Genomic DNA, 69,690 nt, shown 5'->3' on the forward strand with positions numbered 1-69,690 from the left:
CGTCTTCGTGCTAACAAAAGTGATGTCACGCAGAGCCACGTGGTACTGCTTTTCGTGGGAAAAGCACGGGTGTGATGTACTACGAGCGATGTCATCGGCGACGTCAATTCGAAGCACATTTCTCTCAGATTGTCTAAAAATTCAATATCTAAGCCTCCTTTTTTTGGACTGTTCATATTAATAGCATGTTATCAATGTTACATGCGCAGTGACATATTATCAATGTTACATGCGCAGTAACATATTATCAATGTTACATGTGCAGTAACATATTATCAATGTTACATGTGCAGTGACATTATCAATGTTACATGCACAGTAACATATTATCAATTAGAGATGCGTTTGTACTGTATTAAGTGAGTTAATGATGCGCTGTTAATATTGAAACTGCACGTGGTCTGCAAGTACTCTACACTCTTGAGCACTCTGCCTCGTCGAAAGTTCCTTGGCTGCTACCTCGTCAATCCTCCTCTGTTCTCTGACCTCATTTCCTTCAGCTCCTCCAACATCCCCAATCCTCGGCCTCCCTCTCATTCTTTTCCCTTCCATTCTTCCTTCGGATAATGCCCTCATTCATCAAACCCTTTCCCTCGCCGGAGTGTGTCCGAACCTCTCCTTCTTTCTCCTTCCGATGACTGCCATTACCATTCTTCCATCGTTGGTGCCATTCGTTATGTCTCCGTTTGTCTTCTTCTCTGTCCAGCTACTCTCTCTGTACCTTCCATATCCAAGCTTAATTTGGAGCTTCTCTCTATGTATCTCTGTGATATCTGTCTGCTTATATGTCTGTCTATATGTCTCTGGTTCTGTGTTTTATCTCTCTCTCAAACTTAGCATTCTCAGGAAGAACGTAATCAACCAGGTAGGGTGTTGACTGTTATGTTATCCGACTCTCTGTTGTATTACATTACATTTCTAAGTATACTAGATTTGTGTTTCTATTTCATTTATACCTGATGATGATTGCTTGTGTTGCAATTGAAACGTCGTATGCTAGTATTTAATTTATTATCTTCCATATCCACATTGCCGAATGCGTCTAATCAGCGTTATCCTCTCTCAGTGTCCACGTCACCGATCCAAAGGATATGCTTCACACCATTCCCTTGATTCACACGCAGATTAAAAGCCTGCGTATCCTGGACAAAATGCGAGGTAGAGTGCTTTAGCGAGCGCCTATTTGGACCAGGCCCTCATTCAGCATTGGTTTGACAAAAGGGTTGTACATGTACACATTGTACGACTGTCCAAATTGAGAGATGGTGCATACGTCTGCACAATGAATATCCATCATTGATCATTTTCATCCCAAAGACGGTGGCGAGATTATCACTTACCTCGCCTGGTATGCAGGAGGTCGTGAGTTTGGTCCCGACGACGCCTGAATATTTGGAGTTTGCACGTTCTCCCCGTGGACTCGTGCATTTTTCTCCGGGTCCTCCGGTTTTACCCTCCGCATTTAGATACACGTGTTTAGAGTATTTGGCCGCGATAAATGTCCACATGATAAGCCACTTCGCTGAGCTATCATTTGTTGGCCAGTTCGCTTTTGACAAAAAAGCGCTACAACTCAGTAGGCGTTACTTAGTAAAATAAAAAAATAGTTTATAGATGGGTCCGTAATGAATATCCACCATCGCTCATCTCCATCCCTATTATTGATTTATACACAGAGCTATGAAGATGGAATTTCAAAATATCCCAACCGAACATTGCTAACTTGTAATATCTCACTTTGGAAACATTCTGATCTCCCTTTATATTCAACATGCAATTGTATGACCGCGTGCATCATCATTCACCGTTGGTGTCCATGACGCTTTGCCTCGATATTTGCTCGCCTCGTGAGCATTGTTGGTCGCCACCTCTCCCATGTATCAAATTGACCTCAAATCAAGTGCTCACTTGCTCTGTCATTGTATCCATTAGCGGGAATAGGCGGCGCAGTAAGCCACTACGCTGCCCTTCACCTTTAACCTAATATCTCATCTCTAGCAATATCAATTCTAAAAGCATATCCACCGCACACACAAAAAAAAACAGCACACAAGCGGCGGGCCTCATGCAATGTTCGTCCCTCACTTTGCATCAATTGTTTCTGCTCATTCGGGCTGCCAATTGATATCGCTGGCAGCTAACGCCTTTCTAGGTTTCGTCAGGAAGGCCTGCTGCTACTTACTACATAAACCACCGCGCGAGCTGCAGTCATCCTTGCAGCGGCTTCTTGTCTAGCCATGGAACAAAGCCAGTCACTGCATCGCGTGCTTTCAGATGTACTTCTGCGGCCGTCTGGAACGCTCATCCTTCCGATATTGGGAAGCCACTGGAGCTTTGCACTTTGAAATCATAGATTTAAAGTTCATTTATATATAACTGCTGGTTGTGTCTAGTTTGTTGTCTTTACCCCACACCTCCAATTAGCACGGTTGGCTACGTAAGATGCGAAATAAGTTGCTGGAAAGCATGATGATTGGCGGTTAAAGACAAACAATGCATTGGGAGAAAACGGATAGAAAACCCCTTAAGAATAACCTACAAAGATGAAGCAATGCAATCTGCTCATGTACATGTGCTGGATGGATAATGACATTGCAGGATCCTTGAGACGTGGCGATGGCTTGAGGGGAGGTCTTCATCAAACAGAATCGGAATATGTATGTACACTGAAAGAATCCAATGAGCTATAAAGATCATTTTCACAGATGTCCAGTAGGGGCGGCTTAGAACGCTACAACAACAAACAGTATAAAGACTCGTTAGGAGTGCAACGTATAGGAAAGGTAAACAAATAACTTCAAAAAAATATAAATATAAAACTAAACTATTTTTAATCTTACCAGGTAAAGCCCACTCAGCTATTCGCTGCTTTTGCAGAAGCGACGTGCCCACAAATGCAAGCTCAACGAAGTGGCTTATCATGGGGAAATTTGTATCGGTCCAACGTTGGATAGCGCATGATGATTGTGATTATGGAATATAATATATGTGTGTGTGATATAAGATCCTGCTGTGGGAGAAACCACAAAGCTAATGAATATTTCGTTGCTGACGCACGGTCGAGGCCATCACTCCTGGAAGGTGACACAGTTATTTAAAGACACTGTCATCATGGGAGCATCGCAGTCTTGGCAATGGAAAGGTGATTAACCTGATTTTTCACCATTGATTGCCCGAGTCTATTACAAGGACAATATTCTACGCAAGGAGAGAAGCGTGGTTATTTGTTGATATTTAAACGGAAATGGCAGCGTAGTGACGAACAATGACCAATTTCGATTTAAAGCTTTCGTGACTGCAGGGATTCATCTTCTTGGTTCTTTCGGTAAAGTCACGTAGAAGGGAAATAATAAAATAATAATAATAAAACATAATAAAATGCAATTCTCACGACATTTCGGCCACAACGCAAGCAGCCGTCCTCAGGTGAAGAACAGGTCTGTCGGAAAGACAGCATCTGAAAGACAGACCTGTTCTTCACCTGATGTGAATTGCAGAGAGGGTCGTCCATGGAGCTATTGAATAAGCTCATGTGTAGCAGCTGGAGAGATCGTTGCATTACAAGACCATCGCAGATGATGATGATGATGGTTATAACGACTATGATGATGCTGATGATAAAGGTACAAGATAAAGACCGTTTTTGTTTAGGCCAAAAAGTCAGTGTCTCCATGATCAAATCCACAAAAGGAAGTGCTTATTTTTTGTACCTGCTAGCCATCTTCAATTAAATATAAATAAGAACTGTAGATATGCAATCAGTCTAACCCCTGTTGATTCCCACAGCGAGGGACTTGTTTCGCAACCCTGGTATGAATGCTGGGTCGGGTTGACCCCGACACGGATGCAGACACACACACTCGAGTTGGCCACGCTGCTACAGCGCCACTGAGCCACACGGTAGTGTAAGGTCGAATGCATGATTAAACAATTGTTCTTCACCTTGACACCAATTCCAAAAGTTTCACATTTTTTTAAAAAGCCCATCCACGTAACGAGTTTACGTACTTATAACAGAATCTAACAGAGAATTGGCTTGGCGGCATAATACAGGTAGGAACCTCTGGTTACACCAGCCCACAGGGGATTATTGTGTCCGTCCGTCCGTCGTGCAGGGAGGGGCTGGGTGGGGAGGGAGGGGCTGGGTGGGGAGGGGAGGGTGTGGAGAGGCTGGGTGGGGAGGGTGGGGCTGGGTGGGGAGGGGAGGGTGGGGAGGGGCTGGGTGGGGAGGGTGGAGAGGGGCTGGGTGGGGAGGGTGGGGAGGGGCTGGTCATCCCGTGGTGCCCTTATAAAACTCAACGTTTAACCTACTCACGCCGGCTTGTGCCCGCCCTCACAGTCGGGCATATTTGCGGAATAAACCACGCCACCGTTGACCCTGGCCATTGACCGAGCAACCCAACGTTCCTACCAGCTCCCTCCGCAGGAATGTGTTTTATTGGTGCCAGAAAGAAGTGGCGCTACTTGAGCATGTTGGCACAACGGCGCAGGTAAAGTCGAAACCAATGTCTAAATGTCCAGTACACCTACGGGCTATCTGAACATGGACCGTGCCGACGATGGCAACAGAATCTACCCGTATTGATGTTTCTTCATTATAAGTTACATTTAAAAGAATAAACCGAGAAAATGTGTTAAAATAGGTGGGTGGTGGGCGGGGCGGAGGTGGAAACTGCGATTGCCAGATAAGAAAAACAAAACTTCGTACATTACTAAGATAAAAACCTCAAAACTGACAGCTTCTCTTCACATGCATCGACGACAAATGCGCAATTTGTGTTCGGAGTGCACATTCTCCACTACCACGTACCCCCCCCCGTACCCCTGCATGAAATGAAAAAAACCCTATATTTTGTCTCTGTAAGCAGGAGCAGAGAGGCAGGAGCGGTGTCAGCGTTTGACACATGTAGGGGTGGCATGTCGGCCGCATTCATTACAGGGATTTTGCGTTTAAGGCGCTAAACGATTTCCCCACCACCCCTCCGCCTTCCTTTCTCGCCTCTCCCTCCCTCCCTACCTCCCGCCTCCTCCTCCTCCGCAAAAAAAAAAACACGGACTGACAGCGACGCGGCTGCCGGGGAGATGCAACCGGGCCGCTCTGTCGGGGCGTGCGCCGACGATGATGCGCCGACGATGCACTAGACGACTCGGTGGCAGAGGTCGCAAACGGGTTTTGATTCCTTACCCGTACCCGTACCCGGCCGCACCAGGGTCGCAAACGGGTACCCGTACCCGTACCCGGCCGTAACCGTACCCTACCCGCACCCGGCCGGGTACGGGTAGGGTACGGGTATCGGGTACCTGATTGCGACCTCTGGGATGAAGCCATGTTGCAGGCGCGGGTGGGTTGATTCTAGGAACTTGAATTGTGAGAAGAGACAAGACGTTGGGAAATTAGTGACAAACAGTTACTCACCAGTGACTCACGGTCTACCTGTACCCGTACCCGGCCGCACCAGGGTCGCAAACGGTAGCCGGGTATCGGGTAGGGTACGGGTATCGGGTACCCGGTTGCGACCTCTGGCACACGCCGGTGGGGGGGGGGGGGGGCCGGGAGCTGTCGTCGCGCGGCGAGGAGAGATCGTTGCTGACTTGCAGGTCGTTCGCCGTTCCGCGGCATGCTCCATGCCCACCGCCGATCGATAAGCTCACCACCCCCCCCTCGCCGCCACCTCCACGCTTAGCGAAGTCGCAAGAAAATTTCACGCGGAGAAAATCGTGAGCGGATTCGAACGAGTTCGCTTAGGCAACAGCGGTGGTCACTGTGTGTGTGGGGGGGGCGGGCGGTGTTATTCCGTTGTCGGTTACAACAATTGCATTGTTTGTTCCGACAATGAAAGGTAGCGGGGCGGATGTGAGTGGCATCTGCGTCGTAATGGCCGTGCTTTGGATGACAGCGCGTGCCGTGCATCGGTCTGGCTGCGTTCGTGTCGCTTCTGCACAGAAACGGTGTCTTTTTAAAAAACACACAGCCCAATCGCCGTTCGATGTAAACAACAACAACAACAAAATACTAAAACACTTGAACAACACTGCTTGGTTAAGTTATACATTCACGATAAAGTAGTCTTTACCAAAATTATGATTTATTGTTTAGGATAAAGACTACTTACGCATGAATGTATAACCTACACCTAGTAGTGTTGTAAGGGCCGGATTAAGATTGTGTAGGCCCCTGGGCTACAGGTACTGTGAGCCCCCCACTAATATTTAAAAAAGGAAAACAAAGTTTAAGAAAAAATACAATGTATTTTTACAAGGCTAACAACAAATAAAATGCAGCATTCACAAATGAAGCAACTTTTCACTTCATCTCTGGAGGCCCCTGGGCTGCAGCCCATGCAGCTCTCGTGCTTTAATCCGGCCCTGAGTGTTGTTCAAGCGTAAGAAGTCTTCACCCGAATTCCGATGAGAACAATTACGTGCAGGGGCACCAACGCAGATTTAAATAATCATAAAAACAACAGTTGTGCTGTATAACGGCTTCAGGGCTCGATGCTGCTTGAGCATGATATTAATGAAGGTGAGACCAACATCAGCTATCACCTTTTGCATATCAAAGTTGGCGGTAATCGTTGTCAAGCACAGCAGCGGATACATCGCACCTACGATTAGTTGACTACGTACGGTGCGAAGGAAATTCAACATACGTTAATCGTATTGGAAATCAAGGTGCTTGGGCACACATACACCAAACGTATTGTCGCAAGGTTATCAAGCACAAAACAAAATATTTTTAAAACGGCCGCTTCGCTGGATAGTCTAGAATGATAAGCATATGGAGGTAGAATCAGAAAACATGTGCTACTTATATTGCACGTTTAGCTTGCACGAAACAGCATGTTAATTCATACATTAAAATAAACAATTGAATACTAATATAAGCCAAGAATGTGTGTCCCGTGCGTGACGTCACTCCACATGAGCCCCCCCCCCCCCCTCATTAATAAGCATGAGCGGGTAACGTCACGCCACATGCTGCACCCCTCCCCAATAACCATGAGGGGGTGACGTCACTCCACATGCCGCACCCCTCCCCAATGACCATGAGCGGGTGATGTCACTCCACACATGGGGCAACCTCCCCCCCCCCCCCTCTCATTAATAATCATGAGCTGAACATCTTTTGTTATTGAATATAAAAAATATACACCCGTCCTTGAAAGGGGTAAACAAGCTAGTTTGTATTAATGATGCAAATGGCATGCAACCGTCACGTGTACGGCACCGGTGTGAATGCACGCGTACAAATGAGACTGGAAGACAAAGAGAAGGACAAAATAAAGAAACAAATATTGTTCAAGATCGCGTCTCTGGATTGCGATAATTCATCGAATCGCTGGTGGGAGTGGGTAGGTAGTAAGGCGTCAGTTGTCTAATGCGTGTTTAATGGCGTATCCCCTGCGTACAACCAGTGTTCGTATTATTCTCTATTTTATGGCAAGCAATACAGCACCTTATGAAGCACGACCATTGATTATTGTGATGACAAAACAAAGAAATGCCATCATTGTAACCTCATTTGCCAGTAAAAAATATGATCATTGGTTTTTTACCCTTCTATCTGGCAACAAAACTGACACCTTTTTTTTTACAAGGAGTCATGGTCCAACCCATGTGAGACTAGGCTCTAAGGAAAGCTGTCGCGGGTGTGGACCAATCAACTTCAAGGACAGTGCACATTATCAGAGTTATGTTTTTTGTTTGCATTATGACTGCAGGTATTGTGGTCTATGCAAACATGACTCCTTGTAAAAAAAGGCGTCAGTTTTGTTGTCAGATAGAAGGGTAAAAAAACAATTATCAAGAAATGCCATGTTAATGCTTAACGTCATCATGACGATGTTTTTTTTATTTTGTATTGTATGGTATTTGTTAAATGGATTTTTCAAGACCAGCCAGAGCTGAATTTCAGTTTAACAAGTGTAGCCATAGCTAGGGCCAGAAATAACGTGGTAAAAAGCAGTAAATTCCCTTTACATGTCCCAAACGAATGTAAATCTTTGATAAGATTGTGTCCTCCATACAATGGTTGTTCTTCAAACAAGCTGTCACAAATAAAGATACGAGTTTAAACATTTCATCATTGTGAGTCAGTGGGACCGTGCTGAATTCAACTAAAATACCACGCTTTTATGCTCGCAGTTCAAAGGTCGCGTGGTGCCTGAACCCAGATTTCACCTTGACCCCACGCACAATAGCTACATAGACAGTGTGATTTAATGCAAGACAGGAGAAGCTGTCACTCAGAGAACTGGAGATTTACTTGCGTAAACAAACATGGAATGGATGGAATTTTCCAAAAAATCTTGCAAGATGTGCCCTCTTTTGTGCGTTCGTGGTGACAGAAGCGACTCGAGAAATGTTTTTTTTTCTCAACAGAAGCTGTCAAAATTTATTATATAAGGAAACAGATGCGTGCAAGCGGCACAGGCATAGCTGATTAACACGGCTGCCTCCGATAATGCGACTGTGGCTGTTAAACATTACAACTGTTACAACGGCAACGCGGTGCAACTAGACATGCCAAACGTGAACGTCAATTTCCCCCCGTGTTCATTTCACAAAACAAATACATGGGTAAATCGTGAGATTAGACTCTGGCCATACCTGCGTGGAGGTCAGATCCATATGCCGATTCATCAAAGGAGCAAATACAGGATTAAAGAAATGCACTTGCCCTTTCTGCTCCCATGTGCCCAGCATTACAACTGCCTCTTGGTTGCAGAATATTTTTCCCTGGGCATGCTTTTGGCGTGCACACGAATGTTCGTCATTATTGCAAGAGATTTCATTTCAACCACGTCGTCCACTGTTACTTATTCAGATTGATTTTATATAGCCGTGGAGTGTTGTGGCCCAACATTTGATGTTATTTTCTTTCGAAAAAATGGGCTGTATGCGCATAAAATGAAATATCACTTTGACATATATGACATGAATGCGTGGTACATTAACAGGGATAGTCCTATGCAGAGATCTGTGCTCACCAGAGCAATGTGATGACTCAGTGACATGACATGTACCTTCCATACAATTTTTGGCAAAATTTGGTGACATATCTCATAAGACCCATTCATAATGTGCTCCTTAAAAAAATCATTAAATGAAGAGAGATATATTCACCAGCTAATTTGAAAATCCAACAAGACTGCTAATTATTACATATCCAGAATTTGATTGCTCAATTAAAAGAATGTGAGTCCAAATTGCAGTCTATCATCTCTCTGGGTTAAGGATAACCAGTACCTCGTCATGAGAGAATGATACCTGGCATAGGAATGTAGAATTTATGCTATTGGCTCTGAGCCACGAACCAAGATCACCACTGCCCGATGTTCATTTGAAAATAGAGACAGTTTGACTTCTTGGCTTGTACTTGCACAACTATAAATACACATTGCTGTGTGCAGTCCTCTGCAAAAAAAAGATTCTCAGCTTAAATTATCTTAAATTAATTGTATCCAATTGCTTTTTCATTGCAATCTACACACAGACAAAACAAAAAACCACGTCAATGTTGTATCCAATTAAAATTGTCCCTAGCTAGGGCAAGGCAGCGTAATACAAAAGGCTGCAACGCCTTGGCATCAAGATTGGCCCAACCAGTTGACCCTCGTTCGCTCGCAACGCTTTGCCACCGACCGTTTCACCACGGTCAGGGAGAGAGGCCACTAAAAGACGCAGTAAACACGATCGAGTTTACATCCTCCTATCGAGTCGAGAAACGTGGGGCTGCGGCGTCTATTCCCCAACAACGGAATAGCAAACCGGTGGATGGTTAATAACTGCAGATGCCTCCTTCTGGGCAGCAGGAGGCAACATTAACACTTATATGGAGACCATTCTGTCAAAACCTAACCACGGCCTGTTTGGAAGTTAATACGGAATGCGTTCACAGGCACTGTTGCCATGGTAGTTTTTTTTTTACAAACTGGCTGCATAGAGAATGGGGTGGGTGGATCGCCTGTGGATGGGCGTATTGTACACCTATTACTCATGTCTCGGTGTCTCCCTGCTCAAGATAAATGTGGCTTCCAGTTTAGTACTTACATTAAATCTGGTTTTCATTACTGGTCACCTACATTCTCCGCGTGCTCATCCCTGTTGCTCATCGCTGTTCGTATGGAAACTCCACACCCCTATGGTAGTGACGAGTATCGCAAAAAAAAACGACTCCTGTTGGCTTTTCCGCAAGGCGGATCTATCTCTGAACACCAGAGGGAGGAGAGGCAGCGTTGAGCGCTCTGCCACTGTGAACATGGTGTGTGTAAGACAAGACAATCATAGAACCAATTTCAGGGAAATGTCATTATATTCATATAATAGCTGTATTATAAAAAATAATATAATTGGACGAGTTGCAACGGTGCAGTGGTTAGCGCACTGCACGTTGAACGTGGTGACCCGCTCTCGGCTGTTCCTGGCCATGGTTAACAGTCGTTCGTGCCATCTCACTCCCTCCTGGACGTCCCCCACCATCATCAACCCATAGTGCCCAGCCTGATGAAGTATGGTCAAACAACACCCGTGATTGACGTGGCGTGGGGAGGTATTCATCCAGCAGCGAGTTGAATAAGGACCGAATTATGATTACAATTAGTGGGTCATTTGCCCTGTTTGTATGTAGTATGACAAGCACGTAGTGCACGGTGCATGTGCCTTTGTATCCACAGTCGGATGGTCATGCATTGCACTAGTTGCTCATTTATGACTCACTCAAGCAGGAGAATTAGAGAGATCAAGGCCAGGTTTAGTTACTATTTGCCACCGATATTGAACAGGCCTATGAATCAAACTCAAGTTGTGAGGATTGCAGTGCAGCGTGCTAACAACTCTGTCATACTCACACGCACACGATAACAATAGCAATAATTTACAACCCTTTGTCAATCCACTGCTGGGTTAAAGTCTCCCCATGTCGTGTCAGTCGTAGGGGTTATTTGACCATACTTCACCATGCCGGTCAGTGCGGAGTTGAAGAAGGTAGATGCCAGGGATGGTTCAGATATCGTGCACCACAATTGCTAACTGGGTCCAGGAATAAAATTCAGGTCACTGTTCATACCTCCTCAACATGCGCTCACACATACACAAACATATACCTGTGCACACACACACACACCTGAATGCAGCAATATAGGTTTGGATAATGCGATGCTGATAGCGTGGGAAAGAGTATAATATCACAGTGCAATGATGTTCACTGTGTTTCTTCAGAGACAAATAATATAAAATAACAAGCATGACCCTGCATAGGCTCTTTGCGTTTCCACTGCAAAATGGGGGTCCAACCACTCATTGTGAGAACACATTTCACGTGCGCAAATCTCCTGCCGGTTTTCCGAAAAAACAAATGGAAATTAATGGACAATGAATGGAAAGATCCATCGCGAGTCAAAACTGTGGCAAGACGAATGGTCCCCCTGGCGAGAGATGTACATAGCGGGGCATAATATTGGCTTTGTGTAAATGATTCGAGAGCGTGGCTGTGTGTGTCCGTTGCCACCCCTTTGTTGCGGGAGATGGCATGTAAATTAATGTAAATGTTTCCTCGGACCAGCCCACTGCAGATCATTGCAGATGATGGGGTGGGGGGGCGGTAAGAGGGAGGGGAAGGGAGCGCTGCTGTTTGTGCCATGCCAATTCAGAAGCAATCAATCATCGACGCGGGACATTTGAAAGTCAGATTTATATCCAACATTGTTCCCCACCTATTTATACCTACCTCCCGCGCGCAATTATATATTTATTTGTAAAGCGTAACAATAATGCCGACGGTGTGATGTTCGTTTATTGCGGTGAACAGAATAATGGTCGGTGGTTTGGGTGAATGAAAATGAAAGTAAAGTCAGGAGGGAGCAAAATTGAAATGTGCCTTTTTCAACATCACATGTATAATTCATGTATCCTAAGTGAAAGAAGCTATGCATAGCATTACATGCACAATTTGTCGACTTTGCAAGTCATAAAGTAGGCAAAGGTCAGCTTCGCAAATAGCGCAAATGACACTGCAGACAAACGGACACCTTCCTTTGCAAGGCAGTAGACTATATTATAATACTGTACATCAATGCTGACCACGTGTTTTGGAAGGATTAGGGCTTCCCACACTTTCCCCCCACTGTCAACGCGGTTCATCGCTCAACCAACACACCTCATTGTATGGATTGTCAGAAGCGACAGTGGATAATTAAGCTTGCCCAACGTTCCAATGCACCTTGAATACGATTTAACCCCTTCTACATTGGGACCGCAGGCTTGGCTGTCTTCACTTCTGTAATGCGGGAATCCTGATTGAGTACCGTACAGCGTCGATTATAATACTTTCTGTGGACTAGGGAATGTGTGTTGAATTTCTTTCACGCCGTATGTAGCCAAACGTGCTAATCGGAGGTGCGGGGAAGGACAACGAATTAAACACAAAAAAGGAGTTGTAAAGAAATGAGTTAATGGGGGATATGTCAAAAGTTCAGATATGTGAACATCCGTGGCAAATGACAGTTACACTCAACGTGCACAAATACCGTACTGGGTGTGAGCGGTTAGTGGGTCCTGGTGGATATGTAACGTTGTGCTGTACGCTCAACATAATCCACGTGTCTTCCAACTTTGAAGGAGCATGGGGAATGTTCGCGGTGGTCCGCTTTCCTCACCAGACGGGCGATCGCAGCCCACGCACCTTTCCCAAGGGAACCGGTCTGCTAGGAGCCCGGCATTGATGCATCATTAGCACCACCAAACGCTGCCTGGGTGTTCCATGCTCAGGTTTATCGAACGCTTGCAGGTGGACTATTTACGCATGTTTATCAATTAGTCCCCCCTAAAACTAAACTGCGTTTTGTTTTCACCAGGTAAAGGCCCACTGAGCGATATATCCCTCAAGGAAGTGGTTTATCGCGTGGAAATGTTTTTCAGCCAAATGCTCTCAATGCATGTTTCTAAATGTGGAGGGGAAACCCGGAGAACCCAGAAAAGAAAATCCGTGCCACCACGGAGAGAGAGAGAGATATGCAATTTCCACATATACAGGCGTCAGGTGCAGGATTAAATCCACGACCTCCTGTATATCCGGCGAGGTAGTTAACATCCGGTCACCGTGGCGCCCTGCACGCGTTATCACCTGAGCCCGGAGAAAGAAGGCTTTGTTGCCACACCTCCACCTGGAGCCAAGAACTCTGCTATCGCTGGGAAGGTGTTCATCACTGCTGGCGGGCAGAATCAAACGGCATAAATTCCACATTCCAATCACAGGGCCAGTCTCATCTTATAACGACCTCTGATAACCTTCATAAAGTGGTGTCGAGTGGAATTTTGAGCATGAAATAAAAATCAGCTCTGTAGCAATCCACTTGATGCCACTTTTGTGTGTGTGTAGTTTGTTGTCCTTCCCCCACACCTCCAATTAGCACGTTTGGTTGATGACGCTGCAAAATTAGTGCAACATACGTACATACACTGGTGGATGATGGCCTCCCCGTGCTTTGTCCTGGAGGGTGTTTGACTATACTTCATCATGCTGGTCAGTGCAGGCTGGTAAAAGGGTTGGGTGGAGGGCACGTTCAGTCTAGATGTCACGACGGATGTTCGTCATGGCCTGGGCTCGAACTTGTACTGCTAACCAGTGTGGCCACCTCCGCTGCCACTGATCGGGCGAACACGTCGTGTTCTTCTGAAACGACAATCGCCAAGTGCTGCTCGTAGCTTTCTCGGTTGCTCGGTGAACGTTGCCGCCTCCTTCTACCGTCCATTAACCTTTCAAATTTGCATCGGCTGCAAGCGGCAAAATATATGGACCAATTCACCTCGTGCTATCACCCTCATTATTTGTCCTCCCACCTTTCACCTTTGCGTGGCAACAGCACTCAGTTTGTCAACAATTAAGCCCTAATCATGACAGATTTGACTCGTTGAAATATGGCGCAATTAGAGCGCATTAAAGATATGGCAGCAAACTATAAGCACACGCGCGCGCGCTGCTTACCGCCCGCTAAGCCACGATGCTCGCGCCCTTGTATGCAATGTAGATGACGCTGAGAGTGAGATTAATTCTATAGTTATGTCGGGCAAATAGGCCAATCGTGTTGATCCTTTATGCACCGTGATGCGTTCCGAGTTGTTATTCTGTCATATTTAATGCAGACTACAAATCTAAACAACGAGCAAAGACAACGTGCATGGTATTTGGAGGTTCACTATTTTCGAGCAAATCCATCATCACTTATGGAATTATAAAGCCAAACTCAATGATGGTGGTTTTAAATTTTTGTCATCTGCACACACCATGCACAGGCACATCAGCTGGATGGCTTTTTGAAATATCTGCAAATGCAATTTATAAGGATGCATTTCATTGCAAAATGAAGCCACGCATAATGGAAATCAATTAAAATTGAGTTAAGCATTTTCTTCATTGCTATCACGCAGTGAAATTGCAACTGTTTCCCGAATCTGGTGGCACACCTGTGTTTGAAATGGACTAAGGTACATTGACTAAAAATGCAATCTCAATTTCCACTACGCTTTCTTGAAACCGTTCGCTTACTTTTTTTTCCTGAAGTCAAGGAGAAAGAAAAAGCCTTACACGAGGCTTGGAATTCCTCTCCAGAGGGCCTGGCTTTGGGGATGTTGGACAACATTTTGTTTTAAAAGCAAAAAAAGATTGTCCGGGGGCTTGTTTGGCAGCGAGGCACAGTCCCTACTCAAAAAACAATGGCAGGATTAATCATTAGCAATGCCTGAGAACAGAAAAACATCCAGTGGGGCTGATGTTCTTCAGAGCTCATTCGCTGCTCTCCATACATGCTGAAGAAGTGCTGTTGCAAGAAACTCGCGCCTACTCCCGACTAGATGATTTTCCGTAACGCAGGCGGTTTTAATGTTGAACGTGGCGAGGGCATTTTTTGAGTTGTGCCATTTTAAGAAATGCTTTTGCATGTGTGAGGAAGTAGTGCATACTCAGCGAAGATCCACACATGGGAGCGGATACAACTCAAAGCTCCACATGGACAGCTTCACTACGAAACATTTAGTCGATTGCCATCGTTGCAGACCAACACATTGTCTGCCTCGTTCCCATTACGGCTTCACCAGAATTTGTGTGAATTGTGCTTGTGCACCACTTGCAATGCGGTATCACGAAAAAAAAAACATGTTACGGTGCCTTTGACTGTTTCCCAAACACGTGGTCATTCGAGTAGTTTTTTCATACCCACTTTTCATGGATAAAAGATAATTATTATTCACTAAAGACACTTTCTCTGTGCTCGGTCTGATTATTAACACTCCCTCCTCTTACTGCTTTAAATCATCAATTACCCCATATTATTAATGCATATCCCCCGTTGCCTCCATGTCCATACTCAACTTGAAAATGTCATTTTTTGCAAAGACTGTTACTTCAAAAAAGGAAATGCGATTGTAATTGTGACTCTTATAAATGTCAGTTTAAATGCCAGAAGTGAGTTCCCTTCACTCGTCTCATGCATAATTTTACTTTGGATTGGTTACTGGATGTCCTTTCTACATAGTTTTAGCTGTTTATAATTGTATTAATATTATTATTGTAATGATTCCAATATTTCCCTGCTTTTGTTCTATGCAGCCCCTGTAAACCCTCCCCTCCCAAGTCACGTGCTTGCTGCCATCATATCAGTCTAGATTTGAAGCTTTCGTGAATGCAAGGATTCATACTCTTAGGTTTTTTCGGTAAAGTCACGAAGGTAAAAAAATAATGATAGAAAAATAATAAATGAAAATAACTAAATGAAATCACGACGTTTCGGAGGCAACATAAGCTTCCTTCATCAGGTGTAAAAAAGGCACAGCAAAATAACTGTGCACAGCAAAATAACTGTGCCTTTTTTACACCTGATGAAGGAAGCTTGTGTTGCCTCCGAAACGTCGTGATTAAATTAGTCATTTTCATTTATTATTATTCCATCATTATTTTTTTACCTACGTGACTTTACCGAAAAAACCTACGATCATATCAGCCGTTCTATGCCAGCCCCTGTAAACCCTTCCCTCCCAAGTCACGTGCTTGCTGCCGTCATATCAGCCATTCTATGCAGGCCCTTGCAAATCTTCCCTTCCCAAGTCACGTGCTCGCTGCTTTGGCCAGGTCGCCATCGATAAAGAGCGTCTTAGCTCAATGGCCTTACCCAAAATGAACTGATTGACAATGGCTTTCAACAGAAATCTGTTGGCGAAGCAGAGATTAAATACACTTATCCGCAACGCTAGTAACACATTTTGCAGTTGTGGGTGAACATTTTCCATTATCTTCTACGTGATAGGCACGCGTTGGAAATACAATTGCAACTATTAAAACATTTTACTTTTTCGATATGGTGCCTATTATGTATAATTTTTATTAACCGTGTCTTTTCGTATTTTATTTTGTAGTTCACAGACTAAAATGTTTTAAGAATTGTTGACAGAATGTAAGAATGATTTTCCAGATAACGTACGATTATCAATCGTGTACGATAATCAGCATTCCAACCGTATAGGCAAATAAGGGTAACTAATCGTAAATGTCATGAAATTAAATAGAAACCTCATCATATCCAAAACATATTTTTGCAACATTTTATGCCTTTTGTTACATTTTATTTGTCATTATCTGTGTTTTTCATTTACATCACAAGCTGGCAATATGCACTGATTGAAACCTTTATTCTCAAGAATATTTGTATTCTTGTTTTCATCATTGTGCATTGTTTAGTTTATATCCTGGATCAGCACGAGTGAACTTGAGTGCTCGTCATTCCTCGTTTGAGCACAGAGCTACCCCCCAGGTGTTTGGCTCTCAGTTATAAAATGCGGTTTAGGTGCACGGAGAAGATATAATGAACTGTGCGGTGTGATAAGTTGCAGGAAGCTCTGAGTGGATTTATAGGAATAGGATGTTGTGATGCGTAGGAGAGCGTGTTCAAGATGGATGAGGGCAGGTTACTGAAGGATGCTGCGGAGTTCACAGCCAAAGGTCGATGACCTGGGAGAAGACCTACAGCTTAACGGTGGGATACCGTGAGATCAGACTTTGGGAGGTCATCTGTTGACTGCAACAAGTTGCGGGATCTAGCATACGACAGCGAGCGACAGCGAGCTATGGTGACCCGAACAACGCTGACCTTTGTGACCTCCCCATCTTAAACGCACGCCCATCCCTGCACGAAATAAGTCCTTCAGCTCATTTGTTACCGTGCACTAATGGATGAGCAGGGGGCAAAATCTTAAGCGCCGTTACCCTTAACAAACTACCCCGGGCTTTACTGCAGCACCCCTCGAGGTGTCTGCTAATGAGCTGTCACTCGGATAGGACTGGGCATCGTGGATTAGTGTCACAGATGGCTTGTCAACACACGCGTACACACACACACACGCGCACACGTGCGTACACACACACGCGCGCGCGTACACACACACACACGCGTACACACACACACACACGCGCGTGTACACACACACGCGTACACGCGCACGCGCGCGTACACACACACACACACGCGTACACACACACACGCGTACACACACACACACACGCGCGTGTACACACACACGCGTACACACACACGCGCGCGTACACACACACACACACGCGTACACACACACGCGTACACACACACACGCGCGTGTACACACACACGCGTACACACACACGCGCGCGTACACACACACACACACGCGTACACACACACACACACGCGCGTGTACACACACACGCGTACACGCGCACGCGCGCGCAAGTCGGAGCCACTCTGCAAATACAGCCCTGGTAAACAACACATTGGCATTCAGCCCCAGCGCTTATCGGACACCCTACCTACTCGTAATGCTCACAAATGCACCGCCGTTGCCGCCACGTCCTCGGAATCCCCAATCAGCCGCCGGGAGAGACAAACGCCGCCTGACGAATATGGACAAGAAAGAGCGACTCGACCGCATACATCACGGGGGAAGGGGGGCGGCTCCACGTCACGACGCATTGTCGGGCACGTCTGTGAAAGGCGCTTTGTGCTTCGCGCCTCTGCCATTTCGCGTCCTACAAAGACAATCTTATCGCAGTTGTAGCAGCTTACGGGGAGTCTGGAAATTGTTTTTTTTCGACAATGAGAGGCTGCAGGTTCGCGCGATAAAAAAAAATTGGGACCTATAATATATAGACAAAAGTGCAATCGCTGTCGAAAGAGAAAACGCGCCTATAAATAGGTCAACTGTAAAGTGTAATTGATTTGAAAATAACAAAGTGTATCTTTTGAAATAGAAAAGGCATTGTTCAATTATTTAATTGAAAGAACATTTGAGGTGGGCCTGGGAGAGTTAATCATCTCGCCCAGTGGTTTAATAACAACCGATTAGCAATCTATCTGTCTGAGTGCTCGGCTCACAGTCAACAAGTTACAAATTACGGTCCTGGTTCGGGATCATTTACGCCCCGAGCTACTCTCTTGCGCAGCGACTATTTCCCGACTATTTACACCATTGGAACCTCCTTTGCCAGTAGCAAAATATGATAATTGGTCATCTGGTCCATAACCATGTAATACTAGGCTCTAAGAAAAGTTGTCTCTGGTATGGACCAATCAATTTCAAGGACAGCGCATACATTATCAGAGTTGTGTTTTTTTTGTTTGCATTCTGACCGCAGGTATTGTGGTCAATGCAAAAAAAAGGTGTCAGTTTTGTTGCCAGATAAAAGGGTAAAAAAACAATTATCATACTTCCCGACTCTACGTGTGGCGTATATCTGCCGAGGACACGCAAATACATCAATTAATACACCAGCTCAATTTGTAGGACCATCTCAGCGTTGGCGACTGACTCGTGAAATAATTCCCTGGCTCTAATGTGGCCGTGGATTCTGCTGGGAGAGTGGGTGGTGGGGGTGGGGGTGGTGGTGGTGGTGGGGGCATCAGCAGAGATGGCGGTGGAGTCATCGGTCCTCGCAGACGCGGAGAGAGGGGGACATTCACAGAGGAAGTCACTCAATGAAGAGATATGATAAGCAGGGTGGTCATCCATCACAGTAATGAGCACGTAGCTTTGGGATTATTATTTTTTTCATCATTTCTTTCCTTCTCTTATATCAGCGGCTTTTTTTTTAAGGAGGATAATTGAACGTTTCTTCAGGTGTAGGAGTTGAACTTTTAGAAATGGCCTATTATCTTCGGTTGGCAGTGAAACGAGACGCCGGCTCTATAATTGCTTTGAGATGTGAATCTATTCAAAATGGAAAAAATGGAAAAAAAAAACGTGTTTTTTATTTCAAAACTATGTTGGTTTTTTGTTGTTGTTGTTGCTCAAGCTTATCCGATGGCATTGTTGTATTCGGCTAATTGTCACCGTTAAGTTAAATGGTATTAGATATAATATTAAACAAAGACTGGTAAAAATGGTGCTGCTTTATAACAAAGATAATGTATGTCAGCACACAGGGCATAATGTGGATGAGGATTCTGCTGATGCTGGCAAAAGGTGTCGTTCTTTAACTCGTTCTGTGATCACTTTGTGAATGAAACTTGCTCGCACCATTCAGGTGATACAATTTACAAGATCAACAAGTTAATTTATGAAGGCATCAATATCAACCATCTCCAAATAATGCCTCGATTAAAACTGGCTCACTAATGCATCGGTCTCTATCCGGTGTTGCAATGTGCAATTCTCAAAGCAGGAGTGGTAATACATGACGCTTCACGCATTCATCACCATGTAGCGGGGTCTCAAAATTGCTCGTTGGAACTTCTTTGTTTGGCCGAAGTTGATGTACTTTTGCAATTTGTTCTTATATTCTTGACTTATTTTTACGTATATATTTGTAGTGACTTGCTTACTCTTCCTACACTTTGCACTCCTAACGTTTTTTTTATTTGCTGGTGTAACTGGACATCTGTGAAAAGGATATTTATGGCTCATTGGATTCGTCCAGTGTACATAAATATTCCGATTCTGTTTGATGAAGACCTCCCCTCAAGCCATCGCCACGTCTCAAGGATCCTGCAATGTCAGGATCCAAGCAGCACCTGTACATGAGCAGATGTCATTGCTTCATCTTTGTCGGTGATTCTTAAGAGGTGTTATATCCGTTTTCTGCCACGGCATTGTTTGTCTTAAACGCCAATCATCATCCTTGCCAGCAACGTGCGTATGTAAGTTGAACTTCTTTCGCACCGTACGTAGCCAACCGTGCTAATTGGAGGTGTGAGAAAGAGCCTCACAGTTAATTCGATTCCTCCTCCTGCAGTATCAATACATATTCCGATGTACAACAATAACTATAATCTTATATTAACGTGGCTGAGTGAGCATTAGGAGTAGCAGAGTGTATGGCTTCCTTCACATTCGTGAGTGGGGCATTGAGTCGTCACGTGTTCGACGGTCTGCTCTGGGTTTGACCAGAACGACGCACCGGGGAAATGTTTCAAACTCTCTGGGTGTGCGATGGTTGGTCGGAAACTTAACCTCATAATCATTCAATACCCTTCATTTAGATGAAGGTAAATTTATATGTTTCGATAACGTGAGAGAGTAACGACTTGTGACATACCTGTGAAGAATATCAATCCGTGACGTGTGCTGTTTAAAACAGTTGAATACAACTTCGGCTTGCCAAGTGATGTTGTAAAGGGAATATTTATATACGCGTAAACATTCATAGCAGGTTATTCTTAATTACATGGGAATATCTGGTATTTTCAAAACTTTGATTCCCTGGGCAACATTAGGCAAAATCAACAGCAGTTGAATGCCACGTGCAGTGGTCTTATTATGAATGGGTTATTCGATGAATAATGAATCTTCATTTACTGCCAAAAAAGTTAAAGTTTTTTGGTATTTGTGTTCAATTTCGTCAAAGTTACACTGTCTCCGTATTCTGCCGAGTGCAGAATTGTGCTCATGTCTGTTGGTTGCTCTGAATAACTACAGCAGTGTAAATCACATTCCTACGGCAGGGGCCAGTCTTTCCAAAGGGCTCACTTGTGTTGACTACCCTATGATTTGGTGCTTATTTGAGTGACTGGAGAGATATATTGGGCTTAATGGACCTCTGAATAGGACTTGAAACTCGCGACCTTCCAATCATGATCGGAGTTCTGTACTCGGCAAATCTTTTTTTGTTCTCTTTGAGCACATGTATTCTGTGAAGTTACGCACACTCGCGTTTCTAGCACACGTGCAGATTTGATTACCTTCGCTGAATGTCGCATTTCCTGAAAATAAATCATGGTACGTGGATTCAGCTACGTAGGGCAAAAAAAGAAATAATTCGGCGTTTTACTCTACCCTATCAAAGCAACGTATTTATGAGGCCGTTACCAAGCAGAGTAAATGTATAAGTGCATACAGGGCTGGTACGAAAATCGGCCTCTCAGGACTGTCGTCCCATGGCCCCAATCACACGGGGGTTGGATATTTCTGAACAGATAGAAACTAGGCGTGGGCCATGCAGTTTTGGTTCAGTGCTGGGATCAATCGCTGATGCCAGCAATAGCCGAGAACACATATTGCCGGGTTCAGGCTGCCGGCAGCCACTTCGCCACCGACAGTAGCGTAACGAGCGGGGGGGGGGGGGGGGGGTTGCCTGGCCCCCCCCCCCCCCGGCGGCCAAAAATACGAGTTGGGAGCACCCTCAACAACAACAGTGTAAAACGAACAACAGCGTATGTCATGATTCGATTCGGCAAGAGGAACCGCGACATCGAGGCCAGGTGCGACCGTGCGAGTCTGATCAAATGTTGTTGGCCCCACCGGCCCGATTGCCGCACCCCCCATGAGGCGACAATGTGGTTACGCCACCACTGCAACATCCACCTCGAGCGAAGACGTCTGCGCGCCTCGAATTCGAGGACGGTTTTGAGAGGCAGACGAGAGACGAATTGCTGCGCCAATGTTACACGTTCCATTCCCTGGTTACCACATTCAGATAAGCCCCCCCCCCCCCCCTTAACTTGTATTTTGGAATCTTTCCTCACTTGATGCAGTAATTTTAGCTGTGACGGTCCCACCTGATGACGGAGACTTGTGTTGCCTCCGAAACGTCGTGATTTATTATTTTATTTCTATTATTACTTCTATTAATTTATTTTTTACCGACGTGACTTTACCGAAAAAGCCTAAGAGTACACACAGAGTCGATTGTCCAGTCCAAGGGATCGTCTCTGCAGTCTGCACCGAGCATACTATGAGTTATTTATGTCCCATACCGATTTGGGAGGGCAGAGAATCCATACGGAAAGAGGGCTTCCATGGTAATATTTAACAGTGGCAATGTTGCAACAAAATATATTTGATTGGAATGTATGTTACACATTTGCAATGGCATGTTACACGTTGTCTGCCTTTGTGCTATTGGCAAGAACTAGCAGAGTCAGATATTTGGGCCCAACGTGAACTCGATCTCCAGACGCGGCAGTTAAACCCAACACGGTGCAAATTCCTTCAATCCTCACGCCGCACGACCCTGAGTCCACCACAGTGAGTCGATCCGCGGTTCGCGTGCGGTGAGGTAAAGTGTGGGTCCTTCCGACGTCTTTCACGACGGTCCGGCCCGTGTGGCAGAGAATGCCCCGACTACTCTCTGACAGAGCTCTGTAGAGCCCCATCTAGCGGAGGCCCTTTGGCCAGCAGTGACATCAGCAATCGATGTCAGGCTTGCACCTGTTCCTATTTTTATTTTGCCACGTCTGGTTTAGGTTATACAACAACTGACGTATTGTTACTGACACAGAGTGATTGACAACCAGTGAATCAGTCAAGCATTATTTTCAAAATTACCTCCTAATTTTTTTTATTATTATTAACATTTTCTTCCTCAGCTATTGGTTGCCTTATCGCATTTTCGTTTGCAATCTGGCCCACGTTTGTCTGACGTTTCGGCAGGCTCCCTGCACGTGCAGTTCCATGAAGAAGCTCCCCAAGCGCGTCGAGCGAAACCGTCAGAGATCAACGCCAAATCGCGCTCCTCCTCCCGATATGAGAAAGCCACTGGTAGCTGCGCACTTTGAAATCTCGGCTGAAAACTCGCTCCTTTAGAACCGCTTTTTTGTGCGTTCAGTTTGTTGTCCTTGCCCCCGCGCCTCCGATTATCCACGGTTGGATACGTACGGCGCGAAAGAGGTTTAAACGTACGGCGCGCACCAATATTGTACAAATACGTACACATGTTCAGCGTGCAGTGGATATAAACTATTGCCCGGCACAACCCCGAAGACACATCGGAGAGATCGAGGGAGCTGCGTGGACCAGGGTGCTCTGTGCATTTCTCAGAGTGTTTACATCGATGGCCATTTAGGCGATAATGATTTACATTTTGTAAGTACGAGGTACTGGCGGGAAAGTTAATGCTGTGCAGCAAATTAGTAATTGCAATGCGATTAAACAACACGCATTTGAGATTAATGGTTGCGCTGCCTCATGTGAACTGAAGAGTTTCTTAGCTATTAAAAAAAAGTTTATATGGATTTTGTGGGCATAGTCTGCCAAGGAATAAGGCACTTTAATTCGTGTGAAAAATGCCAATTGTAGAACTTTTTTCAAAGCTCTACGCCTTCACACGCAAGAATCTTCAAGCAATAACCATTTCTGCTTTGGAATTAAAACACATTTGAAAGATCAGCCGCTCAAACATGCACCGTCTGAACTCTGCAGCAATTTCCATTGAAGTTAAAGTTGCTGTCTTCAGGCTCAAACCAGAGATTCACAAACACCGTCTGGTGGTGGTCCTGAACCAGTGATGGAAAAACATTATTATGGACCTCAAGCAAAGCACGTACACACACACACAACACTATTTTACCATTTAAAAAATCGCAGGATCGCAAGTATCAAGGAAGTTGGCACCGCCCGCTCCACTTTCGTTCGTTCTTGGGTCAGGGCCAGCCTGATGAATCGAAACGAAATGTCACGTACGGAATTTAATGTCTGATCCACGCGAGCAGCTGGATAGACAAATCGTATATATTTGGCTTGAGGACAGTAGCACGGAAACAAAAACTTGTCAGAATAACAAAGCAGTCACGGAAAATAGTCTTCAAACATTTCCGGTAGACACCACAATTGAAGCAGCCAATACGATTTAACCAAAGCACCAACAAAAAAGCTAACCACGATTGCTAAAAAAATGCCAAACAGCGATGTCTCGTTCCAGTCGGGCAGCTGAGCGGTAGCAACGTTTTGATGTCGGCGTCGGCCCAGGGTTTTCTGGTTTGAAATTCAATCCCGGTCCCCAGCGCTAGCTGCCGGACGAGCTCATCAGGATGTCAGACTCAGATTCTCTATTTAGACTGGAGAAGGTCCGTCTCGCTTTCCAACACTAACAATCCCTCGACACGCCGTGCAAGAGGCGGGCCTTTACGTTCGCCGCCATCAATGGCCACGTGAACCTCCAGCTCACGATGATGCGGCCCTTACCCATCACAAGGCAATTGCACCGAGACGAAAGTTGCGTCAGACGTACATGCTGGTCGGAATTGTCGCAACATTGTTTGCGAGTGCCCCAATGTGGCAAGCCAATAGTAATTGTACTATGCACCCCCCGCCCCCGTTGATAGGAATATGGAATTAACACTGCTGGCTCGTAGTTGCAAACAGAGCTGAGCACTGCCTTCAACTTCACTTGAACAATAAGACCGATTACATTTGTGAATAAAATAAATGCAAATGACATGCATTAAAAGATCCACCTACATAGAGGTATAGTGGTATATAACAGAGCACTTTGGATGCGGGGTTTGTGGTGATCACACTGATATTATTGGGTGTGATACTCTTTATAACCTTCTGGGCTGCTTGGAGGATAGCGCATGAGACACCAATCTGAAAAGAAAAAAAACTGAATATTATCTTTTCATATGCACGGGTTTTCTTTGGCTTCCTTCCACATGTAAGAAGGGGAATTAAACGTCCCACAGGGGGCACTCTCGTGAAAAAGTCTCGACAAATTTATCAGCCTCTCCTGAAGAAACATTGCGTATATAAAAAAAAATATATAAAAACAAATGAAATATATTGTCTACACGCCAACAGGCACTGCACGGCTCACGCATAAAGCCGGGCCTAAAAGCCATTAGGCAAACGTCGATACATTTCATAGGGCCCGCCGGAAAAGCCTTTAACTAACATGTTGTAGACTCCAATAACGGCAAGAAAGTCACGGCTAAGCTGCCCGGCACTTGAAAGTTGTGGTTGTGATTTTGCAGAATTCTACTTCGCTAAAAGATATATATTACATTGAAAATAATAACGATATTCGTATTCCATGGTTCTTTCAGTAAAGTCACGTAGATAGAAAAAATATAATAAAAAATTAAGTGATTAAAAATATCACGACGTTTCGATCGCAACACAAGCGGTCGTCATCAAAATAAATACCCTTAGAATATGAATTCCTGCAGTCACGAAAGTTTTAAGTCAAAATAATGACAATGTTTGTGAATCAACTTCTCGATGAAAAAAGCCATCCCCCCCATACCCAAACGGCCTCCCCTTGCCCTTCATGACATTTTAGTCAACGGGAATTGTTCGACCATACTTCACTCTGCTGCTCAGTGCGGGTTGAAGTCATATGGAAGGTGCCTAGGACCGTTCAAATATCGCTTCATACCGATGCTAGCCGCGGCCAGGACTCAAACTCGGATAACTGGATTCATCGCGCAGGATGCTCAGCATTGGGCCACTGCTCTGCCACATATATACTGTACACACATTAAATATCAATAAGCTTCATTGTTTATGCAGTCCAGTTTTTTGATGCAGAAGTCAAGCTGGCATTTGGCAATTACATTGCAAGCGTGCTATTCTGTTGTCATGGCCTATACTTTGCCTTGCTGGCTGTGACTTGCTCCACGTTTGTGCCCAAAGGAAAAAGGTAAATATATTTTAGCCTGCGAAAAAGTAATCTAAGTAATATGCGAGTGATTGAAAATGAAAAATGCATTTCTGCTAATTGCCATGGCATTCCTGATTGAATGGACCCTTCTTACGATGAGCAGCCTGTCAGAACATTAAACTCTCGATTAAATTCACTGTTGCTTGCTTTCTTTTTTTCACTTTTTTTTACAATGCTATCCCAGTTGTGCGATCAGCCTCGTGGCATGCCCACTGAAAGTAATTTTTTTTCATCGACAGTAAAACATATATATTTTTTATTCTCATGAGTAGGAATTTAGCAAAAATTAAATCGCTTTTGTGCGTGTGCACCGAATTCATCAACTCATTATGCTTGAGATCCCAGCGGGGAGCGGTAGTGTCGTGGTTAGCGCGCTGCGCTATGAAGCCATCCGAGTTCGATTCCCGTTCACGGCCAACACCAGTGACGATTATTTTAACCGGTCCTAGGACTCCCCTAGGCCGACTCAGCCTCAAATGAGTACTTGGTGTGGTTTGTAAACATCGCCACTAGGGAGACAAAGGTGGTCGGGCGTGGTGCTGGCCACCCACCTCCTCGTGTGCCGTCCCGGCCTTCATAGGTGCTCACTAACAGCACTTGCCCCAAAAGTCTGTTAAGGCTATTCGGGCGATCTTTGTCTTTTGCACCACAATGATTTCATCAACTCATTATGCTTGAGATCCCAGTCTAACCATCGCGGCTGCCCAGATTCGAACCCAAGAGTTGGGTGGATTGTTGCATCACAAGAACGTGAGAGATGGTGATGGCTTGGGAATGTGTTCATCCAACAGTAGTTAACACATGGCTGATGATGACAATTTGGACAAATTAGACTCGAGCAAACTAGTCCCACGACACACCTAGAGCCAGGTGACTTCAAAGGTTACGCAAGCGTTTAATGCGGTTGAAAAACCCTGGTCTGAAAAATGGATTCTCTCAATTGAACAATAGCTTGCGATCTTTGGGAACTAGGAACAAAATATACTGTGCAGACTGATCTTCTTTTGATACAGATTAAATGTGTAAAAATTAACTGATTAATGGATGAGGGTCTGTCTTGCGTTTGTCCCCCCCCTCCCCCATGTAATGCTGCAGGAATGTATGAGTCCACCAAATTCGATGGCGTCAACCCCGACACGCTTGCGGTATATTTAACAACCCTTTGCATGCCCCACGCCATTACAGGTGAGTCTGTTAAGGAAGCAAGCAACATTTGCGTTTGAGTTGAACCGCTTTGGAAGCTGCATAAGCAGAAACTATGCCCGGCATTTAAAATGTGGAATTCCGACACTAATTAAAGGGTTAATGTGCTCTGGGCATTCTCCAAAACAAGCTAATGAATGCATTTCAGTAATTATGTATTTTACTCAGAACTAATAGAGCATGTAATATTAATGAGATTCGTTCTTCTACTTTACATTTTCTGCGTAATTAAAAGCGTTGAAATCATCTATTGGAAAATCAGTCGACTTAATAGGTATGTAAACAGTCAGTTGCCTGCTTAATCAAGAGATGTATTAAATGCATAAAACATTAGCGGATTATATTATATTCTCAGTTAAGCGGGGATTCCAGTTTTTGGGACTATGTGTGGTAGAAATAAACGTTGATTAATTTAGTCAAATTTCAAAAGCATTACAGTGGTGATGCACAATCTGTGTCAGCTGGTACAATTATAAATTGAAATGCATTACAATATCAAAGCTGTATTGCCTAAAAAGTGAAATTGTGTTTGATACTTATACCACATTTTGATAAAAAAAAACAGATCATCATTTGTTTGTTCAGTTATTAAACGTCGTAAAGTGTCTGTTCTCAGAGCATTCAAAGCCTTGCTTAGAAAATAAGGGTCATAAAGATGCAAATTATTTTTTTTATTCAGTACCACTATGTAAGCATTTTTGGTTGGAAATGGAATTTTAATGACGATAATATTTTAATTAAATAACATTTAAGGAAAAAAAAACGGTCTAAAATAATTAAACATTTTCACCCACCAGTTGTATTCATTAATTGTCATTTTTTTTTATTTTGCAAACTTTATGTGATCATAAACAGAGCATTGTTGAATCGAGGTAGTAATATGAACAGTGCGTTGTTTGGAAGGAGGTGAAAAAAAGTTTTGTAATGAATTAGCGGTGCACTTTTTGATGGACCGCATACACCACTTTGGAAGTGTAATATTGAGGTTAAATGTATTGTTAAGAAATGTGTGGTTCAGGTGAGATTGGAGACATGGGCCAATGACGTTCATGGAAGCTCAAGCAACTGCTGAATGGCGATTTTTTTTTTCGAATGCAGGGCAATTAAATTTGAATTAAAAAAATTCTACAATGTGAAATTTAACCAGCATTTGCAAACCAAAAAGTTGAACTTCAACAAAACATCTCGAAAATAAACATGTGCACTGTGAATGCAGGTGAATGCAGAGAAATACTCGGGATTTATAGCAGAATATAACTTGAATCTCGTAACTGCAGGAATTCATATTCTTTGGGTCTTTCGGTAAAGTCACGTAGATAGGTTATTTTTTTGTTATTTTCTTTGAACCTATCTACGTGACTTTACCGAAAGACCCAACGATTAGAATGTAACTTATTATTCTGGCATGAAAGATAGCAGGCAAGGATCGTTTTATTGTCTTTGATTTGTTACATGCATGATCCCGTTCAGCCAGTTAACTCGCTGTTTCACACGGGACATCCGTGGTGCTGTGTGAGTACAGGAGCAAAGACAACCAAACAAACAACACCAACGTGGCAGCACCATGGAATATTGCACAACTAACAAACAAGGCATGTAATGGTCGTGGCAGCCACAGGTCAAGCAAACAAGGAGAACATCTTAAACAAGCGGTAGGACTTTGTCAGAGTAGACTCTCAAGGTCAGGTGTCATCTGTGTTAAAGCTTCAATATCTGGTAGAAGGAAGCGATGGAACTTTACATCATCTGCACCTAGTTTACACAACAAAGGCTCATTCCTAACAGCGTGCTTCAGCCGCACCGAACCTCACAAAAATAATATCCAGGACCTACCTTGGCTCTTCCCACCCTCAACCAGTATATATACAAATACTGTGTTCTTGAAATTTCTCTTACTTGATAGAGGTATCGTGCTGTGACGGTTCCACCTGAAGACGGAGGCTTGTGTTGCCTCCGAAACGTCGTGATTTTATTTTTATTTTTTATTTTATTTTTATTAATTTTTTTACCTACGTGACTTTACCGACAAAACCTAAGAATATGAAGCGATGGAGCTTTGCGTCGCTACTTTTTGGCATCTGGAGGTGGCCTTGCGGCCCAGGTTCAGAGCACCGAGGGAGCAGCACTGTGGAGATTCTGGGTTCGAATCCGAGCGTCCACCCGCGATGACTTTTCCCAGCCTATTCACCGACGACTGCACTTTAAAAAAAACATCGGATTGATTTTTTTTTCCCTTTTTCACTTAACGTTGCAAAATTCCAGCCCTAGAGAATTAAAATATCGGGGTTTTTTCTGTCACGTGACGAACAATACTTTGCTAGCCACACTGGTGAATACCCTCAAGAGAGGCCCTGTTGAGGGTATCTTGGCCGACCACTGTCCTACAGTGCGCTTGCCAGGCGTCTTTGACGAGGGGGAGCCCCTGGTCTTTGATCCACCAAACGCGACCTGCCATGTGGTGACCACATTTATTCTGCTGGGATTAACAAAGGTGTCTATTATTTCCAATTAACACAATATTATCGTGATCTCCAGATGTACAAGATGCTCCATGAAGTAGCATGCAAGTTACACAAATCTGGTCACACACACGCACACACACCTGCTGCATCAAAAGACACACACCCCCGACTTTTGCTTTAAATTACCGGTCAAAAGAGACGCCTCTTCATATTCGTCAACTGTTTACACTCGGTGCTTTTATATTACACGAACTAAAACCGACGAGCCACATTGGAAGCGGTCTGCACGACACAGTCAGCATCGTGCCCACACCACGGGCAAAGTGCGCGCGGGAGTCTGGGACGCGTGGCTTGCTGTGGGAAACGAGAATCGGTTACTTGAAGGCGGTCGTGGGGGGGGGGGAGGAGGTCACAGGCGGGTCAGTCCCAAAGGTGCTCCCTGCCAGACGGTCTGAAGGAGCTGCCACAGCCGTTGCTCAGTTCCACATTCCATTTACGGCTTCTCGGCCGCTGAAATATGCATGAGGTGCCAGCAAAAAGGGAGTCCCAGACATCTCTTCCACGAGTCATTCATCTTGATCATCTCCGCAAGGAGCTCGCCGCAGCCTCCTCGTGTTGTTGTGCACAAAATAGCTCACGAGGCCGGGTGCGGAATGCACAGCGAGCAGATTGGGTGACGCAGTTTGAAACAACAAAGGGCGTTTCGAGGTTGAGGAAATTGTAGGGAGGCAATTCCAAAACAAATGGATATTTGGATTTGTTTGCGTCTACGGGCATTGTACCGCAAAGCAAAACTTACGCAAAAAGAAATTGTGATGATATTTCACATATTTCTTTGCTTTTTTTGTTGTCCCCCCGCCCCTCACCGTAGCGTGCGTTTGTCTAACAATCTAGTTGACCTTGAACCAAGTGTTCACTTGTTTTTATGATGCAACTATATTCATGGCACGTAGGCCAAGGACAATGTCAAATTCATTGTTCCTGAATTTACATTTGACTACATTTACTTAAATTCACCAATGCAGGAATGCAGAAAAATAATCCCAATACCAGACAAATGCAGACTTTGAGTGTAGTACATAACAAATACATAGCATGAACCAAAGTGCACCCGGGAACGCTTGCAAACTCAATTTGGTAAGTGCCACTGCTGATTTTTCCCTAAATACCAAATAGTTGGAATTATTTTTCTGCATACCAAATACTTGCTTTGATTTCGTTCCACCTCACCAGCTCCAATTACGTTGGACACTTTATATTTAATTGAGGTGTTCCATTGGTGGATCCTTGACTTTGATCAAATTCCAAGGAAAATGATCGATGTGCATGAAACCACCTCTGACAAGCTCCTCTTTGTGTAGGCCCTCCCACGAGCAGTGGCGTGAGCACGCAGTTGCAGGGCTGCACCTTCTTCACCTTTTGGACATCGAGGCCTCAGCAATTCAAAGGCCCCTTGCTTGCTTCGGGGCGCGCACCTGCATATTCTAGCCATGCAAGCATCTCGAGTCGCTGCCGCTGTGAGGTGAAACAATTGCATGCGAGGTACGGATTAAAAATAGATTCCTCCACGCGACCAGTATTCTGTGCCGTGTGTTGCGAGCGTGATGACCTATTTTTAATTGTTCGCGCCTTTGCAATTTGCTCTGCTCAGTCGGTGTTAGCCGCTGAGGTTGCGGTGGGTTTCTTTTTCTATTCCTGCTGCTGCTGCTCTATGCCCACCCCCCCCCCCCCCCCGTTGTATCGTTCCACGTTCCGTTGTCATGTGCACCGATGCCCACTTTATTGAGGGTGATATTGGCACGTAAAATAAAGATTGACTGATTGAATGAGGGATCGTTACAAGAATTCGCGCGCGCGCGTGTGATTTGTTTCATCACTACAGCACGAGCCCTCTGGCTTCCATCATCATTGAGGCGTTCGAGAAAGATATAATGAAAAAATTCCGAACATTAAAACCCACAAGTCCGCTTTGGCGTTTACCTGTGATATTAAACAAACTAATAATTTGACGTGCAGCCTTGTATACATGTCACTTTCATTCAATATAATGTTATAAACAATTATTGTTTTGCTTCATGTTTGCTTTCATGTTTCAATTGTACTCATGCCTCTTCTATTCTGCAATTAGAACGAATGATGGAAACAGCATAGCTGTTCAAACAATTATAGGATTAAATTAAATACTAATCTGTAAAATGTATGCAAATATAATGTGCACATTAAATAATTATTGCATGATACGGACACTAATTATATAAAAAATCCTTCAAAATATTTCACATCTCAAATTTCTAAAGAAAATCAAAGGTGAGAGAAACGTGACACTTTGATGTAAGAAAAAAAACACATCGTGGCTAACAATTTGGAGATATAATTATATATTTCCTTCTCGTTAATCAGATGCTTGCCCAAAGTTGACATCAAAGCCTTCTTAGGGAGGGGAGCACAGATTGCTTTGCACAAATCACAAAGAGCTTTTAAAATATATTGGTTTGATATACGGTAACTAATAGCAAAAATCTGAAATTAATGGCACGAGTATCACAATAAGGCATTGCTTAAAAGAGATTAAATATTAAAACGTTACATTTGTATACTTATGCTTAGATATATTTTCCGTAGAAAAAAAAAGCCAAAAGCTCTTGGAACCATCACTGCAAGAGAAACTGGACCGTAATTTGAATGTGCAAATGTGCACATTTAGTAGAGGGATGCACGATTCAGGTGTCATGGAGGCGAGATGTTAACTAACTTGCCTGGTATACAGGAGGTCGTGGATTCGATCCTGACCCTGACGCCTGCTGTGTATTTGGAGTTTGCACTGCTCTCCCTGTGGTCGCGTGGATTTTCCTCCGGGTCCTCGGGTTTTCCCCTCCACATTTAGAATCAACGTGCATTTAGAGTATTTGGCTGCTATACATTAACAACGTGATCAGCCACTTCGTTGAGCTATCATTTTTGGCCAGGTCGCTTCTGAAGAAGAGCTGTACAGCTCAGTGGGCCTCAACTGGTATAATACAACGTAGTTTAAAATTGCTTAGTTTCATAGGTGAAGTTAACGCAATCGCACGGTGAATGTGGGCACTATCGCGACCTGGTCCCAAGCCGTTCCCGTTGGATCGACGTTTCCCGCTTACAAGATCCTGATCGGTCTTATTATCTGACAGCGATCAGTTGGGATCTGACTTCACTTCATTGCATTGCCTCATCATGCATTGCACGAGACGTGGATAGTTTAACCACGGAAAATACGTGAAGCTACGAGTTGCCTCACCCATTGTATGCCTTTTGTTTCAGGAAATCGATCCGACTCCTAACTGAAGGTACACTCCACGTGTTTGTTTGCACACAACTAATAAAACAAAGCACCTTTTTACAACACAAGTTTACGAGTAACGTATGAAATTCTAAAAAATATTGGGTTCTAAAATATGTATCAAAATATTTGCATGAAAGTATATAGTCTCGTGTCTCTTAGAGTTCTCTCCACTTGATACAGTAATTTTGCTGTGACTGTGCCACCTGAAGACGGAAGCTTGTGTTGCCTCCGAAACATCGTGATTTAATTTATTTATATTTTTACCTACGTGATTTTACCGACAAAATCAAAGAGTATGGACCCTTGCAGTCACGAAAACTTCAACTCTAGAAACAATGCTGAATATTTAGTCCAAATGACTCGCAGACTGCACAGAATATCACAATACTCGGGTGTATAGGATGCGTGTCAGATCATCAGAAAGTTACGTGGAAAATGCTCCCTTCCTTTCCATGCACTTCTTGGCAGATGATTTATCATCTCACTTTGTGTTAAACTGTCCACCCCTCCATCTGTCTCAAGCAACTTGGCTACCATAATAATTTCAAAGCAACTACATTACTATAGCCTGCAATTTAATACGCATCCTAACTACTGTACGACATTGAGTGAATTCGATAGGGTTGCATGCATTTTACGGCATGAAATAGAAACATATACGTGCGTTATCTTCTTATTCATTAGCTATGGATTTTATTTATGTATTTCCTAAATCATGTGTGTGTAGAGGAGTAGAGGAGAGTGGTGGCGTCGCGTGCGCTGTCCGGTGCTGTGACATCACGGGACGTGGGGTCGCACGCGCCGGGCAGTGCACGTGACGTCTCGCCTCAGAGGGTATTTAAGGGAGACCCCGTGACGTAAGCGGGGTCACTGGAGGAACGGGGATAGTGGAAGGAGTGAAGAGGAAACCCTTATAGTGATACCTGTTAATAAACCCTGGCGGAAGCCCCTAACTCACCTCCGTCTCCGAGTACCTCCGTCTACAACAGCAACAACTACTTAACAACTGGTGTCAGAAGTTTACACCGTCGCCAACATGTCAAAAGCGGGCGCACGGCGTAAGAACCCACCGGCACATGACTTGGAGGGTGCCGAAGGCGGAGAGGAGGCTCCAGCAGTGACCCCGGAGCCCGGGACCCCGGTGACGGTCCCCATGGAAACGAGCGGGCCGGAGCGGGAGGATTCGGCTGCGGGGAGTGCCAGCTCACCGCCGCCGCCAGAGACGGAAAGCGTCCCCGCAGCTCTGCTGCACCAGCTCCTGCAGGCGGTGGGGCAGCTGACCGTCAGGTTGGCCGAGGTGGAGGCACGGACGCAGCCAACCGCCCCGCACTCGAGACGGGAGCAACTGTCAACTGCCAACGTTGAAAGCGCCGCCGTTTTCCCAGCGACCGCTCCACCGGAAATGGCCGTCATGTTGGCTGCGACGCAATCCGCGGCGGCCATGTTGGCTCGGGAGACGTATGCGGCCGCTACTACGGCTGCGACGCGGCGGCCGGCGGACATGGCTGCCATGGCGACCGCGACGCCGCGTCTCTCCACCGACGCGGCCGGGGTTTCTCGGCACGCCGCTCCTGCGGGACCAGCCGCCGGCGACGACGCGGCCCTACATCAAGCTGCGCCCGCCGGGGGGGCCCCGGGTAAGTACGCGCGTGCCGTCCTCGCCGGGCCGCCGGGGTGGGCAGCGGCGGCTGCCGCTGCCCCGTACATCGCCGTGCCGCCGGAATGGGCCGCGGGTGCTGCCATGGCGACCGCGACGCCGCGTCTCTACACTGACGCGGCCGGGGTTTCTCGGCACGCCGCTCCTGCGGGACCAGCCGCCGGCGACGACGCGGCTCTACATCAAGCTGCGCCCGCCGGGGGGGCCCCGGGTAAGTACGCGCGTGCCGTCCTCGCCGGGCCGCCGGGGTGGGCAGCGGCGGCTGCCGCTGCCCCGTACATCGCCGTGCCGCCGGAATGGGCCGCGGGTGCTGCCATGGCGACCGCGACGCCGCGTCTCTACACTGACGCGGCCGGGGTGTCTCGGCACGCCGCTCCTGCGGGACCAGCCGCCGGCGACGACGCGGCTCTACATCAAGCTGCGCCCGCCGGGGGGGCCCCGGGTAAGTACGCGCGTGCCGTCCTCGCCGGGCCGCCGGGGTGGGCAGCGGCGGCTGCCGCTGCCCCGTACATCGCCGTGCCGCCGGAATGGGCCGCGGGTGCTGCCATGGCGACCGCGACGCCGCGTCTCTACACTGACGCGGCCGGGGTGTCTCGGCACGCCGCTCCTGCGGGACCAGCCGCCGGCGACGACGCGGCTCTACATCAAGCTGCGCCCGCCGGGGGGGCCCCGGGTAAGTACGCGCGTGCCGTCCTCGCCGGGCCGCCGGGGTGGGCAGCGGCAGCTGCCGCTGCCCCGTACATCGCCGTGCCGCCGGAATGGGCCGCGGGTGCTGCCGCGGCTCCACCTGTCGCTGCGCTCACGGGGCCGGCCACCGGCGATGCCGCGGCTCTGCACCTCGCCGTGCCTGCGTCCCTTGTCATGGATGACGCCGCGGCTCCGTGTTATACCGCCGCGTCTTCGGCGTGGCCCATGGAGGCTGCAACGCCGTGGTGCCTCGCCGCGTCGCGAGAGGTTGCGGCGGCTGCGGCCGCTGTCCCGCACCTCGCTGCGCCGGCGGGGTGGGCCGCGGGGGCCGCCGCAGCTCCGTGTTATACCGCCGCGTCTTCGGCGTGGCCCGGGGAGGCCGCAACTCCGTGGTGCCTCGCTGCGTCGCGAGAGGTTGCCGCGGCTACGGCCGCTGTCCCGCACCTCGCTGCGCCGGCGGGGTGGGCCGCGGGGGCCGCTGCAGGCCCGATTTATACCGCCGCGTCTTCGGCAACGCCGTGGTCCCTCGCCGCGTCGCGGGACGACGCCGTGGCTTCGTACGCCGCCGCTGACAGGTGGGTCGCGAAAGCGCAGGTGCCTTCACACCTCGCTGCATCTATGGCGTGGCCCATGGGGGCCGCAACTCAGCCGCACTTCGCTGCGTCTACGGCGTGGCCCATGGGGGCCGCAACTCAGCCGCACTTTGCTGCGTCTACGGCGTGGCCCATGGGGGCCGCAACTCAGCCACAATTCGCTGCGCCTACGGCGTGGCCCATGGGAGCCGCGGCACCACCGCACCTTTCCGCGTCTTCGGCGTGGCCCGCGGGAGCCGCAATGCTGCCACCGCCGCACCACGTCGCGTCCGCCGGGTGGCCCGCAGGTGCCGCTTGGCTTCCACACCTCGCGGCGCCGCGCGGCCAATGGCAGCGCCGGTTACCCGACGTTGCGCCGTTTGTCGCGCAAGGGGGCGACTGGTCGGCCTTCCAGGACCGGTTCGACGCGGCATACATGTCGGTCGGCTGGTCCATGGAGGAGGCCTTGCCGGCGCTTCCGACCTGCTTGGACGAAAGGGCTCTGCAGGCCTTCAAGTCCATCCATCCGGCCAATCGGGCTACACTCCCGGCGGCCTATATCCAAATGGCCAACGTTTTTGAGCCGCCGTCCACCGCGCAGCTAAAGTTTTCATTGCGGCGGCGGGAGGAGGGGGAACTGCCGCTGGCCTTCCGCTGCTCGCTCCTGGCCCTGGCACAGGCTGCATACCCTGACCTGTACGGCAGGGCACTTGATTCTATGGCCTTGGGGAAGCTGCTTGACCTGGCAAGGGAGCTAGGAATTGCTCTGTCAATCAACAATGATCGGCAGATCACATCCTTGGCGGTCGCCGAAAACATTCAGGCGCACCTCTCCCTCCGCCAACGGCCTCAGATGGCGGCGTGTGCGGGGGTCCCGGCGCCGGACGGGGGGGTCACCTCTCAGGGGGTGGACACCCTCGCGGCCCTGGCGGTGCCCGATCGTCGAGGAAGGGGGGCGGGTGGTCGCCGTCCGGAGCAGCGGGGGCGGCCGGGACCTTCCCGTCCACAGGAGGCGGACACGGTGGCCTGCTTCCGCTGTGGTCAGCGGGGCCACATTGAGCGGGGCTGCCGGAATGCCCCGGGGGCCTTTGGAAAAGGGACTCCACCTTCTCCTAGACCCTCCTTGGCATCGGGTCCGGGGCCCCAGGCGAGTCGCGACGCATCATCTGCGCGGCCGCTCCCTTCACCTCATGCATCTAGCGGGGCTAGGACCCATCGTCATGGGGTTGTCCTCGAAGGGTCGGGTGCACCATCGTCATCACCCCCTCAATGGCCCAGACAGACCCGCCACTGGGATGCACTTGCGCATAGGATGGTGGCGGCAGCTGCCGGCTCCTCAGCGGTGGCAGGATATGTGCAAGGGGTGCACGTTCGCCTCCTGGTGGATACGGGGGCATCGGCCACCATTATTTCGGAGGACATTTTTGGGCTGCTACCCCGCAGCGTGGGTCCGTTAAGGCCGGTTCGCGGGGCTTGTGTCGCCGCGAACGGCGGCAGTTTGGGCATCTTGGGCCACGTTGTAGCGTCGGTTCGGGTTGACGAGATTGAGTTGGCCGGGCCGATTTTGGTCTCCAGGACCTTGGCAGTGCCATGCCTCTTGGGGACCGACTTTTTGTCTAGGATGCCCATCCGAATTCTCGTTGACCAGGGCTGTGTGGAAATGCCGTCAGGGAGGCGGCTGAAATTCCTACAATCGCCTACCGTCCTGTCTCCCTTGGTCGCCGGTGTACGGGCCTTGAATAAAGTGCCGGTGACCGTACCACCGGCGTCACAAATCCTGATACCCCTTAGGTTGCGCAAACCGCTCGAAATGGGCTCCACGGAGACGGGTATCCTCCTGTCCCCGTCAAGCTACTTTTCAAGGACGAAGGGGTTGGTGGGCGCCTTGACAGCCGTGTCGGGGGGCCAGGACCTTTTTTTGCAGGTCCTCAATTCGGGACCCTTGCCGGTCGTAGTCCCGGCCGGCGCCGTTTTGGCACACGCGACCCCGGCTCCTCCACCCGAGAGCGCTGCCCCGGATGGAGGGGTCGTGGCGGGCGTGATGCGCACGGGGGACCCCGACGCATCATGGATTGCCACGTTGTGCGACGAGAATGCCTCGTTGTCCTCCGGGGAACGTCGGCAACTCCGCGACCTCATCGAGCGGTTCACCGATGTATTCAGCCAAAGTAAGTTTGATCTGGGTCGCACTACTCTTTTGGACCACCACATAGACACGGGCGACGCGGCCCCTATTCGACTTAATTCCCACCGCTTTAGCCCAGCGGAAAAAGATCATGTCCGCTCGGCTGTCGAGGAAATGTTGGCGGCGGACATCATCTCCCCATCTACTAGCCCTTGGGGTGCCCCCATTGTGCTAGTCAAGAAACGGGACGGGAGTCTCCGGTTCTGCGTCGATTTTCGTAGATTGAACAAGATCTCGGTGGCTGATGCATATCCATTGCCTCGCATGGATGATTCCCTGGACGCCCTCTCGGGCGCGCGGTTCTTTTCGACTTTAGATTTGCTCTCCGGCTTCTGGCAATTGCCACTGGATGAGGCCTCTAGACCCAAAACAGCGTTCCGCACACCCCAGGGGTTGTTCGAGTTCAATCGGCTTCCTATGGGTCTCCATTCGGCCCCGGCCACCTTCCAGCGTCTCATGGAGATGGTCTTGGCGGGGCTGCAGTGGGAGTCTTGTCTAATCTACTTGGATGACGTTATTGTTTTTGGCCGTACGTTTGGCGAGCACTTGCAACGCCTTGAGGCGGTGTTCGTCAAAGTGCGTGCTGCTGGCTTGAAATTCAAACCCCAGAAATGCCACTTGCTACAACCATCGGTGAGGTATTTGGGACACATTGTTAGCACGTCAGGTGTCGCCACGGACCCGGATAAAACGGCTTGTGTCCGGACGTGGCCGACTCCCACATCTGTCGCGGAGGTGCGTAGCTTCGTTGGCTTCGCATCGTACTATCGCCGGTTTGTCCGCGATTTTGCGACCATTGCGAAGCCACTGCACGCCCTTTCCGCCAAAGGCCAAAGGTTTCACTGGGGCGCGGAGGAGGAGGCGGCTTTTGCGGCGCTTCGCACGGCCTTGGCGGATGCGCCGCCCTTGGGGTACCCGGATTTTACGAAACCCTTCCTGCTCGATACCGATGCCAGCGACACGGGAATTGGGGCTGTCCTGGCCCAGGTGGTCGACGGGGTTGAGAGGGTGGTAGCCTATGGCAGTCGCGTTCTGTCCTCGACGGAACAGCGATATTGTGTGACCCGGAGGGAACTTTTGGCCATAGTTTATTTTGTTCAGTTGTATAGACCATATTTGTACGGTAGGCTGTTTACGGTCCGAACCGACCACGCGGCCCTGCAATATTCGCTGAAGATTAGTCAGCCCTCGAGTCAGCTGTCTCGCTGGCTCGAAGTGCTCCAGGATTACCCCTTTGATGTAATCCACAGGAAGGGGACACAGCATGGAAATGCGGACGGTTTATCCCGATTGCCGGCAGGCGGTGGGTGTGCTTGCGCCCTGGGCTCTAGCCGTTGCAAGGCCCCAGGGGACGCCGCGGCCCAGTTGGTCGCGTCGGCCGAGGCGGACACCCCTCCAGGTGCGGCGTCGCCCGCGGATTTCGGCCTTGGACTTCCCCGGGAGGTATGGTCCGGCTTGCAGATGGAGGATTCCTCTCTGCTGAAGCTACGGCGCCGTGTCGGACATAAGGCCCGGAGCTCAGCTTCGTCGGCTGCCCCGGAGATCGCCGTGCATGACGGACTACTCATGCGTTGGGATGCCCAATTGGAACGCTATTGTGTGGTTGTGCCCACTAGCCTGCGTGGTAAATTAACCCGAGCCATTCACGAGAAGCTTATGCACCTTGGCTACCACAAGACCTTATTGACCCTTAAGCGGGACTATTACTGGCCGGGTGTTGAAGGTGACGTGGCACTGATTTTAAAGGGTTGCCACGACTGCGCGCGGAGGAAGGCCCCAGTTGTCCGGGACCGGGCCCCGCTGCAGTCCATCCGGGTTTCTCGCGTTAATGAGCTCGTAGCGCTCGACATTTTGGGGCCATTCCCTGCATCCCAACGGGGCCACAAATACCTCTTGGTGGGCGTTGAGTACCTCACACGTTGGCCCATGGCATGGCCTTTGGTCGATCAGTTGGCCTCTTCTATCACCGAGGCCTTCGTCCAGGGGTACGTGTTTGACAAGGGCGCGCCGGAACAATTGTTGACTGACCAGGGGCGGAATTTCTCGTCTAGGTTGCTCAAGGAGGTGTGTGACCTCCTTGGCACCAAGAAAATCCGCACCTCGCCCTACCACCCCCAGTCAGACGGGATGGTAGAGCGCTTGAACCGCACCCTTACGTCCATGCTGTGCCACCAGGTGAACACGTCCCAGTCAGACTGGGACCTGTTCGTCCCGGGGGTCTTGGCGGCGTATCGGTTGGCCCCTCATGCCTCCACGGGATTTTCGCCTTTTTATTTGATGTACGGTAGGGAACCGGAGCCCCCGGTGCACGTCCAGATGGACGTTGGCTCCTCCAAGAAGGGGTCGGCGGTGCCGACCCCTTTGAAGGTCGCGCTTGACCGGCTGCGCGAGGCGCGACAGGCCGCTGCCGAGAATTCCGCAAGCCGGCAGGCGGCTAATGAGCGGCTGCCCAAACACCAGGCAGCTGGCCTCCCGTGGATAGCGGGTCAAAAAGCGTGGCTGCATTGTCCCCAGGTCCCCGTTGGCACATCGGCCAAATTGCATCGCCCTTGGCAGGGCCCTGTGGAGGTTGTGGAGGTCCGCCGGCCGCAATGCGTCCGGATTCGGTTCGGTCGCCGGCAGTGGATAGTGCACCCGTCCCGGCTCAAACGTTATGTTCCATCTACCCTGGGGGATCCACCCCCAATTCCGGAGCGGCCGGCTGATGATGTGTCCGGCGTGCCTGTCCGGCCGGGTCTCGCTGACGGAGGTGACGTCCGACCTGTGTGTGTGCCCCCAGGCCCCTCCCGAGTGAGGCCGACAGAGACCCCCCGGTCACCGGAGGCCACGGCGGTGGGCCTGTTGCCCGCTGACGGGCCACCTGCATGGGAGACGGACATCATACGGGGGAGCGGGCCAGCAGCGCATACCCGCTCGAGGGGGATGCGGCTCCGGTGACGGCCCTGATGGCCGTTCAGCGGGCCCAGCCCCTGGCGCCCGTTCGGCGCTATCCGGCGGATGAGGCCTTCGGGGTCTATTTGTCTTGTTTTTTGTTGTTGCTGTTCTGCTTGAGGGGCCGTGCTGCCCTAAGGTTTAGTTTCTAGCAGCCGGTTATACCTTCAGGAACTCGTGAATATTCGGTCTTCGGTCCGGTGTGGGGCCCCGCTTGCGGGGTGCTTGCAGCCGGGTCGGTTGTTTTTTTTCACGGGGGGGGGTGATGTAGAGGAGTAGAGGAGAGTGGTGGCGTCGCGTGCGCTGTCCGGTGCTGTGACATCACGGGACGTGGGGTCGCACGCGCCGGGCAGTGCACGTGACGTCTCGCCTCAGAGGGTATTTAAGGGAGACCCCGTGACGTAAGCGGGGTCACTGGAGGAACGGGGATAGTGGAAGGAGTGAAGAGGAAACCCTTATAGTGATACCTGTTAATAAACCCTGGCGGAAGCCCCTAACTCACCTCCGTCTCCGAGTACCTCCGTCTACAACAGCAACAACTACTTAACATGTGTATAAATGTTGATAAAACCATAGACTAACATACAACAGCCCGTTCCTGTTTTGAGCTATAATATATTTTTTACTTTTCGATTTAAAGCTTTCGTGACTGCAGGGATTCATCTTCTTGGTTCTTTCGGTAAAGTCACATAGAAGGGAAATAATAAAATAATGAAAATAAAACATAGATTTTGTATGTTTTATTTTATTATTTTATTATTTCCCTTTATTATGTTTTGTTTTTATTATTTTATTATTTCCCTTCTACGTGACTTTACCGAAAGAACCAAGAATATATTTTTTACTTTTACACTTCCTTAAGGCTCAGCTGATGAAAGATACATGACACGTTGCTCACTCGCCACCACCAATGCTAATGCCAACCTTGCCTGCTTACATGCACCCAGTGTCACTGCAAAATGACAGCAAAAGTTTTCAGCCAGAGTGGACCTCGTGATTATATTCAACATTCGTGTCCAGGGACACTATGTGTCCCGATAACGATGCTTCACAGATAAGGTTTGGATAGGGAAAATCTTTGTCACTCGATGGGATCGTGTCAGGAACGAAGACGTTCGGAAGCGACTTGGTGTGGCCCCCATTGCGGACAAGATGCTTGAGGCAAGGCTTCGGTGGTACGGCCACGTGATGCGAAGTGAAGAGTCATCAGTGGCCAAGACTGCCGTGCGTATTGAGCCAGAGGGCCGCCGTCCACGCGGACGTCCGAAGAAGCGATGGATGGACCGAATAAAGGAAGACGTGAAGACGGTCAACGCATCCCCTGAAGATGCCCTGGACCGAGCCAAATGGAGAAGACAATGCCAAAAAGCGGACCCTGCGCCACAGCGGGAACAACGCTAGGAAGAAGAAGAAGAAGGGAAAATCTTTGTCTCTGTCTTGTAAAGCGATGTTCCTCCTTGTTCATTTTTTTAGCAGAAAAACGCAATGTTAGATCGCAATGCTTTCACGGCCAAAAAAAAGAACAAATAGGTAAACGTTATTTCCATTCGTAACCCAGATGCGGTAGGGTAAAATATACCACATTTCTACGGCAGGCGCAGTCGATATTTTTTAATTACAACCACTCTTAAAGATGGCAGGGACATATATGTTTCATAATAACAAATGTTTTTTTTACAAAAAGTTAGCTGTTTTTCCAATGTACCAATGTGTTGGTAAAACAAGCAACCCAATGGAAAGCCATTTGGATTCATAAAGCAGTAAAGTAGAAAGGATTCTCCAACAAGAGGGGCATTTAGATTGGGAGGGGAGGGGGTTGAAGGAAGATGAACGGGAGGGATAATCATGCGGGAATGATTCACAAGGGAGGAGATGGTGCATGAGTTAAAGCACTTACCATAAAAATTGGAGCAGTGGTGTCGAAATTCATTCTCGTTAATTTCCGCTCGTCACATTGATCTAAAACAACACTCTGAACTTCACGGAAGCAATGCATTGTGAGATGCGGTCACATTAAGGCACAATTCAAAATTGCGATGGAATATACGTACAGGAGCAGAACACTGATTTTGATCCCGGGCCAAGGTGACTAATGTCAATAGCAAGCGATATCTGAACAACTCCTGGGACACCCCATTCACTAACTGACCAGCATGGTGAAGTATGGTCAAACAATCCCTCCCACAACTAATAATGAGGCCTAAAATCTAGCAGTGGATTGACAAAAGGGTGAACGTAATCCATATGTTCTCCTGTTATTATTATTGTGCCTGTAAATAAACTCAAAATGTATGGGATGTGTAAGGTTTTGTATATACGTCACGTGTTAATGCTGGACTGATGTTGCAGGTTCAAGAATGTGCTCTTTGACATCAGCCCCTCGGACGAGGTGGGCGATTTCGATGTGAGAGCAAAGTTCATGGGAGTGGAGATGGAGAAAGTACTGCTGCATTTCCAGGTGACTGTGTACACAGCTCAGACAATTCCACTCAATCCCCAGAGGGTAACTGAAGTTCATTTCAAAAAGCCCAGTTGATAAATTTCCTAATATTTCATAAAATGTCTTCATGAAGATCGTTTAATATGATAGCTTATGTATGTCAACGTATAGATGTTTGAATTGACTTGGCCTCGTCAACTGGTCAATCTATGGAGACTGTTCACCACAATAGGAATGTGGAATTCCCATGACTGAATTGGGGGTCCCCCAAGACTGCTGCTCTATTCCTCATGGACCAGGGAGAGGCAGATTGGTTTACTTTTCAGTTTGCATAGCCACACTGTCCAATTCGCAGTGCAGCATGCATCCTAATCGCAAGGTTGCGATCGAAACAGCATTATGAGGTCTTCAACCTCCGATTAGCATGGTTGGCTGTGTATGGTGCGAAAGAAGTTCAACAACATCATCCCGCAGTAGATTACAAATGATTGTGATGAATATTATTCACATGGAGGGACATTTATTAGAACAGAAAACATGCACTGTGCAACGGTGCAGATTTGGAGCCGTATGTCGGCCTTGATGTTAACATTGCCACACTGTTTCTCGAGGGGGATGATTCGAGGTCTCCTGTAACTGGGGATACACAACACTCCAGAAAACCCTTCTTTGCTTTTTTAACTCATTAACTAAAAAAAAACTATCCGCGGAATCTACCAAGGGGAAAAAAGTAATTACAGGTTTTTTTACATCCTGGAAATTATTTGCATATAAAAACAACAATGTCCCCATTCCGTGTGTCAGCTCGTGTCATTTAAAACTGTTGCGTGTGAGAGATGTAAACTGTGATGTTTTTGTGCAATGAAAGGTGGGATAAGTCTATGTTTTGTCTGTTTGTTGGTGCTGTAGTTATATTTTTGCTGATCTCTAAATAAACACAGTGCACCGAAAAATAATTTTCAGCAAAAACCCCACGAGACACGTTTAGAGCAAACTGCAGACTCATTGAAGTTGTACATTTTTGCCTCATTTGAGGCCACAGCCAAATTTAGATTGGATAAATTGGCCTACAAAGTTCGCGGAGGCTCAAGCAACTGCTAAATAGCCGTAAAATTGTTTATTCTGATGCGGGGTAATTAAAATTACGTGGGGAAAAAAACTAATTCTCCAATGTGAAATTTAGCCAGCACTTGCACAAATAACATAAACATGCAGCCTCGGCAAGAAACTGTTAGCCAATGAATTTAACAAAAGCTCAGTATCTCAGACTGGATGTTATAAACTCGTAATGATTGCATTGTTTTTCGTCATAAAATGTGACAAACGGACGATATTTTTGCTTTGCTCTCCAAAACCTGGGCTGCACCGGTAAATGAAAACACAATATTTGATGGCTATCGAAGATTATTTTGTAATGCAAATATCTCGTTATATTTATAACAAGGGAGAAATGCAGATAGGGGATGGGGGAAAAAGGAGCACATCATTAAAGCTTGTAAATTTCTTTGACATTAACGCATTTTTAAAAGGGCATTTTCTGCATAACCGGCAATAAATCTGGTGCTCGTTGTTGCTTCTTGTACGGTATATTTTGTATTTTCTTTGTAAATGACACTACATTTTACAAGTTGCTTGATGATATATATTTTTTGGCATTGCATATAAAACCGGGGATGCCACACGACTGGATTTGCAATCCAGACGGTCACTGGTTTTGGTAAATTTTTCCGGCACGGCAGTTGCAATAATGTTTCTCAAATGCCCCCCCCCCGCCTCCCCACGTCTGTCCACCCAGCAGTATAAAGGGGTTCAACACACTTAGTCACGTGGAAGAGTAGGCCAAAACTACCCTCCGCCAGCAGTGGTGTAAGCGAGACGCTGTGGGGACTGCGCCTGTACCTACATAAAACCTATCACACGTGCACGACGAGACATGGCAATGCAAAGAGGTCGAATGGCAATTTAATTCCCTTGAATGCATTTGGCCCGAGTCAATCTCCCCCATGCATTATTGAGCTATGGGTCATCACATCAGCGGTACATTTCATTAGCGGGATGTGACTGTCCGCTGACTAGAGTGGAATTCATTTTACCCATGGCGTGTAGAGTAATGTAGGGAATGATCAGATAATACAACGGCTTTATAAGAGGCGCCTGTTAATCTGTATTAATACACGTCGGTACTTTGCTGCTGGTACATTGCTGCTGATACATCGTGTTGCTGCAATCTTGATTGGGGAATGATTCGTTTGTTTATCACAACAAAGCCATCCTGGTGGCTCGGTGGTAGAGCAGTCGGCTCGCAATCGGAAGGTTGGAAGATCAGCCCATCGTCCCTCCGGGGGTCAATAAAACGGGTACCACTTTGTGCAGCAGTCGCCAGCGGTTGTGCAATGAACAGACGTGCACTTGCAATTGGGAGATGTTGAATTCCCACCACTATTTTTAGGGCTGCAAAGAGGAAAGGAACGCTACCTCGGTGCTCACTTTGAATTTAACTTCACAACAGAAGCGTACATTGACCAAAGTGCTTCATTATTTATAACTATCTGAGCTGTGTGGTACACCATGCTAATGTTGATAAGTGGCCGGGGGGGGGCAATGGGATTTGTCGAAATACATCCACGGGTTTGCGTTTCAATTGTCTCTCAGAGGCATTTGCAGTTCAACACACGTAACACCCACGACCAACCCCTGCCCCCACACTGGCGAAGGCTTTGCTAATGGACCTGCCTGGGCCCCTCTTAATCTCAGCTGAGTTCAGGGTGAGTCATTTGTAAATGCACTTTGCTTCTTTAAAATATTAAAGGATACACTTAATTTGCCACCGATGTTCATCCCCTCACCCCTGCAGGGCTGCAACATCCTTTGGGGGCTGCACTATTGAGTGTGAGCTCAATTAATAAGGCCACCTCAAGTTGCTTTTCCTTCAATAACTTCAAAGTACTGCACATCATCCACCCATGGTTCACCCTGCGTCAAACGTTGAACACAAAATCTCGAACTTGAGCCTCTGACGATCGGACGGAATTCAGTTGCCATTGAGTTCAAATGTTTCATTTGAATTTTGTGAGTTCAAATACTGGTGGGCGGGGGGGGGGGGGTCAATATAGCCCATTATTCCTGTGACGTGAATAAAATGATCACTACTTTGTGGCAAGCCAACTGGGGTGGTCGTTTCGGGCGACTACTGGCCGACACTCACAGGAATGTGGGATTTCTACCACTGGCTGCTGACAGAGGTCAACGCCTTTCCCCATAGTCATTTGGCGATGGAGAAACGTTGACCTTGAAATTTAAATGTTTTGGGTTTCTGGATTACAATGACTCACCAAGAGTTCTCGCATTGATATGAATCCGCTGAGGAAATGCCATGGATTTTGTTGGGTCAACAAGCATCAATGCCCGGCTCGTATAAAAAATATTTCGCCAGCCAACAAACAAAAAATGTTCTTTGGAAGCAATTGAAAGTGATAATAATTAGAAAGAATGTATGTTTGTGCCAATCGTGCCCCACTGCATTGTAAAATCTTGGATTGAGCGTACTACACATGTGGATAAGAGCCATTTTGGCAACGTAGAGTTAGTCTTGGAATTTCCTACAAACATTTGAAACATTAGAGGATGCCAATTGGCTCAAGGGGATAATCGCATGCTGGAGCACCGAGCGGACATTAGTGAGATCCCGAGCATGAACCTGGGATAGTTGCCACGTTGTTGGTTTGATTGCAGTCTCTTAATGAGGGCACAAAAAAATGACATTACATTTTGATTCGCTTCCATTTGACATACTTCCAGCTCTTTGAGGACCGAAGAAATATCAGTTTCACTGCCCTCAGATGAACGACTCTGGGAGCAGGGCCTCTGGAAAGTGAGGCTCCCCGGGGTGTCGATGAGAGTCAATGAAAGGGGGTTCTCGGTGATTGTGTGATTATCATCTTCGAAGGGGCCGTTTAATCTTTATATTAAATTTGGTTTCACTATATATGTTTTTCTTTGAAAATTTAAATGATTATCCATCCGTAGATCAAACTCAACAGTCAAAAGTAACACAATTAATTAGAGCAAATGGTAGCCATTCCACATTTACGTAACGGGGAATGTGGAAAATGTTGATTCAACTTTTTATTTAATTTGTTCCAGTATCCTATCGACACGAAACGCTTACACTTACACATTCACGGGGTGTGTTACATATTCTGAGCGTGTAGCATAAGCAGAAGAGCAATTTTATGCACAAATCCACTATTTGCATAATGAGCTGATTTGCCAAACAGATCAGCACAATGCAATGCACCAGTGTGGAGAATATAAAAAAAATTGGTGTCAGCGGAAAGTGAGCACTTATTGTGCAATACAATGCTTGTGAATAATTATATACATGCGCGTGTTACAAACTAACACAAGTCTGTGCAAATATAAAACATATTTTTTTTGAAATTCAGCTCATTACATACATTGCACGAATGCATAATGAGACTGATCTTATTCCTGTGCACGGGCTTTCTCTGGGCATCCTTGTGATGTTACCACATGCAAACATTCTCAATGAGGAGTTGGCCATTAAAGGGTCTTGAGAGAAAATTGAGAAAGTCCCGTTTATTTAAGTCTTTTCATCACACTGTATATATTTTTTTTTTCATGAGCATTCCTATTCACGCTATTTAAAACGTTGTCATGAGTTACACATTGAAAATGCACAGTGATTAAAGCACCAAGTGATAGTATATGTGCAAAGCTTACTGATATATTTACCAGTCCTTTGGAAGGACGGAAAATCGTACTCACGGAAAGCCCCTTACAATCCTCAAAAGGATCGCGATCTTACAAGGAAACCCAATGATGTAATTTTTGTTCCGAAAGGATATTTGTAAAAGTTTACATTAATACCCAATTTAGGACATAAAATGCATAAAATCAATAGGACATTCATTAAACGCATTCAAATACCTTTCTACTAATGAGCTTATAGCCCTAAATGGAGATTTCACATTATGTAGCCTGGGGTCAGGTCCTCTGGGAAGCCAGAGAAGTGCCCTATGACATTTATGGAAGCTGTAAATGGCAGAGAGTGGCAGCACAGAAGCTTTAGTTCCCGTTACATCCATCACTCAACACCTAGAGGCCAAGTGAACAAGCTTCCTACCTTCCAAGACACATGATATGTGCAGACAGTCTTGTTTGGGCCACACTACAGAGCTGACAGCTGCATTTACCAAAATGTTGGCTTTTATAGGAACTCTTCGAATCGGTGGTGAATGTGGAGTGTTCTGTATCATCCCGTTCAATTCCACAGCAGGACATCGGCTTTCCCTTACGGTAATATCAATAGATCGTGACTGCAGCGGCTGTTGTATATGATAACAAAAAAAATATTGACTTTAATAATAAAAAATAATAATGGACAGCACCTCAATCAATCCACCGCTATATGAAAGCCTTCCCCAGGCCGCGTTGGCCACGGGGATCGTTTGACTAACATTGTCATCCCGTTGTCAGTGTGGATTAGTGAGTGAAGCGGCAGCAGCAGCAGCAGCAGCAGGCAAGACCAGATCAGATATCAATTTCCACTGACTATAGCCTTGGCCCGGAATTGAATTTCGGGTTACTGGATTAATAGCGCGGGGTGTTTAACCACGAAAGCAAAAACACAATTGAAACTTTAAGTCGTACTTTCTTTTTTGCTGATAAAATTCACGAACATTTAGTGGATGGATAACATTACAGCTTTGCAGACGCTTACGTGGGGCTTTAAAAATGCTATTTTTCTGAAAAGTGCGTTAACATGCCACTTTAAATTTGCCATATTGATGACGGGAAAAAAAAGTCGTTTTATTGGGTTATCTAAATCTTAAAACTTAGCCACTGTGCAATAAATTCTACATTAATTAACGTAATCGAAACTTATGACATAGGTTATTCATTCTTGTCAGCTTCCAAGTGTCAATTAAAAGAAGGTATGAAACTCATTTATCATAATTTTTAAAAATTATGCAAGAATGGGTCTACCTTAATCAACCTCAATCAATTTTCTCATTTCTTTTCAGTGTTTTACAGACGACAGTCTTTCCCAAGGGGTTGTCAGACTATCTAACAGATACTCTTGTATTCCTAAACAAATGCACAATATTAGGCGTATTTAAAATGCATAAAAATCAACTACTTCTTTCGCAGTCATTTGATGCTATTGCACTCCTAAACTTCCTCTTTTTTTGCCATTTCGCACATTTAAATATGTGTAACAAGTATAATTATTATCGGTTAGCTTAGAGGAGTCACGCCAAGTCTCGTTACTTCATTTGTCCTACTTGGGATGTGTGTCCAATACAATTAGTAATTCCAGACTTAAATGGAATAGCCAATGTCTTCTCCTGCACGTCCATGCCTTACACACAGATCTCAGTGCGCGTCACCAACTTCGCATGCAAGTTGGTGGATTCCAAGATTGTGCAATCACCCCACGTTACAGAACGGCTCGCGGAAGTAGTTGTCGCAGAACTTCTTCTAAGGGACTTTCTGGTGACCTTTGATCCATAGAAAAAAAAGAGAGAAACGTGCGTCATGTTTCAAACCAATACTTTTACGTTTTAGACCAAGAATTTTGCCAAATTCACCGGGCAGAGATTCATCAACTCACTGAATCGCTGCCCGGATTCAATGCCAGCATCACGGCAAGTGTCAGCTCATTTCTCTGACCCAGTGTGTCATTGTAACAACTCTGAATGCATCAAAAACCGCAATTCTTGTCTGGTTTTGTGCCAACCAAGCAGTTCTTCAATTCAGGGCAACTCACGGGAGGAAGTAACGAACAAAACGTCGGCGTGGATAAGCACTTGACGACGCAGGGGCGGCTGCCTGAACGGCAGAAAAAAAACAATTAATGAGATTTATGTGAATGCTGTGCGAAGGCCGAGCATTCTCATTTCATGCCCAGTCAATGGAAAAGCGCAAAAAAAATCGCATCATTGTTTTCAGACACGAAAAGCGAACCGGCTTTAGTGCGAAGCCGCGTTTTTTTTTTGTGAAAACGTGCACGCATGCTTGAGTGGCACTAATGAAAAATGCATCAGCCCTTACACACACACACGGAGCGTGGCCCCTTTCTCTGCCCCCTTGCTGGGGTCACCCAAGCATTTAATTGAGGCCCTCCCCTCCCCACCAACTGTTTCGTGTCACCGATATCAATTTGCATTCCCAAATGTGAAAACTATGCTCGCGCGTTCAGTTCGTCAAAAAAAAGAAGAATACTACACCCACAAGAAAGAGAGAGAAAAAACCCCGTCAACTTGCAGCGTGACGCTTAAGGACACTTACTCTGACTGGCGTCTGTTTCAAGAGGGGCGTCATTGCACGCTCACTTAACCAGTGATATGTGCGTGCGATGATGAAACTGCGATCGGATACGTTTTTGATCGCTTCTTTGTAGCGTCAGCAAGTTAAAATAACCAGGAATTAAAATGCAAACGCACGCATGTTTTTTAGCAATGCTCTGCACACTTTTCGCTCGACTCAGAGGTGCGCAAAAACCCCACAGACAAGCGGGAAGACATCCCAGAACCGACGCCTACAATTGCCCAAGCTCCTTGGCCCTATATTGAGATGTTTGGCCAACTGCATTAATGAGTGTTTAGACATTCTTGGGATCATGACAATACTAATCAATGCATGCACCATGTATATGAGCTGTAACCCCGTGCATGTATTTTAAATGTACTGCCTAAAAAAAACTGGGGGTGGTGGGGGGGAGAAATCCCACCACTTTGACAAGCTGCTCTTCTCGCTTATATGTCGGCTGGAAGCCGTTAGGCATCGAGTGGCTAAAAGTAATTTGCTGAATTGAAACTATGTCACTGCTTCTGTGCTCTGCGGCTATGTTCGTTGGAATTTCGGGCTTCGAGCCAAGCTTCCGTTATGTTGAAATTAATGCTGCACGGAGCTCATCCATGCTGGCTGCCAGTTGGAGAGCGTTCACCTTCCTGTGATCAGCAGTGGCCTATGACCAAATCACCTGGAGTGCGTCCAATCTCGTAAGATCCGAGGAGCGCCGGGCTGAGCCTGGATAGCTCTCGGATGGGCAGCCACCACCGCACAGCAGGTGCACACTGGCTGTGGGTCACTTTTATGACCCCTACTCACACTCCAAGAGGTCAACAGTGGAAGAGCAGTGCTTACGTCCTTAAAAGCGCCCGAGGAACGATGGCCAAAATGTGCACTCGCAAATTTTCGATGCTCAACTGGGCTCTTGCCCACAGTGCCACCCAGACGGATTGTTGTGGTTGTGAACTCTTGTTTGCTTCGTAATAAAGCAATGCGCGCTGCAAACACTACTTAATCCTGCGAGCACAATTAGACAAATAATATCACTATCATTAACTGTAAGCACTGTACATGCATGCATGCAGGCGGGTTTAACAAATCGATGTACCTACTCTTGAGCGAGCGGTGTGTGCAAATGTAGCGAATGTTCCCGAAAATCCCAGAGGCCTTGCTTCAAATCTACTTTCCTCCGACCGAATTACGAAATGCTTCAATTGCCCCGTGCCCCGAGACAGGGTCTTCCCTGGGTCGACTCAGTCTGAAATGAGGATGGCTTTTTCCCCCAATGCCGGGGTGTAAAAGGCAAGACAGTTGCGGTGTTGGTCACTCACCCTTGCGTGCGCCGAAACGACCTCAATCAAGTACAGGCTAACAGCTTTCCCCGTATCAGCCTAACCGCAAGCAGGAGGGATCTGCGGGCTGCAGGCAGGCCTTTAACTTTGCAGTTTGTTTGGATAAGGGACTTATATACAACATTTCAGCGAGAGTGATTTCATTTTCGACAATCTTGGAAATCGGCATGATGGGATTTTAAGTCTCCCCCAACGGCAATGAGACGGACGCCGATGAAAAACATGTAGCCAGGTGCATGTGGCCAACAGGCGGTCTGAATGCTGCTAGCTTGTAGCACCACACTCATGTGTTATGGGTCTGACGAGAGTGGATTCCTCCAAAGCATATTGAGACAGATAACAACACACACGTGCAGGGGGGTGGGGGGAAAGGTGTTCCATTTTAAACTAGAAAAAAATATACCATGCTGGACAAAGTATGACCAGCACAAACCATGGGAGGGTGTTGTGGCTTTACACATTGGTTGGCTAGCTTTGTGCATTCCCATTGCTCATGGGCACACACACACACACGAGGTTATTTGTTTTCAGGTTGAGTTGACTTCGGGGAGACCCAGAACGGATTAAAATCCCATTTGCCACTGATATGCAGGCCGAAAATTTAAATAATCTCGCTGGAATCTTAGCACATTGTGCAGTAATCACCACACCGTTGCCACTACCCTCCCACACGTCCTTGCCAAAACACGCATGCCCACGGAGGGATAAAACACACGCGGACGTATTACCTTTCCCGATACTTATAATAAAAAGGTCCAATGGGGACATGTTTGGTCAGCATGTGCGTGTGTCATTTTTTAGGACAAGGAGGTATAGCCAGACCAACAGGGTACAAGGCCGACCACATTTATTCCCTTTCCAGCAATCGCTGCCAAGGTTACAGTCGCGTCAACAGAGTCTAGTTAAATTTTGACTTAAAACTTTCGTGACTGCAGGCATTCATCTTCTTTGGTTCTTTCGGTAAAGTCACGTTTCGATCGCAACGTCGTGGTTTTTGTTGATATTTTTTATTTTATTATTTGTATTCACTTTATTTTCATTATTATTTTTCTTCTTCTATCTACGTGACTTTACCGAAAGAGCCAAAGAAGAGTCAAGTTAACTGCATGCAATGGAACAGAACGATATATCAGCCAATAAGCCAGGCCCGCAGTGAATGATAAAATAAATAAGCAGATATAATGCCTCCTTTGGGTAGGATGATGGGTGAGGTGACATGCACAGCTTCTGTTGCTCGTTATTCAGCAACTGCTTTAGAATTGGGGTGACATTCTTTAATTGTTTTGTGTCACATGACCAACGCTTGGAAGAAGCTACATCACGACACCTGGCAGAGGTGATCTCTCTTCTGCCCATTCAGATAAAGTTTCAAGAGAAGAGTTCTTGATTCAATTGTAAGTTGGCTGTAATTAATTAAAGGATTTTCATTGCAAATTCAGTCGAATATTATACAAATGAGGGGGAAAAAAACTTTAAGTTGTTTGATAAATGCATTGTTTTATTTTTCAATAGTTTTTTGTTTCAACACTGAAATGTTCTACCACGTAAGTCTTCATTCAAAACGTCCGACCCTTATCTAGCGGCGTCAATCTACTGCTGGATGATGCCCTCACCACACCATGGGGGGAGGGGGTGATTGACCAAACTTCACTGTGTTGGTCAGTGCGCAATGAGTGAAGCGACGCTCAAAACTCTTTCAGCCATCACTCGTTACCGACGTTAGTCATGACCAGGAAGAATCGAACTCCGACCGCCGGGTTCACAGCTCAGCGCAGAATCCACTGCGCCACCTCTCCCGTCCGATGTATAAGATGCTTTGTCAATGATAGAACACAGCACACGAGCCTGGAGAGCCAAGCCACATCCACTGAACGTTGTAACGTGAAAGCGGAGAACTTCACATTACTGGAAAACTGGAAAGGCTTTTTTGCGTCCAAAAGCAAAATGGTACCCAAGGGGATATAGAAATTGCATGATGTAGCACAGAAAGCATTCCAGGCAAATAACTTACTTCAATTACTCAGAAAGCCTAATACATACAGATAACAGCACAGTTTGGATCAATGCCAGGTCACTTAATGGGAATGCCTAAAGCTAAGCAAGGGGAAATGAGCAGCCTTGAAGAAACAAGGCAGGTGGTGTAATCAACAATGAACATTATGACATTGTTAATGCGTTTTATATGGAGTATTTATACTTGGCCATAACCGGCATACTCCTTCTGAGTAGTGGAATAATTTAAACATTTGAAAAAAATCGTGTTTTTTGAAGAAAATATCCTTCGTATAGAGATTAGTTTACATTTTGATATTCTGAATATATATATACACGTGAATACATTTGTAGCTGTTTAAAAAAAACTTGCTGTAGAAAAAAAGCGTAACTCATTTATATTTTTTTCATGATGCTGACACATTTATTTAATTGGTTTAATATACAATGTCCCACCACATTAAGGGGTGTTTTATGAAGTTACCAGAATAATATTGCTGACTTTACATTTTTATTTCATCTTGTTTTTTCAGTGCCCGTGGAAGAGTGCTTGACTCGTGACGAGAACAGAGCGAGTTCAATCCCTGGTTGGGAGTTGACTCAAACTATTACCATACTCTGGTGTCGATAACAGGACCCTGCGGGGTGGGCTGGTAGGAACGAATAACCAAAGAATATAAACATAATGTATTATTACACTTGTTAAGCCAGGAAAGCCCCACTGAGTCAAAAGGTTTTTGTAGGGTCCTGCCAAGTGTTTGCAGTAGGGGGCGATGTTGATACACGGACGGACGGACGGACGGACGATATAATCTATTGGTGGTCTGGTCCACTTCGTTCCTACCAGTATAACAAGTTCTAAAATGGTGACCAGTATTATGTCCCACTCAGAGACGGCTCTTGATTCAATAAATGCGGTCTTTCCTTCAACTGCATCTGGTGCCTCGATGGAGATGAAATATGGCCCACAGCTAATTTGAGTGTGGAGGCACACTGTAGCCATTTGAAACTTGAGTTGAAGCTTTCGTGACTGCAGGAATTACTCTTTGGTTCTTTTGGCAAAGTCACGTCGAAAGAAAATGAATTAAATAATAGAGTACGACGTTTCGATTACAACACAAGCAACCGTCATCAGGTAGAACTACATTTGAGAGAGAGAGAGACAAAACACAAACACGAAGACACACAGAGACAGACACACAAGCTCCTGTGTTTTGTCTCTCTCTCTCTCAAATTTAGTTCTACCTGATGACGGTTGCTTGTGTTGCAATCGAAACGTCGCATTCTAATATTTAATTTATTTTCTTTGTACATGACTTTACCGAAAGAACCAAAGAGTATAGCCATTTCATTGTTACAATTATTGTTGTCTCAGACGTCAAGGAGAAATTGAACTTTTATTCCCGGTGCACTATTAGCGCGATGTTATGACCAAAAATTAATCAATTTTGAAATCTCACAGAGCACTGCATTAGCACGTGTGTACGAGAATGCATGCACAATAGATTTTTTTTTACAAAACTGCTGAAAAACTCTTTGAGTTTCCCTTTTCATCGTTGCGTAATAAGTAGTACACTTTCCCACACACTGCCATGAAGTTGTCGTCTTTCGTCAGGTGAAAAACAAACGTACATTTATAATTCGTGTGGCTGGAATTTAGCCAAATGAGATGGCAATCTAAATTTGAATAACCTCATCGCATTCATCATCAGCTTTGGCAAATCCACTGCTGGATGAATCCTCCCCAAGCCGTTACCATCTCTCACTATCCTGCGACGCATTAGGCCACCTAAGCACCCAGCACGCGACGACGAGCTAAAATGAAAATAAGATATTTGTTTGAAGTCATTGGTAACCAAGCTGACCATCAACTCACTACGTTTCAGAGCCTGGTTTAATTACTGAAGCGCCCCCGCATTCAAACCCAAGGCATCCCAGTGGTGATGACTCGACACTTTGACCTCTGAGCCACCCGGCCAAAGTCGAAGAATGAATTCTTGAGAGACATTTTCGAGGTCAGCCCTATTGAATTGTCAGCAGCTCCTTATAAATCTTTGCTCATTTAATGATAAGGGAGGTGCTGACAGTACAATGGGGACGAACTTCACATTTTCTTAGTAATAGGTTTTTACTCTTTCAACTGGTACAAAAACTGACACCTTTATACAAGGCATCATGTTTGCAATAACCACAACACAAGCAGTCAAAATGCAAACAAAAAGAAACAACTCTGATGATGATAATGATATGCAGTGTCCTTGAAGTTGATTGGTCCACACCCGAGACAGCTTTTCTTACAGTCTAGTCTCCATTGGTGTTGGACCAGATGACGCCAAAAGGCGTACAACTCAAAGACAGCACACTATCAGAGTATTCACATTTTTTTTCAGCCCTTTGTCAATCCACTGCTAGATAAAAGCCACCCCATGCCGCGTCGGTCACGCAAGTCGTTTGACCGTACTTCAACAGAAATGTAACTTTCGGTCGGAGTGCCATTCTCTCCCCACGCTTCCCAACCACCAACGTCGAGACGTCATGGCAGTCGTTCAATAAATAAAAATACGTGACAGTCAAATTGCAATCATCTTGATAAGTAGTGTGTTAAGCCAGCGATGAACATTCCATGTTCCTATGGGACAGACTACTGTGGGAATTTCCAGCAAGTGGTATAGCCTCACTACAGAACACTATGCTCGTTTCACTAATCCTACACGAAATGATGATCTAAATCAGCCAGAGACGGGTTTTGATCTCGTGATTTTACAACGTCGAGCCCTGTTTAGATTCTTGATTGTGCTGGTTCACAATCCATGTCAATGCTGTGTTTAGATTCTTGATAATTTTTCTAAATAACGGTGTTATCAGGACGTGCAGATGCCGAGTGCCTGCCTGTAACAACGTGCATGTGCAACGATGCTGGAGTGGCTGCTGTCAAAGAAAAATGTTGAAAATGTCAAGGATGGCAGAGTGTGGATTAGCATGTGCCTGTATTGTGCTTCGGATTCAAACGCCGATAGCCATCTGCCCAAATGACAGCAGCTAAAGTGAACAATGGTGACTGATGTGAACGATTAATAAAAAAAAGCAATTTGACAATGACCACTGTTTAGTTTCTATTTTTATTAAATATTTAACTGTTGGTTTCAAATTAAGGAGTGTGTCATAGCACTACGCTGATTAAATGAATCAAGGGAAAAATATTCTTTGCCCATTGAGTTTCCTCCTACAAAAATAGTTTGTGTTCATTATTCTTCACTGACCGCCATAGGCAAAATTAGATGAAGGAAGACGTAACCCCAAAGAACGCAGCAACTCTGATGCTGTGGATACGTCACTAGTATTGGTGCCCCAAAGATGCCCGAATCAAGTTTGAGATTCAGAATCCATTTTGAAATCTCAACGCAGTATGCATCCCCTGTGTTAATCAAATGGCCGACGCCTTAATTTTTCACAATAATTATCCCAAAACAAAGCCATCAAGTGGCGTTTTTTTTAATACAGTTATGGTGCGAGGTTTCCAATACATATTCTTAGGTTCTTTCGGTAAAGTCAAGTAGGTAAAAAAAAAAAAATCATAAAAGTAAAATACAAATAAAAATAAAATCACGACGTTTCGGAGGCAACACCGTCACAGCACGATAGCTTGTGTTGCCTCCGAAACGTCGTGATTTTTATTTTATTTTTATTTTACTTTCATTAACTTTTTTACATACGTGACTTACCGAAAAAACCTAAGAATATGAATCATTGCAGTCACGAAAGGTTCAAATCTAGAAGTTTCCAATACATTCCGCTATGTTTGTCGAATGGCAGTCAAAACTAATCTAATTAACTCTCAGAGCTATAATTTAGCCAAATTTATTGAAAAGAGTTGCGACAATCAACTCGTTGTACGTGTAAACCTGGTTTCTCCCATGGGTTGCTGTTACTCAGATTCAAACCCAGGTTCTCAACGGCGTTGGCTCAGTCCTCTGACCTGTGAACCGACTTGCCCATTCGTGTCTTTCGTTTTCTTCTTCTCATTCATGAATCTTCAAACTTGCGTTGGACCGCCTGGGACTGAGAGCCTAGGTTTGAATTTACAAGATTATATCTGTAGTTTTGTATCTTGCTTTGAGGTTTAATAATAATACTTTTCCACATTCCTGAAGAATGTCAGCTTATGATATCGATTTTCTTTCTGTGACGTAGTTGTATTGGTGAAGGTGGTGTCCTTTTGATTACTTCATATATTTTCTCTGTCAAGGGTCTAAAGATGAAGTACTGTATAGCGCCATTTAAGTTTTCAAACGTGTAGACCTTATTTAATTAGTCACCGCTAAACAATATTGGTCACTAATTTACTGAACTACAAACGTCAAAGTGTCTCCATGCTCAAGTGAGCATTACGTATTTCCCATCTTCATGGGTAGCGTGTTATTAATCATTTACTCTTACATGCACAATTCAATACATGTGTTGTGAGTGTAACAATCAATTTAATTGATGAATCAATTTCGTTTTAGATGCCTAGTAATGATCACTATCTTACACCCCTCCCCCCAACACCCTTGAGGAAATGTAGAACGTTCACGTTTCACGTTTCATCTCAAATGTGACGATCCCCTTAAAACCCATTAAATACCCAAAAACAAGCCGAAGTATCTCCATACTCGACTAAACATGGGCAGGTGTTCATCTCCATTTGTGACCCTGAACCTGTGGTGGAAATTCCACATTTCCTCTGGCGAGGGTCGCCGTATCTCCATACGAATGGCAACCGTTGGCCTCTCACACGGAGGCTCTTATCGTATCAGTCCTGCAAGGGATGATGGGGGCTGCATCGATATCCGAATACGAAACCTTCTGACAGTTGACACACCACATCTGACTCCCTTTCGACTTGGAGAAAAAATTCCTGCAGTTTGTTACGTAACAAGACACACGTCTGGAAACACAATCATCACACCGCATAAAGGGAGCAAATTAAAACGGTTTGCTCCTTTCAATAACAAGGATTAAATTACGAGCACACTGTACATAATCATATTCCAGGTAGTTAATTTGGCTACAGTTCTGACCCATGGCAAAATTATTTTTGCAAACACAGTACCACTGCATCCTCACCAATGGCACTTCTGCAGTGCGTTTCTTTTGTTCATTAACACGATGCCTGCATCAAATATAGATATAGGGTATTAAATTAAAGATGTCACCACATGTGACACTCGTAAGATCAGAAAAAAAAACACGATCCACATTCCTGATTTAAACTGCGCCCCAGAGCGCAGCAATGCCGGCATGTTGAGCAGCATCCTCAGCCTTTATCTGCCTACAACCTGATCTGCCGATTACATTACGAACCTTTCCTTCATGCACCAGCAGCAGCAGCAGCATGGCGCTGCGATTAGGGCACTTAGACGCGCAATGGGAAGGTGGCGCGAATACATATCCTGGTTGAGGATTTCACTTAGCCCATCACCCTCCAAGGGGCTTGTTAAAATAGGTACTGCTTTCTAGGAGATGAATAGTAGTTGTCTTGTGAGGGCACTGGCGCCTACCATAGAAATGTGGATATCTCACCACTGGTTCAGGAATTAACTCTTGATCTCAATTATTAACGGACTTTGTTGACAGTGGTGGACAGCCACCAGTCCCAAAATGTAACTATGATGGCGATCTTATAGACCAATTGTGCAATCTTAAACAGTTGTATCCTCCTCATTGAATCTGCTGAGGGCACACGTGGTTGTGGAGCAGCGGTGCAGCAGTTTGTGCACTGAGCTGTGAACTCAGTGGCCTGAGTTTGATTCCTGGCCATGGCTGACACCCGTGGTGATTGATGTCTGAACCAATAAGCATGCGCTGATCAGCACGCTCAAGTATGGTCAAACAACCTCCCATGATCGAAAAGCATCGGGAAGCCTTCATCCTTCAGTGGATGACGAAAGGCTTTAAATCAGTTGTTTAATTAAATATCAATGCTGTTTTTATTAAACAATAACATTCATCATTTAATGACGAGTATAAATGTATGTTGTATAGATTTTGCTACGCAATAATATTACAATGGTAAACTTTTTTTTTACAAATGTGCCAGTCTTTGCAAGGTACCACATTGTACTTCAATAAGTCCAACACAAATAAAAATATTACGTCTGCCCTCTTTGCTTATTCTCTGAAGGTTAAGTCTCAAAACGTTGGCTTACTAACTACAACTATAGGTATATTAATTGGCTACATTTGGTGCAAGTTTACAGATACTGCTTCTAACAAAAAAAAAACATGCCCAACTCTAAAATCCTTTGGCAGCCTCGTATAATAATAATGGTATTATATGCCCCTAACTGTTCTGCATTTTTTTCAACGAAGATTGATTTTCAAGTATGCCCTGCCCTTGAGTGTAAGAACTGTCAGGCTGCCAACACAAATTTAAAACTAAAAAGCTCACGGCGGTAATGTTGGTGACCCAGAATGAATATGATCTCCCATTATAATAAGCCCAGGAATGTATGACCTTGGCCAGTGCATGCACTTCGTTATATTAAACGGGTCTGAGCCTTCTGGATAATACACTGACAAAACTAATCCAGTGCTCGAGTCCATTATGTGCGATTTTCAAAATGTGACAACTGCTTCCAAAATTATTATTTTTGTTATTGCTCATTCCACCAAATATATCGTGCGTGTCACAACTGAAGAGGCACATTTCAAACTCTGCCTCGAATATATAAACACTGAAAATACCAGGGGAATATAACAAAACACAATAGGCTGGGTGCATATCCGGTGCAAAAACGGCAATCCGCAAATTTGCACCAGTCCAATGCAGACCCCCATTTCAAATGAGGCAGATTCTTTTCAATATTTTTTTTCCCCCAGGGATGCACTGCTTCTCTCTGATGGGGCTAAACAAGGCACCCCCTCCCTCCCACCGCTGCAAGTGTCAGAAAGCTGCCAAATTTAATCCTGACATTTTCTGGTGCAAATATGCAATGATGGCCACTCTGGGTAAATGCCTTGTCCTTACAATTTTCTGGCACATAATCGGCCACGAGACATCATTGCCCACGACCGTAATAGTTTGCCTTTTCTTGTACACATTGTTCTCGGCGTCATTTCTCCTCGCAAGGTGCAATTTACCTTAAAGCAAGCGATGTCTCTCAGAGGGGTTCGTCACGAAATCCACGAAAAACAAACAAAAAATACGCGACAAAAATTGGAAATAAAAAACACGTGAAATACAGTACCCATCTTCCAAACAACAAATTGATGCGCACATCATATTATCACATTTCTACAGGTCGGCACAGAACATAAAAAATGGGGGGGGGGGTGGAGGCTGTGATTAAAAAACAAAAAATGCTCTTAAAAATGCGTGACTTCGGCAGAAATCCAACCTTTTCACACACCGCTGTGTGTGAACACGTGTGTAAGTGTGTCAGCCGAAACGTGCGTGCGTGTGTGTGTGTGTGAGGGCATACACATTTATAAAGTTTAGGAGGTTTTTTGCATGTTATTTTCTGCAGCTTTGATTTATTTGGACAAGGGTTAAAAAAAACTCCAGGCTATCGTACCCATGGGCATTTGAAGCCCCCTCTGCCTCTACCGTCGTGCATCCACTTGGTGACATTTGGAGGCTGTTTGAACTCCGCTCATCCTTTCTGCTTTTTAAAGGTCGCAAGCTCCATGACAAGGGGAGAGCAGATAAATAAATCAAAAGGGGTAAAAAAAAGGGCTATCTCTGGCCACATAAACACGCCTTCACGGCGAATTATTGGCAGGGTTCTCTTTGTAAGCAAATGTCAATGCACATCGTTATATTGAACTTTTACCTGATACACATAGCTGTTAAGTGCTCGGTATAGTTACGTAACTCAACAGCTTTGGGAAAAAAAAGCTTTACGTATATTTACCCAATTATTTTGCTTGCCTGGTTTTGATTAGCTTGCTGTTGTTTTCATTATTTTTTTTCTCTTAATTTCTCTGAAGTTTAAATGTCATCTGTTGCCACTTGCATTGTCTAGAATTCCCTTCAGGTTATGACATCACATAACGGCAGGGCGTAGACTCAACCCATCATCCTTATAGGGTCAATAAAATAAGTACCCCCTATTTGTCAATTCACCTAATTGTCATCTTCCTATGGATACACTTTTCCCTGCCATCCGAATGTGGAATTATCACCATCGGTTCATGGCTGCCAACAGAAATGAACAATGCCCGACTAAAATTTGCTCGATAGTTGCATGTTTAAGGTGCGTGTTAATATGTGGTCAGCCAAAAAGGTGTTGCACAGTGAAGTCATATTTGATCTTCAGTAAATGCCCCCTACCGCTGATATCTTAATGCCACTGTACATGCAAACGTGAATGTTTTTCTTTATAAATGTTGTCATGTTTGTCCGAATAGCAGTAAGTGATCTCAGTGCTATGTTGATAAAGTACTCTCCATACTTTCAGCTCGTAGCTTGCAGTACTTGACCTCGGATGACTACTGCGGTGTTACGTAGATAAACAGATTGTTCCCGCAGGTACGTACACGCGTACATGGCCATCGTTTATATGCAGGTCAAAGACCTGGACGTAACCAAAACAAATAATACAATACATGATAATAGTTTTTTTACCCCTTTATATGGCAACAAAACTGACACATTTTTTTTTACAAGGAATCATGTTCGCATAGACCACAAAGGCGCCTTTTGGCGTCATCTGGTCCAACACCATGTGAGACTAGGCTCTAAGGAAAGCTGTCTCGGGTGTGGACCAATCAACTTCAAGGACAATGCATACATTATCAGAGTTATGTTTTTTGTTTGCATTACGACTGCAGGTATTGTGGTCTATGCAAACATGACTCCTTGTAAAAAAAAAGTGTCAGTTTTGTAGCCAGATAAAATGGTAAAAAAACAATTCTCATATTTTTTCTTCTGGCAAATGAGGTTCCAATGGAATACAAAACATATCTGGGCTTGTAAAAAAAAAAGAGTCTACTATTTTTTTAAGTCAACAAATAAAAAGGAAATAAAGCCACACACAGTGCGTGCAATTGGACCGTATAAAGTAATGCCGGTCAGTGTAATCACAAGCGAGTTATGCTGCACACGGTCATCGAATTTCACAGGGCACCCACGCACACCGCGGGCGGTGTTTCCCATTTATCGCCACTTCTCTAGACGTGCAAAAAATTCCCGCATCGTGGGGGAAAATGTCCAGGCTTGGCCCGCAGAAAAGTTTCATCGGCGAGTGCTGTAAATTACATTGCAGCAAGAGGCAGCATTTTTCATTTACGCGGGGACTGTGCCGTTGCGCTCTAAGACGTTTCATCTCTGACGTTTGTTACGTTATTGGTGCTGTACAGATTTCATTGTTTTTGGGGCAAAGCTTGTATCCACGATATATTTTTTATTATGAAGTTAAGAAAAGTTGGAAATGTTTTGGTGGCAGGGGATGTCAAAAGCCACCTAATAGAATAAGAGCCGGCGTTGCCAAGGTGTACCGGGTTAAAATCTGGGCACAGTCCTGAGGTTAAGCCAGGGTTCTCAAGTGTGGTGAGTGATGGTCTCAGTCTTGTCACCGATAGCTGCGAGGGGGTGGAGAAGTGTTATGTACATTTGTTTCTGCACTTAATTTAGATCGGCAAGCTTCTCAGTGTTAACAAATGCAGTTTGAACCATTCGCTTTTAAAAACAACTTAATTATTAATTACTTACTCCTTTTTACAAGAACGCCAAGGACCCTTTTTCAGAAGCTCTTGAAGTGTTTTTTTTTATTTAAGATATTATCAGACAATTCAGGAGCGTGTGTACGAGTGGGAGGAAAGCGGAGCACCCGGAGACAACCCACACGTAACAAGCAGGCAATGCTCAAACCCCATACAGATGGAAACAGATGGCGATCCGTCCACTTGCTGTAATGCCTTCTCCTGGCGAGCCAGGGTATTGTACCTTGATGCCCATGCGAGTTTCACAAAATTCGTGTGATCCAGCGACACGCATTGAAATATGGGGCAGAGTTTTAATTAGTGCCACTTCTCTCTGTTGTCAGAAGATTCCAGAAAGGAAATTATTGTTATGTTTGATTGCCAAATAAAACATCAGATGGGAAATATGACGATGACAAAACAAATGTCTGAGTTTGACCGCCGACATGAATTTGAACTCACAACCTTATTAATCGTTTGTTGGAAACTGTCGCGGTTACTACGTTTGGCTCTTCGGCCTGGATGTTATTTAATTATGTTTTCTGAATCCCCTAGAATTTGAACCCGAAGACTCGGTGGACCATAACAGGGATCGATGGTAATGGTGATTTCCTCTCCAACCCCATGTGATTGGCTTTGCAAAACACATTCGGAGCACGTAGCGTGACCGGCGATTATGGAGGCTCCTGGCAAAGCATTTCCCATAACCAAGGCACATTTCAAATGATGTTCAATGGTAGTCCCAAGCTAGCCTGGCCACGCTGGAGGGACACATGACAAGCCCAGCAGCAGCGGTTATTGAAGTGCTCTCTGCCTGAGATCATTAAACGTTGAGCAAACTAAATTTGATGCCAGAAGCATTTTAGAAAGCTCTCGAAAGTGCATTAAGAGCATGCGTACGGGAGGTATTTGAACTGTGCTTTTGGCTGAGTAGTTTGAATCACAAACATTGGCACAAAAGTCATCATTGTTGAATACCGAACATCTGATAATAATGTTCTTGTTTAAGCGAGCCTCCCTGAGTCTGCAGTCATCTATCAGGGGTCTCCTGTTTGTGATGCTTGGCTAATTCCTTATCGAGTATTTTTTGTGCATTGGATAAATGAGTACCCCGGGGGGAAATCCACGCCGATTAGAGGGCAGCGCACTGACATCTGCCCAAACTGGATAGGCAACTTACTTGCTCTCATCACCAGCCATGATCAATCCACTTCTGCATTTAAGTGGCTCGATCCGCTTGGCGGGGACACGGCCCAAGTGATAGCGCCTTCACCGTTTGTCGCAGAGATCCGCGATTTGAATCCGGCAGGCCGCCCCGGTTAATACTGCGAGTCTAATCACCGTAAAAGTACGCACCTTCTCCATCACAGTATATACGTCGATGATCCCATGATGCCTTTTGGAAAGGGTATGCCATTGTGTGTTGGGATCATGGTCCAAGTATTTTATATCAAATGTACTCTTATGAAGGCGAAGGCCAACCCTGAGGACCCTTTCCATCTCTCATGGTCCTGCGTTGCATCAATTCACCTACCACCTGCCCACAAGCTGATTCCATCACTCCATCTCCGCCGCAGCGGGACGGCCTCTAACGCACGTTCACCCGCTCTTGGCTGTCACTCCAGCGCTCGACATGCTCAACCACCATCCATCATTCCCTCATAGCGAAGTGTCCCTCTCTCAAGCGCACTCACGGAAGAGGGTAAAGTATCTCTCTCTCTCAGTCTCCCTTTCTTTGTCTCAAAGTGGTGTCGTCTATAGCCTGCGTAAACTCTACTCGCCCCGCTGCCTCTTATATACACCACTTGTCTGCCATTGAATGTGGGTACAATCTCTGTGTGATCCGTCAGCCCAATCTCTCTGTAGCTGGATTACATAGTATGTATGTTGAACTTCGTTTGCACCGTACGTCGCCAACCATCCTAGACGGAGGTGAGATCTTTCACCGATTTCACGCACCACAGATTTACCCCCATTGCATCCTCCCATCGATTTCATTCAGCTCATCTCCACCATCACGTACCATTGCTAATTCTGTGTAAAGCGCCCCGGCGCTGTATAAATAATGTTAAGATCATAATTCGAGGCTTGTGTCACCGCACCCAGCGACGGCATCATCGCCATCGCGAGCCATTCTCATCCCGACTGATTAATCACACAAACAGAACCATCCCAATGGCACCACTTCCAGTAATGCACGCCTGGAAATTCACCTCACTCCTTGGCGTCAATAGTTGTGTCCATCGATCGTCATTCCGCCCAGTGACACGTCCCGTCTAATTTGTCTTGTCCTAGGGAGATGAGAATGGAAAAGTCACCTCCGCATTTACCACAGCTCATGGAAGTGTGCCAGACAGGCGACGACGGGGCAGGTTCTTTGTTGAAAATGTACAAGCAGATTTCTATTTAAAGCTTTCGTGACTGCAGGGATTCATCTTCTTGGTTCTTTCGGTAAAGTCACGTAGAAGAGAAATAATAAAATAATGAAAATAAAACATAATAAAATAATTATCACGACGTTTCGGCCACAACGCAAGCAGCCGTCCTCAGGTGAAGACCAGGTATGTCGGGGAGAGCTGGTCTTCACCTGAGGACGGCTGCTTGCGTTGTGGCCGAAACGTCGTGAGAATTATTTTATTATGTTTTATTTTCATTATTTTATTATTTCCCTTCTACGTGACTTTACCGAAAGAACCAAGAAGAATATACAAGCAGGTGAGAATGCAGATTGAGAAATAGTAAAAGCGTCCTCACGCTCACATATCACTGGGTGGCTACTCATCTCTTTCACGGGCAATTAGCCAGGGGCAACAATTCCACATTTCTATGGCAAGCGTTTATATATATATACATAGGACAATGACTGCAGTCTTCATAATGAGTGGTACTCGTGTTATTTACCCTGGAGGAACGATGGACTGAACTGACTCCCAACAAACATGTGAGCTCTTGAATCCTCAACTGAAGGCTAGTTGGGCACTTGGTCAATGAATGTCCCAAAAGTGCATGCAGACCAAAATTCCACTACTGTTGACCGCAATTAATAAATTATTTATAATTAGTATTCAGGACAGCATAGACGCTTTTAGTTGATGAACATTAGAAAGTCAGTGACCACATGTCGTACATAACACCTCCTGGCTGTGATGCTCAGCCATGCTTTTTGGACAACGTAATGAAAACCAACACTTGTGTTGCTTTGGCTTTTCAAACACACATTCCGAAAGTATGCATTCGGCTCGCGTATAGGTGTTAGGTGGATTATTACATCGCGTTATCACGAGAGATGGTGTCAGCTTGGGGACGTGTTCATCCAGCCGTGGGCTGACCATGGCTGATTGTGATGAAAATTAAATATAAACATACCAAATGTAACCAGGTCATTTAAATGAAAGGGTCGTGGACGGCTGCTGCTGCTACATAACTAGGCATATCTAGACCCACAATGGCAGACTTATTTTAACAATATTATCCAGCCAGGAAAGATATTGCCAGATGATATCACCTCTGGGGATTTGGAACATCAGTTAACAATTTTACAAAGAGTGTGTGGGGATTATTGATGGCCCTCGGCTCGGAAGATGCATTGAGAAGTGAGGGGACACTGCAAGGGCAAGGGGGCGTGTCCGTGATTTAAACACAATAAGCCTGCAATGAAGTGAGGAAATTGTCTCGCAAGGAGATGGCCAGGCTTCTATACAGGCAATTGCCAAAGGTATAACAAAAAAAAAGTGCCCGTTTCAACAAACGGTCAGGTCACGCCTTTGGAAATATCACCGTCCTATTTTGTCTGAAGAATTCATGGAAATAAATACGGACGAACTTGTTTCAAACACTGCGCGTGTGTGTCTTTGCCGCAGTTCAAAGAAAAAAAAACGTAACATTTTCTCAACGTGACTTTTAAATCAACGTTGTAATATTGAAGCGAACCGCACGCGATGAACCCGGCGACCCGAGGTACATTTACAGCCCCAGCTGCCGTGAGCGGCGAGTCCTCTTTGGACCGATCCTGGCCTCTCCCCTTTTGCCAACCTGCACTCACCAGTCTGGTGAAGTATGGTCAAACAACCCCCATGACTGAAACGGCATGCGGATGCTTTCCATCCAGCAGTGGATTGACAAACGACTGTTAATTGTTTCAAGAAAACATCATCTGCGGGTTTAATTCGGCATTAGCTTAAAGGAATTAGTGCTCAGCAATGACTATTCTCATATGAAGCCTTCTCCTACCGAGAACAATCAATCTAACCACGTGCGTATTTCCTCGGCGCATTGTGTTATAGATTGGCCTAAGGCTATGCATGCCATGAGGATTCACGTTTTTTACAACGTTTTTTTTGTGACCATGATATATAGCCAATTGTTTATTCCGGTTTTACATGATCTAATCCGAGGGAGGACAATGTTTTAAAAAGTAACATATTGGGATCATGGGTAATACAAAGACAAATGTCACCTCGCCATAGCTTTACAGGCTTTTAGGGCAAGTGCCGTTGGCTAAATCCTATTACGGCTGTCACTGTGCACGAGGGGGTAGTTTATCCGGCACCATACGCTGCCGCCTTTGTCTCCCCGGTGCCGTCGTTGACACAGCGCACTCACTGCTCATTGGATGCTGATTTGACCTAGGAGACACCCAGAAACCAGTTCACATTTCACTCAGCACTGATGAGCGGGACCCCAGGTTCGTGCCGTAGTGCACTAAACACTCTGCTACTGTTCTTTATGGATAGTATGTGCTACATATACAAACATGCAGCCACTTAAGCAAACAGTAACAGAGTATGTTTCGATTTAAAGCTTTCGTGACTGCAGGGATTCGTCTTCTTGGTTCTTTCGGTAAAGTCAAGTAGAATGGAAATAATAAAATAATAAATACGTGACTTTACCGAAAGAACCAAGAAGAGTAACAGAGCAGCATACACAAACACATGCCACGGCGACTTTTGCCGTGACTTATAAAGGCCGCTACGACCAAATCGCCCAGAATGCCCCCAGTCTCATCAGATCTCGGAAACTGAGCATATTGTGTCTGGATAATGCTTGAATGGGTGCCCAACATACCTACAACTGGTTGATGAAGTTCTGCAGGCTACGAGGCAGGCAGCATATGGGTGAACAACAAAATCCATTGTTTTTTTTCTGTACGCGACTCGATCGATGCTCCCTACATTCACCAACTTGCACTGATGATCGCGGTGAAGTATGGTCAAACAAATCCCGAGAGCCGGCACGGCATTTGGAGGCCCTCACCAAGCAGTGTATTGCACATGTACAGCTGCATCAATGTTTTACCACGTAGCCAGGCGACACAAAAGGGTGTATTGTCTAATCTGGGGTGGCAGGGACATTATACATGAAACCCTTCCACTTCACATGATTCCACGAAGAGCATCAAGCCCTACCTGCTGCATCGTAAGATCATATTATTTTAGAGCCGTTCTGCCAATCGCATGCGAGCATGAATAAATCAAATTCTATACTCTGTTTTAATCAGATAACACCAAACAATGAAACCTACCCGCATCTGATTGGCTGCAAAGCCTCTCCGTCAAGCCCTGGGGTTTAATCTAGAGTGTGGGGCACTATATAGAGCCATACTTGCATTACCAATTTGATAAGGCACCTGAGGTCACCGAAATAAATTGAGAGGGCATGCGCCAACCACGTGGAGTGGCTCCCCTCCGTACGCACCGAACACATCCCACGGTCACAAGACGCACATTTGTTTTATGCTATATTACGTGATGACTTATAACAGATTCACATCATCTAATCTAAGTAGTGCAGAATGTTAAAATGAAATATATTGGGGTTATTGCAGTCTACGCACACACGCAGACACATTGCCACGTGCGGGCAATCCACTTACGAAAAAAAATGCCGACGTTTGCATTTTTTTTCAAATTCTGATATAATGCATTTCACTGCCACGTGAATAACAGCACTGATTGAATGGTCAGCGCACCTTATTTTTAGACGATCATGCCGCCGG

The 69,690-nt window shown here is 45.9% G+C and overlaps 1 long non-coding RNA gene across 1 annotated transcript; it reads left to right on the top strand.

Moving 5' to 3' along the window:
* The first annotated feature begins 31,029 nt into the window (after positions 1-31,029).
* Positions 31,030-43,306, top strand: LOC144935337 (uncharacterized). Its single transcript, XR_013637298.1, has 3 exons — positions 31,030-31,101; positions 32,857-32,882; positions 43,260-43,306. It is a non-coding gene; the product is annotated as an uncharacterized LOC144935337 (long non-coding RNA).
* Positions 43,307-69,690: the final 26,384 nt, after the last annotated feature.

This window comes from Lampetra fluviatilis, chromosome 13, assembly GCF_964198595.1.
Source record: "Lampetra fluviatilis chromosome 13, kcLamFluv1.1, whole genome shotgun sequence".
NCBI classification, from domain to species: Eukaryota; Metazoa; Chordata; class Hyperoartia; order Petromyzontiformes; family Petromyzontidae; genus Lampetra; species Lampetra fluviatilis.